Source organism: Diadema setosum, chromosome 8 (assembly GCF_964275005.1).
Source record: "Diadema setosum chromosome 8, eeDiaSeto1, whole genome shotgun sequence".
NCBI classification, from domain to species: Eukaryota; Metazoa; Echinodermata; class Echinoidea; order Diadematoida; family Diadematidae; genus Diadema; species Diadema setosum.
In genome coordinates this window covers 25,008,113-25,074,961 of record NC_092692.1, presented here as the reverse complement: position 1 = coordinate 25,074,961, position 66,849 = coordinate 25,008,113, and the positions used below count along the sequence as shown (strand labels likewise).

Genomic DNA, 66,849 nt, shown 5'->3' with positions numbered 1-66,849 from the left:
GTTTTTGATATACATGGATTATAGATTATTATCAGTAGGTTCATTACGTCACAAACTGTTCATTTAATCAGATATTTTTTTTCCTTTCTTTAGTACTAGAGTTATTGATAATTGGTAATCGTAACACATTACTGAACGGTAATAAACTAAGAAATAATTATACTTTATAACTGCATAAACTGTAAGGGGCCAGACTTGACTAGCATTCATGCTTTTTTTTTCTGGTTCCTGTTATCCTCGCTTTTTTATGTAACTGATACGACTATAAACATGTACAATGATTGTTATTGCAATGGATAATTCATTCATTCATTCATTCATTCATTCATTCATTCATTCATTTATTCACTTCATGGATATCACATGCTGAAAATTTAGATGAATCAATAACCTGAAAATACATATGAAGAGTTTGTTCGCAAAAACCGATAAGTCCATTTTTGAAGATTTTGAAGTACGGTCTCTTTCATAAAGTACAAAATAATACCTTTTAAATGATATATTGGTCACTACATATAAAGGTATTTTTTTGAAGTTATCATGGTCAAAAGAAGCAAAAATTTTCTTATTATTCTCTTTATTTTTCTTGACCTTTAATCGTAAATATCTCCATTTGGCAAAGATGGACTTATCGGTTTTTGCGAACAAACTCTTCATATATCACGGATTAATCCATTAATGAAACTTACATATTCTGTTGAGGAATCACTCTGTCCTTCAGAATTGCATAAGTTTACGTGATCAGAAGAATGCGCCCAACTTCATCATATTGTATCTTGCTTGAATACCTGAAAAGGAAAATCAAGTGTCATGAGTTCAAGACCACTTCTCATGCGTGTGTAATAATTTTGCAGAAGAGCTGACTTATGTAAATGTGACTACATAACTCTCTCCATGGCAGCTCAATGTATAGTTCAATTCTTATGCACTGCCTTGCTGCATACAGGGTGTACTTAAGTCCACCACTAACACTACCTGACTACAGAGAATTATCCTAGCATATCTAAGCGTGCAATGTTTGCTATTATAAGTTTAGTTAGTACACTGGTCTATCTATCCACAAGTTTATCAACAATTCATCAACGTCCGTTCCTTGCATTCGTTATCAATTTAATGACGTATGGCACGACGCGATGCATTATCCTTGGGAGTACGTGTGTGTGGGGGGTGTAAAGGTTATGTAAAGGATAGACTTCCTAGGAATATCCGACTCCACGTTTTCTTAACTATTTTGTTTTGTTGTTGATCGGTAAGTATAAAGAATTATTTGAAATTTGTGTTGACATATGTGTTCACTGTATTGTGAGTATAAATTATGCTTGTATAATTGTGTATGTAGTGAAAATTGTATCATTTATATGTGTTATGTTTACATGAATATTATGTATGCATGTATGTAGATATTCCTATGTGTACGCCCATATGCCAACAAAAAGAATTTCCTAAATGGACAATAAATGACTCTGAAATCTGAAATCGGAATGCCATGACGTCTTTAGCAAAACATTTTATCGTTAAAGCTGATCTAATTCCACAGAATAGTTACGAAACAAAACAAAATAAAACAGAAAACAGTACGCACCAAACTGGCCAATTTTAACAGAACTCTAAAATTATCGTCTTAATATTACTGCCTATAGGCCAACATTATAAGACATAGCTGTACAACCAAAAACATAACAGATACAAGAAATTTAATGAAGGGTAATATCGAGAGTAAGGCCTTGGTCGAGCACATTGTGGACATTTCAAATCATGCTTTACGATGATGTTTTAACTCACCTTTTTTCCACGAAGTAGGAATCTGCGGGGTCTTAAAGGAGACCTCCGGATGATTTTCAAATTTTTACATTTGAACATATGTAAATCAGTTATACTGGGTACAGGGTTTCAGGATTTATAATGATTGGGATGAAAAATAAGAATGTTTTCGAAGTTTATAACAAATTGCAATGAACAAGGATGATGACATGGCAGCCTCACCATAAGAATGCATGAGATGTGGCTCAAGGAAACAGCACAAAAGAAGAAGGCATGCATAGATTACACACAGGTGAGCTTGCAAGCATGCGGTATTGTAATGGATTGACACTGCTACATTTCTGAGATATGTGAGGCTCTATGTCATCATCTTTGTTCAGTGTTATTTGTTTAAGGTTTTTGAAAGTTCTGTTTCTCTGCTCAAGAACCACAATAAATTCTACAAATCTATACATGAAGCTGTTGATTTATGTACTACACGATGTGAAATTATGAAAATCGTCCGGATTTAAAGGGTGTGTACAGTTCTGGTCAAGGTGAGGATTTAGCTTTTAATATTTTGCGAGATATTCAGAAACCACTCTATGAGATGTCAAAGAGCATGCAGTTCTAAGGGGTATCAAAAGTTTATTCGATGAAAATCGGTTTTGAAATGGCTGAGATATCCAAAAACAAGATGAAACAAAGAGATCCTAATAAAGTTGTGGCATGTCGCCTTTTATTATTAGCACTTTTTTGGATATCTCAGCCATTTGAAAACCAATTTCCATCAAATAAACATTGAATCCTTCTTAAAATTACATGCTCTTTCACATTTCATAAGAGGCTTTTCATTATCTCACTTAGGAATGTTCAAAACATGAATCTTGACCTCAACCAGTACTGTACAGTCCCTTTAATATTATGAAGTGGACAAAATAATGTTGAAGTTAGAGTTGCAGTGAGCCGCTACGAAAAGCCTCAGAAGAGCTGATCTGCTGTGGAAATGGAATTTGCGCTACATGCTCAGCTCAAACACGCATGCACGCAGTGGCGTATCTAGGGGGGGGGGGGGGCAAGGGGGGCACGTGCCCCGGGCGCCACTCCTTGGGGGCGCAAAAAAACGAAAAAAAAACGAAGAAGAAGAAGAAAAAAACGAAAAAAAAAACGAAGAAGAAGAAAAAAAGAAAAGAAGAAAAAGAAGAAGAAGAAGAAGACGAAAAAAATCTCGCCCGGAAGGGGGAGGGAGAATGGTGGGGGGGGGGGGGGGCAGAAAACCAAATCAAACAAGATAAAAACAAAACATGATGATGACGCGGACAAAATGACATTGTTTATTGTGTTTACACAAAAATTTTATGTTCTGTGAGCTGAAATACAACAAATAAGAACAAAACGTGGTGATGACAAAATGGCAGTGTCTATTGTGTTCACACATGTCATTTTATATTTAGCAGGCAAAATGTTTCACGGAGCAGCGGCTGCAATTCCATTCGTTCTGAAGCGATCGCCGATTGGATCAAAAGAGGACGCCAACGGTTTCGAACATACGGGGAAGGGGGGCGCAAGAAAAAAATAAAAAAAGATAAGGAAAAAACGTAATGATGACGCAGAAATATACAAATTTCGGCTCACTCGCTCGTACTAATTTAGAGTATTTTTTCAAGTCCTCAGTTTGTTGGTATAAATCGTTATCTATAAGGCCGTCACTATATCTTGATTAGAATTGTAAGATTTAATAAGCAAAAAATGACAAGAGTTTCATGATTTGTAAGCTGAAATACAAAAATTTTCGGCTCGCTCGCTGCGCTCGCTCGCCAAAATTTGTATAAAAAAGAGAAGAAGATAAGAACAAAACGTGACGATGACGCGGACAAAATGATAATGTCTATTGTGTACACTCATGTCATTTTATATTTAGCAGGAAAAATGTTACACGGAGCAGCGACTGTAATTTCATTCGTTCTGAAGCGATCGCCGATTGGATCAAAAAAGGACGCCAACGGTTTCAAACATACGGGGAAGGGGGGCGCAAGAATAAAATCAAAAAAGATAAGAAAAAAACGTAATGATGACGCAGAAATATACAAATTTCGGCTCACTCGCTCGTACTAATTTAGAGTATTTTTTCAAGTCCTCAGTTTGTTGGTATAAATCGTTATCTATAAGGTCGTCACTATAATTGTGAGATTTAATAAGCAAAAAATGACAAGAATTCCATGTTTTGTAAGCTGAAATACAAAAATTTTCGGCTCGCTCGCTGCGCTCGCTCACCAAAATTTATATAAAAAAATATAAGAACAATACGTGATGATGACGAGGACATTTACAAATTTCAGCTCACTCGCGCGCACTAATTTAGAGTATTTTTTAAAGTCCTCAGTTTTTTTGGTATAAATCGATATCTATAAGGCTGTCACTATATCTTGATTAGAATGGTAAGATTTGGTAAGCAAAAAATGACAAGAATTCCATGCTTTGTAAGCTGAAATACAAAAATTTTCGGCTCGCTCGCTGCGCTCGCTCGCCAAAATCTATCAAAATTCATTACATTTAAATCACCCTCAAAAAGATCCCTTTTAAGTGCTTGAAAAAGCATCATGTGGACTTTGTTTAAAGTCCCTACCGGGATGGGGTTGGGGTTGAACACTTTTTCAGAATTAGGGGCGCAATTTTCGTGCTTGCCCCGGGCGCCGTTTTCCCTAGATACGCCACTGCATGCACGAGCAGTACAATAAGCCAGTAGGGAGTCAACTTAATGAGCACATAAGTTCGCACGACTCAACAATGCACTGAATTCATAAATCATGTTCAAGAAAAGAATGAACATGCCCACACTAGGTGACCAAACGACTGGGTCCGTGAATTGACAGTTGAGGAAACATCCATGTCATTATCTTGCATCGAATGTATTCTATGGATTAGGTGTTTTAAAAAAATATTTTCCACTTTTGATTCTGAATAATTCAGTAACTAGATATCAGATAACACTGTCATTGATATGAGTGTACAATTTTGTATAGTGTACAATTTTGCTGGAGGTGGTTTGAATATGAAAGCATGAATCAGTTTCATGATATCCATGATCAATTTCACAGTTAGGTTCCAGATTTTGCTCTATTTCTAACCCCCTGTACAAAACTTTCACTTTGCACAGGTGTCAAAGGGTGTGTGTATGGGAGTATATGGTTAACACCCTGAAAATGGTCCTGAAAAAATGGCCAGGGTTTGAATGCTTTATTATTTATTCATGAGAAATTCAACTATCACAGCTAGTCTTTATTCATTCTGAAATGTGGTTTTTTGCAAACACATGGAAACATGTGCTTACTTTTTTCATGTGCATGCATTTTACCCTAAGGCTTTACGGTGCCTGAATCCAGACTAGCAGTGCCCAGGGCAATCCGCATGAATTATTGATTAAGCATTCATGTGCCTGGGAGCGCGAGACTGACGCCTAGTCAACACATGGTTCAGGCATGTCCATTGTTCAGGGCCATTGTCAGCACACAACATTGGTTCCTGTGCAAAGTTCAGATTTTGTACAGAGGATTAAGATTTGAGCAAAATCTGAAACCTTACTTCAAAATCATTCTTAGATTTGATGAAACTGATTTATGCTTTCACACTCAAATTACCTCCAACAAAATTGTACACTATTCAGCTATTACTCATATCAATGACAGTTTTATCTGATGTATAGATTTTGAACTATTAATGATCAAAAGTGGGAATTTTTTAACACCTAGTACGATTGTAGAATGCAGCAACACAACGATCGATAAACAGTATTGGCTTCAGAGTCGATCATGACCCACGAATGTCTTCGTTTCAGACGAACAAAGGGTAAAATATTGCATCCATGCTAGAATGAACCTGAAGTATACCTTTACAAGAAATGAAGGTGCACCCTTATCCCCAAATCACGTTGTTTACACACTTCTTATACACTGAAGGTGTTGCTTTCGAGAAAGCGAGCCACAACCGACGAAAATCTGCGATATGTAGTTCAAAGTTTGTTTCTTCGCGTAATTAATGGAAGATATGTCTTTATGATGGTAATTACTTTTCGCTGTCCCTTCTTATTAAACATGAGCGGTACATAAAGGTACAGACACAGGGATGTGCGAATAAAAATTCCACAAATGCAGATGATCATTACTGGTTGAGCTGTCTCCATGGGTGTTGGGTAGGGGTGTTACTCACGTTGAGAGATAGTTTTAGTTATCTAGTTATGAATTTATTATTTTTCTCTCTATCTTTCGCTCTTTCTCTCTCTCTCTCTCTCTCTCGCAGTTCTGTTTTGTTATCTGTCGAAATATAATGAAGTTAAAATGAAATGTTGTAAGGGAATATAGTTTACATGGAAATTTCAAATTCTTACATTGTTCATTAACTATGCATTTTTACACGCAGTATAGGTTTTGATGTCGGTAGTCATTTTTTTTCTTAGTTTTTTATTTAGAAAATGACCTCTGATATCTGAATGGAATAAGAAAGATTGGTAGGTTCACATATCTCAAATTGACACTTACAAAGAAACAGTTGTTTTGTTTTTGTTTTTTATGTATGCCTGTATGAAATTTGTATTTTTTATATTGTAAACTGACTGTTTTGAGTGCACCAGGTGGGTTGGGGAGGATGGCCTGAGGGCCTAAGTCATTTAGTTGGCTCTTTCCAGACCCGGGCTACCCAACCTGGTGCCCCCTTACCACTCCAATGTACAATTTTCTGATTTCGAAAAATGTATTTGTGATTGAAAGCCGAATAAATAATAATAATAACGAGACATGAAAACTCGTCACATTGAGGACGAGTTAGGTGATACGCTTGTGGTCATCAGATGACAGTCATCTGTGATCGACAAAGAAAAGAATGTGATATAGGCACCTTGAAGTTATATTGAGCGTGCATGCGAAACCGTTTCGTAACCACTCGGCCACGGGTCATCCACGGAAATGGTAAGACAAAAAAAAAAAACAACAACAATGTATAGATATAACAGGGGGAAAGTCAATGCCCACTCAACTAACGTGGCCGTGTGAACATCTATTGCATTGCTAGAAGCGGCCTTGTAACGACTGAGGTCGCTATGCCATTTCTGGCAACTTGGGAAAAATACGTCCCGCAGACATAAAACCTATAATCGGCTGGTTTTGATACCTTGCCTTTAATCACAATTTTCAGTGTAATGACGTCATCAAATTACAAAACAATGACATGGTCTTGAAAGACAATTGTTCAAAGTACAACACCTCAGTCGTCGTCATTACATACTATGATCGGTTTGACAAAGTCAACCTGCAAAATTTGCTGCAGTCGAAGCAATGTGGTCTCCAACACACAAAAAAGAGGGATATGGCGTGTGCGTGTGTCTCTGTGTGTGTATAGGTGCGTTTATATACGAACGTGATTTCTACATGAACGAATATGTAATACAAAACTGAAGAAAAAAAACAGTAAAGTAGCTAAGTATTTTATTTCGTGATCTTGTGGGATTCGAACCCGCAACCTCACGTCTCTGAGACGTCGCCTTTAACCACTCGGCCACACGGTCGTCTCGACGGGAAAATATGGGGAACGTTATGGACTTGAAAGACATTTGTTCAATGTATAACACATTCATCGTACGTTGTCAGTTTGCTGTTGACATGACGATCTATCACACGAATATGAGGCAGGCACTAGTACCTGTATGAAATTATTATAGGCATGGTTATCAAATTGCCTTAAAATTTCCTTATAATTGCCTTATTTTTACACACAGTTATGCTATCCCTTTAAACTCGTCACAGTTTAATTAGAATCATTAACATCATACATTAGTACCATATTCAGTTCCATAGCTGATTACGTTTGCGAATCAATTAAGATTAATTGTCTAGAATGTGTCATATGGCCAACCTGTATACACACGTATATACACACACACAATGTTAAATGTATGTATCAAACATCTGTAACACAACTTTGAACTAACTGTAGGAATTATCGCTGCACTTATCATCCATACTTTTTATCACTATCTGAAACTCCACAAAAACCACTAATTGACAAATAATCATCAATACAGAAGACTAAATACCTTTTTTACAATGTATAGCTTGTTACATGTATAAATCAGCACAAAGTAACCACGACTACATTGTGTTACTAAATTGATATGAACAAATTTCATTTTGTTACAATATACTATATCAGTTTGAAAAGCCCAGCCTCCAAAACTATGATTTTGCAGCAATCGAAGTAATGCAGTCTCCAACGCAAAACAAAGGTATACTGTGTGAGTGTGTGCGTACAGGTGTGTTTACATGGAAACGTGATTTCTACATGGACGAAGGTGTAGTACTCCATTGAAGAAAAAAAAAAGTAAAAAAAAATATTATTTTCTTTCGTGCTCTTGTGAGGATCGAACCCGTACGTGTGCAACCTCACGTTTCTAAGACGACGCCTCTACCCACTCGGCCATACGTCTCGACGAGAAAATTAGAGGAACGTAAACTTATGTACGTTAAAGATGAATCAGGAATCGTTTGGTCCGCATTCCATTCTCATTTTCAGTTTTAAATTGCAAAATTGTCAACCTCATGAGGAGATTTCAAAGAATAAAATGCATGATTACTGCAGCTTATTGTCACAGCTACAACATACTAAAGTTTCAGAGGAAATGAAGCAAAATCAGCTGAGATAAAGGTGCTTAAACGTTGTCAAGTCAATGCATGGTTTCTAAAAAAATCACCTCCCATAGACATAACACGTAAACTTGTCCGATTTTGCGTCTTTACCTTTAAACACAATTTAAAGCATGATGACGTCATCAAATTTCAAAACTATGACATGGACATGAAAGGCAAATGTTCAAAGTACAACATATCTGAATTTGGGATAATATTGAGCTTAAACAAAAGAGATACGAGCAAATGAATGTCAGAAACAGTACCTTAAAAAAATTAATTCCACTTTTTTGATTTCAGATAATGATATGATGACGTCATAATGTATTCATGGAGATATTGATACTTGAAACGTTATTTCCAATTCATATGTTTTTGTAATATGCAATAAAAACATAGGGTAACCAGACGTTTTAAAGAGCTATGGCGAAATAAACAAAGACATGTTTTTCGTTATATTTGCACATAGACGCGCACACGAAATTTCAACTTTGACGCCAACGCATTCCTTTGTTATAGGTCAAAATTGATCGGAAATCAAGGGATATTGTTGCTTAATGTATCAGGAATCCAAATCTGTCAAAAAATGTGCATTTTGATTTTGCTTACGCGCACTACGCGCGAAAATGTGCGGACGGACGCGAACGCGCGAAACGCTTAAAATTGTCTGAAACTTCGAGATTTCCCATTGGTAAGTTGTTTTGAGCCTTTTAAAAGTTTGACGCGCGCGTACGCGCGCGTAATAATGTCCTAGGTAATTAGCATTAAAATGTAAGATAGAGCGTGACCTGAACTTAATGTCCACCGAAAATGATACAGAAATGACCTTTAGTTATGAAGTTATGATCGATCATGTAACATGGTCCGAAAATCACAAAATGGCGCCTAGATGACGTCATAGATATGTTACTGTCATGAAAACCTTATTGTGGCTAGATTTTGTCATGAGACATGTTCCCTGAAAATGTCATGTTATTTCGTAATGTCATTCTTGAGATATTGATGACACAAAATTGTCCAGAAAGAAAGAAGAACGAGATATGAAACTCGTCAGACTGACGAGTTAGGTGATACGCTTGGGGTTATCAGATGTTGGTCATCTGTGATCGACAAAGAAAAGAATGTGATATAGACACCTTGAAGTTATAATTGAGTTTGCATGCAAAACCGTTTCCCTAACCTCTCGGCCACGGGACATCCACGGAAATGGTAAGGCAAAAAAGAAATGTAAAGATATTACAGGGAGAAAAGTCAATGCCCACTCAACCAACGTGGCCGCGTGAACATGTATTGCATTGCTAGACGGAAATGCGGCCTTGTAACTACTGATGTCGCTATGCCATTTCTGGCAACTTGGGAAAAATACGTGCCGTAAACATAAAACCTATAATCGGCTGGTTTTGATACCTTGCCTTTAATCACAATTTTCAGTGTGATGACGTCATCAAAGTACAAAACAATGATGTGGTCTTGAAAGACAATTGTTCAAAGTACAACACCTTCGTCGTCGTCATTACATATTATGGTCAGTTTGACAAAGTCAGCCTGCAAAATTTTGCAGCAGTCGAAGCAATATGGTCTCCAACACAAAAAAGAGGGATATGGTGTGTGTGTGTGTCTGTGTGTGTGTATAGGTGCGTTTATATACGAATGTGATTTCTACATGGACGATATATGTAATACAAAATTGAAGAAAAAAAAAGTAAAATAGCTAAGTAATTTGTTTCGTGATCTTGTGGGGTTCGAACCCGCACGTGTGCAACCTCACGTCTCTGAGACGTCGCCTTTAACCACTCGGCCATACGTCTCGACGAGAAAAACAAGAGGAACGTAAACTTATGTATGTGAAAGATGAATCAGGAATCGTTTTGTCCACATTCCATTCTCATTTTCAGTTTTAAACTGCAAAATTGTCAAACTAATAAGGAGATTTCAAAGAATAACATGCATGATTACTGCAGCTTATTGTCTCAGTTACCACACACTTAAGTTACAGAGGAAATGGAGCAAAATCATCTGAGATAAAGGTGCTTAAACGTTGTCAAGTTAATGCACATAAAAAAAAAAAATCACCTCCCATAGAGATAACACGTAAACTTGTCTGATTTTGAGTCTTTACCTTGAATAACAATTTGAAGTATGATGGTAAGTCTTCTTGAACCAAGAGTGTGGAACGCAAGCTTCTACGTGAAAGATGAATCATGACGATCACCCGTGACCGACACATCTTCAAAGGGATCAGTTATTAGAAGTGGAAGCCCTCGTGCCAAGCATATTGTCTCAGCAATTCCAAAGCAATGATACCCTTACATTTATGCATACCATAATTTCCCTCTGAAATCAATGGTAGGTATATTCATGTAGAATTGCTTGCCTTGTCCATAAACTTTGCTTTACAAACTTTCAGTGAAACGTGTCATAACATAATTCTGTAACTCCATTAGCAGGGATTGACTTCATAAAGAAAGATATATCAAATTGAACGCTTAGCGCGTATAACTAAGGGGGATTTTAGCCTGATGCTCTGTTCTTCACTGCTCAGATACCAACAACACTCATTACCTACGGCTACGTATAGAGAAACAGCCATGACGAAAATAAGTTATTCCTTTTCTTTGGCAGATAGACACACAATCCCTTTAAACCACACTATAATTGACATGGAGGGACATGAAAAAGTTCATTACTACTACTGAACAGTGATGCCTTCTACTCATGTGGCACAAGATACCTCTATAGCAACATAAAACCTGTCTACAACTCCGTTATTGCGTCAAACAATAACATCCTGGAATTTCAAAGAGATGAGCGAGACGCCATACACCTGGCCTAGAGTTAATTCATTCAGTTGCCATTCCTGCTCCAGTTGAGTTATGCAAATTATTTTCCGACCTGTCTTGTGACAATATAACAGGAACAAACGTAGAGAAAAGGAAAGGGAAAAGGAAAGGTGGCAAGCGGGGCACTGTACCAAGGGCAATTTAAACAATACGTATGATAAATGAAGCAAATCCAACCTAGAGCCTCCGACAAAAAAAAAAGAGGAACTTGAGCGACTGTGTGTCGTGGGGTAGTATAATTGATAAGATAATACGATAAATGACATCGATCGGAATAAAGCTGAACTGCCAAAAGAAACACAAAGAAAGAGAGAGAAAAAAAATGATAGCGTCCTGCGGGTCTCGAACATCTCGTCCTAAGGTAGTGCATAATGACCATGCAGCGCGCTAAGTGACTATAAAGCCACACGGCTGTACCGAAGATTGGATGTGAAATTTATCTTTAATCTTTTTTTATTTATATATATATATATATATATATATATATATATATATTTATCTTAAATATTTATACCATATACAACATGAAAAAGTTCATTACTACTACTAAACAGTGATGCTTTCCATTCATGTGGCACAAGATACCTCTATAACAACATATAACCTGTCTACAACTTCGTTATTTGGTCAAACAATAACAACCTGGAATTTCAAAGAGATGAGCGAGACGCCATACACCTGGACTAGAGTTAATCAATTCAGCTCCCATTCCTGCAAGTTATTTAAACATACATGTTCCTACCTATCCTGTTACAGTATAACAATAACCAATGAAGAGAAAAGGAAAGAGCAAACGAAAGGTGGCAAACGGGACACTGTAACAAGGGGCAATTTACAACATTAAGTGTGACAAAATTAATGAAGCAAACCCAATCTCCAAACTCCAATACAAAACAAGGGAAATAGAGCAGACGTGTTCACGGGTTACGTACACTTGATAAAGTAATACGATAAATGACATCGGAGTAAAGCTGAACTGCCGAAAAAAAAAGAGAAAAAAAAGAAAGAACGGATAAAAGTCCTGCGGGAGTCGAACCTCTCGCCTTCCGGTATGGCGTTATGAACAACCAGCGCGCTAACCGATTATGCCACATGGCTGTCCTGAAGATCGAGTGCGAAACTTAAATCTAAATACTATCGTGACAGTGTTGACTTGTGATGGCGCTATTCAACTTCCCACAAGTGGCAGCGTGGATTCGATCAATATACAGTTGCAAAGAAAAATTGGGAATCGTTCCGTACAGATTGCATTCTCATTTTCAGTTTTAAATTGCAAAATTGTCAACCTGATGAGGAGATTTGAAAACATAAAATGCATGATTACTAAAGCTTGTTGTCTCAGCTACAACATATTTATGTTTCAGAGGAAATGGAGTAAAATCAGATGAGGTAAAGGTGCTTAAACGTTGTCAAGTCAATGCATGGTTTAAAAAAAAATCACCTCCCATAGACATAACACGTAAACTTGTCTGATTTTGAGTCTTTACCTTTAATCACAATTTCTAGTATGATGACGTCATCATATTTCAAAACCATCACATGGCCTTGAAAGGCAAATGTTCAAAGTGCAACATATCTGAATTTGGGGTAATATTGAGCTTAAACAACAGAGATACGAGCAAATGAATGTCAGAAACAGTACCTCAAAAAAATCAATTCCACTTTTTTGATTTAAAATGACGATATGATGACGTCATCGCGTATTCCTGGCAATACTGATACTTGGAATGTTACTTACAATTCATATACTTTTGTAATATGCAATAGAAATATAGGGTCAACGGACGATTTAAAGAGCTATGGCGAAATAAACAAAGACATGTTTTTTCACTATATTTGCAGAAAGACGCGCACGCGGAATTTCAACTTTGACGCCAGTGCATTCCTTTGTTATAGGTCGTAATCGATCGGAAATCAATGGATATTATTACTCAAAGTATCAGGAATCCAAATCAGTCAAAAAAATTGCATTTTCATGTTGCTTACGGGCTCTGCGCGCGAAATTGCGCGGACGGACGCGCACGCGAGAAAATGTTTGAAACGCTTAAAATTGTCTGAAACTTCGAGATTTCCCATTGGGAAGTCGTTTTGAGCCTTTTAAAATTTTGACGCGCGCTTACGCGCGCGTAATGATGACCTGTGTAACTAGCGTTAAAAAGTAAGATAAAGCGTGACCTGAACTTCATGTCCACCGAAAATGATACAGAAATGACATCTAGTTATGAAGTTATGATCGATCATGTGACAAGGTCCGAAAATCACAAAATGGCGCCTAGATGACGTCATAGATATGTAACTGTCATGAAAACCTTATTGTGGCTAGATTTTGTCATGAGACATGTTGACTGAAAATGTCATGTTATTTCGTAATGTCATTCTTGAGATATTGACGACACAAAATTGTCCAGAAAGAAAGAAGAATAAAAAAAAACGAGATATGAAACTCGTCACACTAAGGACGAGTTAGGTGATACGCTTGGGGTCATCAGATGTCGGTCATCCGTGATCGACAAAGAAAAGAATGTGATATAGGCACCTTGAAATTATTCAGCGTGCATGCAAATCCGTTTCTCTAACCACTCGGCCACGGGACATCCACGGAAATGGTTAGGCAAAAAAAAAAAAATGTATAGATATTACAGGGGGAAAAAGTCAATGCCCACTCAACAAACGGGGCCGCGTGAACATGTATTGCATTGCTAGACGGAAATGCGGCCTTGTAACGACTGATGTCGCTATGCCATTTCTGGCGACTTGGGAAAAATACGTGCCGTAGACATAAAACCTATAATCGGCTGGTTTTGATACCTTGCCTTTAATCACAATTTTCAGTGTGATGACGTCATCAAAGTACGAAACAATAAGCCAGTTCGGGGTTCCACTTTGAGCATGAGCAGAAAAAGGTCATCTGTACCAGCAGAGCATGGTGGTTTTTAAATTCACTGAGATAAGCATCTGTAATGTAATGATTATTCAACTGATCCCTATAAGTGGTGCTTGCCAGCACATCCACATGACAGCAAAAGCGGTGTCTGACAATATCAATAGAAAGAGATTGTTAATACATTCAATGCAAAATAATGAAATGGATGCTTTCCAAAATGTCAATGGAAGGATCATTCTGGTCACCTGGTCTATGCAAGTTCATCCTTTGTTTGAACATGACTGATGAATTCCATAAATTGTTACGTTGGGCAAGCTCATGCCTTCTGTCGCTTGAAACTAGTGGAGTGCCTAATCAACTGAGAAAGAAGAAAGGTCATTTGTACCCATGTGCCCATGAGCTAACCCCGAACTGGCTTATTGACATGGTCTTGAAAGACAATTTTTCAAAGTACAACACCTCCGTCGTCGTCATTACATACTATGATCGGTTTGACAAAGTCAGCCTGCAAAAGTTTGCAGCAGTCGAAGCAATGTGGTCTCCAACACAAAAAAGAGGGATATTGTGTGTGTGTGTGTGTGTGTGTGTGTGTGTGTGTATAGGTGCGTTTATATACGAACTTGACTTCTACATGGACGAATATGTAATACACCATTGAAGAAAAAAAAGTAAAATAGCAAAGTATTTTGTTTCGTGATCTTGTGGGGTTCGAACCCGCACGTATGCAACCTCACTTCTCTGAGACGTCGCCTTTAATCACTCGGCCATACGTCTCGACGAGAAAATATGACGAACGTAAACTTATGTGTGTGAAAGATGAATCAGGAATCGTTTCGTCCACATTCCATTCTCATTTTCAGTTTTAAACTGCAAAATTGTCAACCTGATGAGGAGATTTCAAAGAATAAAATGCATGATTACTGCAGCTTATTGTCTCAGCTACAACATACTTTAGTTTCAGAGGAAACGAAGCAAAATCAGCTGAGATAAAGGTGCTTAAACGTTGTCAAGTCAATGCATGGTTTAAAAGAAAAATCACCTCCCATAGACATAACACGTAAACTTGTCCGATTTTGCGTCTTTACCTCTAATCACAATTTTCAGTGTGATGACGTCATCAAAGTACAAAACAATGACATGGTCTTGAAAGACAATTGTTCAAAGTACAACACCTCCGTAGTCGTCATTACTTATACTATAATCGGTTTGATAAAGTCAGCCTGCAAAATTTTGCAGCAATCGAAGCAATGTGGTCTCCAACACAAGAAAGAGGGATATTGTGTGTGTGTGTGTATAGGTGCGTTTCTATACGAACGTGATTTCTACATGGACGAATATGTAATACACCACTGAAGAAAAAAAAAAGTAAAATGGCTAAGTATTTTGTTTCGTGATCTTGTGGGGTTCGAACCCGCATGTGTCATGGTATACCCTACTGTAAAGTCATGTAATGTCGTTGTGTTTCTACTGTCTTGTTCTCTCCTGTCTTTGTAAAAAAAAAAAAAAAAAAAAAGTTTCATGTATTCACAAGAATCCTTTTGAGTGGTTCACAATTTACAAGCATGCTTTTCAGTGAACCTCTCAGTTCTTTCTTTTTTTTATCCTCCAAACATAACTTTGTATTTTGCCGGTATGCATGTATAATTTCGTATTTGTTAACCATTATCTACTATGTAAAGTCGAATACATGCCTATGTTATATCTTCTGATACATTTCGTGTTATGTTTGACGAAAAAGAAAGAAGGAATGAAATAAATGAAATGAAAATGAAAATGAATGAATGAATGAATGTGTGCAACCTCACGTCTCTGAGACGTCGCCTTTAACCACTCGGCCATACGTCTCGACGAGAAAATATGAGGAACGTAAACTTATGTATGTGAAAGATGAATCAGGAATCGTTTCGTCCACCTTCCATTCTCATTTTCAGTTTTAAGCTGCAAAATTGTCAACCTGATGAGAAGATTTGAAAAAAAATGAAATGTATGATTACTGCAGCTTATTGTCTCAGCTACAACATACTTAAGTTTCAGAGGAAATGAAGCAAAATCAAGTGAGGTAAAAGTGCTTGAGCGTTATCGTCTATGCATGGTTAAAAAAAAAAAAATCTCCCCATAGACATAACACATAATCTTCGCTGATTTTGATATCTTGCCTTTAATCACAACTTCTAGTATGATGACGTCATCAAATTAGAAAACATCGACATGGACTTGATAGACAATTGTTCAAAGTATAACATATTCAACGTATGTCGTCAGTTTGGTATTGACTGGACGATCAAACACAGGAACATGAGGCAGCGATTAGTAATCTTCGCTGATTTTGATATCTTGCCTTTAATCACAACTTCTAGTATGATGACGTCATCAAATTAGAAAACATCGACATGAACTTGATAGACAATTGAAGGGGTCGATGCAATATAGTGCTAACCCACACAATGTTCATTTTGAGATAATCGCTGTTGAATGTTTGGAAAGTCCATACATTGTATATTGATAAAACATGAATGCATGCATTTTTTACCATCTTATTGGTTGAATTCAAATATGATATTTTCACGGAGGTTAGAGTGAAGGATAAGGATTATGAAAATGCTTAATCGTGTCATTAATTCCCAATCAATGACATCCCTACTATAGGCATATCATAATTTCTCATCTAAAATCAATGGTCTATAGGATTCATGCACCATTACTTGTATAGTGCATAAACTTTGCTTTTTAAGCTTTGAGTGAAACGTGTCATAGCATAATTCTGTAATTCCATCAGCAGTGATTGACATAATGAAGAAGAAATATATATCACATTGAACGCTTAGAACCTAACGGGGGGGGGGGTATTATAGCATGATACTCGGTTTTTTACTGCCCAGCTAGATGCCAACAACATCCATCACTCACGGCTACGCATAGAGAAACAGCCATGGCGAAAATAAAACTTTGCTTTCTCATAGGCACAATGACACAGAACCCCGTCAAACACACTTTTCTTGGCAGGGATGGACATGAAAAAGTTCATTACTAATACTAAACAGCGTATGCATTCCATTCATGTGGAGCTAGATACCTCTATAGCAACATAAAGCCTGTCTTCAACTCCGTTGATAGAACAATGACAACCTGAAATTTCAAAGAGATGAGCGAGACGCTATATACACCTGGCCTAGAGTTAATTTATTCAGTTCTCATTCCTACTTCAAGTTGGGTTATGTTATTGTAATCATTCCCATCTGCAGTATAACAAAACCAAAGTGAGGGAAAAGGGGAGAGAAAAACGAGAGGTGGCAAAAGGAAAACTGCATGCACAACTGCAATCCATAGCATTGCGTGTGACAAGTGAAACAAATGTTTTAGTTGTTATAGCAGTGTTTTATGAGCATAAACAGATAAATAAACAGACAATGTCAAATTTAAAAACCATCAATTTAATGTCAGAGAAGATGGTAAACAAGATGCATTGAAACCGTAACTAAATCGAACATATTCAGATATAACATTCTTGAATTAAAAACAAGATAAAGAAAAATAATGTCCACGTCAGGATTAAAAAAAAAAAAAAACGCCGCACGAACATGCATTATATTCTTGATGCAAAGTTCCAAGGATTGTCTCATTAATTTAAAAGCAATGATTCCCTTACCACCACCAGCACCACACCACAATGACGTCTCTAAAATCAATGGTAGCACATATCATTGTATCTTGCATTGAATTAGCTCCCTTTTCCTAAACTACCAGTGAAACGTGCCATATTATATGGTGTAATTCGATCAGTAGTGATTGACTTTAAAGAAGAAAGATAATGCAACAAATTAAATGCTTACCACATTGCTTATAGGGCTATTCCAGTTTGGTACTGATCTGTTCTATTCTCCCAGATGCCAACAACACATATCACCTATGGCTAAACTAGTGAAACAGCCATGACGAAAATAAACGACAGAGAACCCTGTCAAAATCACTACACTAATTGGAAAGGTATTGCCCGAAATTCCTCATATAATATGAAGCAATATCAAGTCACTTCCTTCCCTGCCTGTCTTTAACTCCGTTTTTGTCAAACAATAACAACCTGGAATTCTAAACAGATAAGCGAGACGCCATACACCTGGACTAGAGTTAATTAATTCAGTTCCCATTCCTGTTAGTTATGTAAACGTACACGTTCCTAAATATCCTGCTACAGTATAACAAGAACAAAATCTAAATGAAGAGAAAAGGAAAGAGAAAAAGAATGGTAGCAAGCGTGGCACTGTTTCAAGGGGCAATTTACAACATTACGCGTGACAAAATTAATGAAGCAAACCCAACCTCCAAACTCCAATACAAAACAAGGGAAATAGAGTAGCTGTGTTCATGACATCAGAGTGAAGCTGAACTGCTGAAAAAAAGAAAAGAAAAAAGAAATAAAAGGAAAAAGTCCTGCGGGACTCGATTAACTTCTCTCCTTCCGGTCGGGCATTATAAACACGCAGCGTGCTAAGCGATTCTGCCACACGGAAGATCCGAAGATCCTGTGCGAAACTTAAATCTATCTATGTATGCTATACACAACACAAATTTACATTGATATTCAGTTTTTTGGCGATATACGTCAAGTGACTGATAGCGCTGTTCAACTTCCCACGAGTGGCCGCGTGGATTCGATCAATATACAGTTACAAAGATAAATCGGGAATCGTTTCGACCAGATTCCATTCTCATTTTCAGTGATCGACAACGAAAATAATGTTAAGTAGCGACTTGAAGTATAATATAATATTGAGAAATATTCGTGAAGTCCAATTCTTTATGCAGTCCTACATAATTCAGATGAAATTGTTTCTGTCATGCAACCAATTGAAAATTTCGTGTGGTGTCGGCGTCTCCAAGTAAGTTGATTGGAAAGGATATGTGAATGAATATTTACCAATAGGTCTTTATATTGTAAAAAAAAAAATCAAACATGGCCATGCGGTCTTTTAAGAGCCATCTTCACTTTAACATTTGTAATTTCAAGTCCAAGTTGCCAGTCAAAGCAATGTGGTCTCCAACACAAAACAAAGGGATATTGTGTGTGTGTGTGTGTGTGTGTGTGTGTGTGTGTGTGTGTACGTTTACATGAAAACGTGATTTCTACATGGACGAAGGTGAATACTCCATAAAAGAAAAAAAGCAAAAGATGTAAGTATTTTGTTTCGTGTTCTTATGGGGTTCGAACCCGTACGTGTGCAACCTCACGTATCTTGTGACGTCGCCTTTATCCTCTCGGCTATACGTCTCGACGAGAAAACATGAGGAATGTAAACTTATGTATGTGAAAGATGAATCAGGAATCGTTTCGTCCACATTCCATTCGCATTTTCAGTTTTTAGCTGCAAAATTATCAACCTGATGAGGAGATTTGAAAAAATAAAATGCATGATTACTGCAGCTTATTGTCTGAGCTACCACATACTTAAGTTTCAGAGGAAATGGAGCAAAATCAGCTGAAATAAAGGTGGTGAAACGTTGTCAAGTCAATGCATGGTTTAAAAAAAAAATCACCTCCCTTAGACATAACACGTCAACTTGTCTGATTTTGAGTCTTTACCTTTAATCACAATTTGAAGTATGATGGTAAGTCTTCTCGAACTAAGAGTGTGGAACGGAAGCTTCTACGTGAAAGATGAATCATGACGATCACCCGTGACCGACACATCTTTAAAGGGATCAGTTATTAGAGGTGGAAGACCTCGTGCCAAGATATTGTTTCAGCAATTCCAAAGCAATGATACCCTTACATTTAGGTATACCATAATTTCCCTCTGAAATCATTGGTATTATTCATGTACAATTGCTTGCCTTGTCCATAAACTTTGCTTTATAAACTTTCAGTGAAAGGTGTTATAACATAATTCTGTAACGCCATTAGCAGTGATTGACTACATAAATAAAGATATATCAAATTGAACGCTTAGCGAGTATAAAAGGGGGATTTTAGCCTGATGTTGTGTTATTCACTGCTCAGATACCAACAACACTCATCACCTACGGTTACGTATAGAGAAATAGCCATGGCGAAAATAAGGTTTTCCTTTTCTTTGGCAGATAGACACACAACCCCTTTGAACACACTATAATTGACATGGAGGGACATGAAAAAGTTCATTACTACTACTAAACAGTGATGCCTTCTACTCATGTGGCACAAGATACCTCTATAGCAGCATAAAACCTGTCTACAATTCCGTTATTGGGTCAAACAATAGCAACCTGGAATTTCAAAGAGACGAGCGAGACGCCATACACCTGTCCTAGAGTTAATTTATTCAGTTGCCATTCCTGCTCCAGTTGAGTTATGTAAATTATTTTCCGACCTGTCTTGTGCAGTGTAACAGGAACAAACGTAGAGAAAAGGAAAGAGAAAACGAAAGGTGGCAAGCGGGGCACTGTATATCAAGGGCAATTTACAACATTACGTATGATAAATGAAGCAAATCCAACCTCCAGCCTCCGACAAAAAAAAAAAAAAAAGGGAACTTGAGTGACTGTGTGTCGTGGGGTAATGACATCGGAATGAGGCTGAACTGCCAAAAGAAAAACAAAGAAAGAGAGAGAGAGAAAAAAAATAATAGCGTCCTGCGGGTCCCGAACATCTCGTCCTAAGGTAGTGCATAATGACCATGCAGCGCGCTAAGCGACTATAAAGCCACACGGCTGTCCCGAAGATTGGATGTGAAATTCATATCTTTATATCATTTACAACATGAAAAAGTTCATTACTACTACTAAACAGTGATGCCTTCCATTCATGTGGCACAAGATACCTTTATAGCAACATAAAACCTGTCTACAACTCCGTTATTGGGTCAAACAATAACAACCTGGAATTTCAAAGAGATGAGCGAGACGCCATACACCTGGACTAGAGTTAATCAATTCAGCTCCCATTCCTGCCAGTTATCTAAACGTACATGTTCCTACCTATCCTGTTACAATATTACAAGAACCAATGAAGAGAAAAGGAAAGAGCAAACGAAAGGTGGCAAGCGGGACACTGTAACAAGGGGCAATTTACAACATTAAGTGTGACAAAATTAATGAAGCAAACCCAATCTCCAAACTCCAATACAAAACGAGGGAAATAGAGCAGCCGTGTTCACGGGTTACGTATACTTGGTAAAATAATACGATAAATGACATCGGAGTAAAGCTGAATTGCCGGAAAAAAAAAAAAAAAGAAAGAGAAAACTTCCGCGGGAGTCGAACTTCTCGCCTTCCGGTATGGCGTTATGAACACCCAGCGCGCTAAGCGATTACGCCATATGGCTGTCCTGGAGATTCTTTGCGAAACTTAAATGTATGATTATACTGTCGTGACAGTGCTGACTGAGATGGCGCTATTCAACTTCCCACAAGTGGCCGCGTGGATTCGACCAATATAGAGTTGCAAAGAACAATCGGGAATCATTCCGTACAGATTGCATTCTCATTTTCAGTTTTTAACTACAAAATTGTCGACCTGATGAGGAGATTTGAAAATATAAAATGCATGATGACTGCAGCTTATTGTCTCAGCTACAACATATTTATGTTTCAGAGGAAATGGAGCAAAATCAGATGAGGTAAAGGTGCTTAAACGTTGTCAAGTCAATGCATGGTTTGAAAAAAAATCACCTCCCATAGACATAACACGTAAACTTGTCTGATTTTGAGTCTTTACCTTTAATCACAATTTCTAGTATGATGACGTCATCATATATCAAAACCATCACATGGACTTGAGAGGCAAATGTTCAAAGTACAACATATCTGAATTTGGGATAATATTGAGCTTAAACAACAGAGATACGAGCAAATGAATGTCAGAAACAGTACCTCAAAAAAATCAATTCCACTTTTTTTATATAAAATGACGATTTGATGACGTCATCGCGTTTCTTTGGCAATATTGATACTTGGAATGTTATTTACAATTCATATGCTTTTGTAATATGCAATAGAAATATAGGGTCAACGGACGATTTAAAGAGCTATGACGAAATAAACAAAGACATGTTTTTTCACTATATTTGCAGAAAGACGCGCGTGCGGAATTTCAACTTTGACGCCTGTGCATTCCTTTGTTATGGGTCGAAATCGATCGAAAATCAATGGATACTGTTACTCAAAGTATCAGGAATCCAAATCAGTCAAAAAAATTGCATTTCCATGTTTCTTAAGCGCTCTGCGCGCGAAATTGCGCGGACGGACGCGCACGCGAGAAAATGTTTGAAACGCTTATAATTGTCTGAAACTTCGAGATTTCCCATTGGGAAGTCGTTTTGAGCCTTTTAAAATTTTGACGCGCGCTTACGCGCGCCTAATGATGACCTGGGTAACTAGCGTTAGAAAGTAAGATAGAGCGTGACCTGAACTTTATGTCCAGCGAAAATGATACAGAAATGACATCTAGTTATGAAGTTATGATTGATCATGTGACAAGGTCCGAAAATCACAAAATGGCGCCTAGATGACGTCATAGATATGTTACTGTCATGAAAACCTTATTGTGGCTAGATATTGTTATGAGACATGTTGACTGAAAATGTCATGTCATTCCGTGATGTCATTGTTGAGATATTGACGACACAAAATGTGGCAGAAAGAAAGAAGAATAAAAAAAAAGAGAAATTTTGACAATTACAATAGGTGATACGCTGATAGCGTATCACCTAATAAAGAGAGATTTTGACAATCACAATAGGTGATACGCTGATAGCGTATCACCTAATAAAAAGAAATAAAGAGAGATTTTGACAATCACAATAGGTGATACGCTGATAGCGTATCACCTAATAAAAATGCACATGTGGAATTCTTTTGTACCTCAAAAGAAAACTGACAGCTGTTTGAATGTTTACAGCCAGTTGGAACTCCATTTTTGAAACCTCCTTGCTTATCCCGATCGCATAGTTTACACAGTTATCCCAGGGAGGTGGAAGAAACAACCACCTCCCTGGTTATCCCGAGCTTATCTCCCTCATTGCACCCTTTTTGCACTGTGTGTGTGTATGTGTGTGTGTGTGTGTGTGTGTGTGTGCAAGTGTTGTCGTCACCAGAAAGAAATTGCAGCGTATAGCGTGTCTCTCGCCTCACAGAGCATTTAGGCGTAGGAGATTTTTGTTCGAATCTTGTAAATGCTACAATATTGCACCATAATATAGCCTAAAATGTACCTTACAAGAGACCAAACAAAAAAAAAAAAAGGGGGGGGGGGGGGAATCAACCCTTGAAAAATAAATCGTGTAGTTTGCACCCATAAATATCCGCGATTTTGCTCTCTAATTGATTTTATTCTATCATTTCATGTATTTTTACTTAATAAAACATGCATACATAAAATGTAACGATGGTATGACAAGTATAATATGACAATCTGACAAACAAACAAACAAAGCAAACAAACAACCAAAGATATCAAGAGAAGAGGTGAGAGAGAAGGCAATGGGCCTTATTTAAAACTAATCCCGGAAAAGTAAATACATCGTAAATACAGAGAAAAACGTTGGCACACACACACACACACATACACACACATGCATACACAGACAAAAACATACACCAGCACATTAACAATACATAAGATGCCATTTTCACTGACATACCCTATCTTGCTAGTCTCTTATAAATTCGTAAAATGATATTGGTAACTTTCAGAATACCTTTCCAGTAAGATACGCTTGAAAGCTTTCTTAAAACTTTGTATACCGTTTATTTACATTTCACATCAGAGTGGATGGAATTCCATATTTGAGGGCCCTGAAGAAATGTTGACTTTTTTTTTTTTTTTTTTTTTTTTTTTGCTGTCCCGAGATCAAGTCGCAACGAAAATCTTTAGCGTGTAGTAGGGTTTGACTCGATCATCGCATAGTAAGCATGCAGGAAATGCTGTGACATATTCCATTTTGATTGGTCAACACCAGACGAGCAGTCAGGTATTCTTCGTTAGCTTGTTCGCAGACCCTTTCATCAAGGACTCAACTTGATTTGAAAATGCTCCGATGAATGATTATTAAATCATGGGAGAACATCAAGTTTTATAATGTCTTAAAAAAAAACATGTACATAGTAGCACCACGACGGTATGCAATATTGTATTCAAGTGTCGATCAACACCATATAGGTCTTTCTTTGAGACTAGTTATGGGCACAATATTGCACCTTAGCAAGAATGAACCACAAACAGGAAGATATGTCTTTGTTATGGTAATCACGTTTCGACATCCCAACCAATAAGAGACAGGTTAGGTGAATGTTAAAGACACGGGTATACTCGAATAGAAATTGTGAAAAAAAAATGAAATAAAACGAATATTATTCGAATAGGCATGCCTGGGCAGTAATCTGATATATCTATTGATAAAGAATTCTATTTGAAGATTCATATCAGTTTGATTCGTCAGAATCATGAGGAAAAGTGAAAAAAAAAAAATTAAACCGGCTACCCAGGGTGCAGTTTAAACACTTACACATGAAACAGCTCTGATTTACACTTTTGCACAATAACATTTCTGTTCAGAATTGATTTTTGCTTTATATGTTTTATCTTAAAGTAGGATTTAATTTCATTTAATAGATAAACAAGCAACATATAGCCAAAATCATGTTAACGTTCAAAATGAATCTTCAGATTGCTTAGGCTGCGTTTATCAACTTTCCCCTGTTTAAACGGCTTTCGATAGCCCTTTCGAAAGCCCTTTCCATAGCCCTTTCGAGAGCCCTTTCCAAAGCCCTGACTGCCTGTACTATTAATGTGCCGCTTGTTTTCTAAGAAGGGACGGCGAAAAGCAATTACCATCATAAAGACATATCTTCCTTTGAGAGTGACGAGTCATGATGCAATGTCACATGAATCAATTGTCTTCCTATCTGTGAGGCAGCTCCAGTTTAGCACATACTTCAAATATTTCTGAGTGGCGGCATGAGACTTTGGCTGCGTTTATCAACTTTCCCCTGTTTAAACGGCTTTCGATAGCCCTTTCCAAAGCCCTTTAGAAACGGCTTTCAAAATAGTTGCTTTTATCAACTCTCTTCGCGAACACGATTTTTTAACTGGCCTGTCACTGCACAGCTGCATTGCGCCATTCGACCCGAGAATGGAGAGTTGATAAACGCACCCTTTTGTAACGGCTTTCCTAAAGGGCTTTCAAAACAGCTTTGCGTTTATCAACTCGTAAAAATTCCTTGAAAGCTGTTTGGATAACCTGTTTCTGCCGAGAAAAGGAGTTGATAAACGCACCCTATGAGAGACGGCGGCATCGAATCCCGATTAGCGAAGGCACAAATGCACCTGTGGAACTGTTTTGTACAGCTGCCAGTAGAAAATTGGCGACTATTTGAATAATTACAGCCAGTTGGAACTTCATCTGTTAAACCTCCTAGGTTATGCGTACAATGTGATTGGTCAATACCAGACAAGCAATCAGGTATTCTACGTTAGTTTTTTCGTAGACCCCTTTCATCATGGACTCAACTTAATTTGAAAAAAAAAAAATACTTTCGATGAATGATTATAGAATATGAAAGAAAATTAAGTTTCCTGTATCCAAAAAATATATATATTTTCATAATACCAGCACAAGGATATGTAATATTGCATCTTAGTGTCGAGCAACACCATAGGAGGTCTTTGTTTGAGACTAGTTTGGGCGCAATATTGCACCGTCAATGACTATGGCAAGATCGAACCCCAAATGAACCTTATAAGAAGCAAAGTTCCACCATTTTCGCAAATCGTGTAGTTTGCATCCATTTCCGCGACTTCGAACCCTTCTAGCTCCCTTATTGAACCTTTTTTTCTTAGTGTGTAGGGTATTATTCACCATTGCATTGTTCAAAATAATATGAGAATAATACCCTGTATTCTTGAATAACAAACGATTTTTTAAAGGATCTGTTGCTTATAAATGAAATAAAATGTATCCATCGCAATTGAATGGTTGTAGAGTTTTAAAGAAGGAGTGCAGTTGCTTACTAACAGGCTACATTTGTTTGTTTTTAGAGTGTGTAAAATTGTCCTGTGAAAATTGGTACAGGTGTGGACGAGGATCTGCGTGATTGCGTAGACCGACTGATATCTGTTTTCATGAAAGTATGAAAACAGTAAAATTTTGTGTTTTTTTTTTTTCGTCTTACAGTCGGATTAAAACAAAAAGTTGCATAATTTATATTTCTATCTATTGGATCCATATATCGCAACAAATTAGCACGACGTTACCATCTTTTAAAATCCTTCAGACTTACATATTGGTCGCACTCGTCAGGATAGGCCAGCGAAGAAAAAACAGACAAATGGTGAACAAGGAGGTCCTTTCTCGACTGCTCTGTTGTGAAATTCCACGTAAAACAATGGCACATTTCTTGATGTTTCTATATATGCCACAGATCCTGCAGTTATGCTAGAAGAAAAAAAAAAAACAACAGCTACACAAATAAAGAAAATCAACATAATTTTGAACATAAAGTTGCAAATACGAAACACATGTTGTGTTCAACATCCTGTATAGAGGATTTAGACTTTGGGAAAACACGTATTGTACTCAGTAATGTTTCTCTCGACGCCTTTTGTAGCTGCTTACACCATTTAAATTATGTCGTATAGTTTAGTACAATGACGGATTTCGGAAAACACTATCAAAAGAAAATCGATCCGTCAGTTGCATCGGCCTGCTTTCGCTGGATAAGTCTGATGATCGTCAAGCGGAAACATAATGTTGATGTTTCCGGATTCTTTTCATAGCAGTACGCAAATATTTGAACCGAAATTGTCATTTTTTTTTTCAAGTCTTCAAAAGGAAGTTGCAGGATTGAAATGCTCATATCAATTGGTCAACACATTTTTTTTTTTGAATTGTAGTTTCCATACAGCATGAAGGATGAGAACCAAATGCTCATAATCAATACAAGCTATTTGCGTCACAAGTTTTCATTTCGTTCCTAAATTCGTGTATTATCAAGCCTAATTGCCCCTCGCTATCGCGCGTAGTGTGCCGATCGAACACCTCATGGATAAGAGTGTTTTTGTCAAGCCCAATATTTGAGTTCAATGTTTTCACCTTTTTAATAATAATAATAATAATAATAATAGATATTTATAGAGCGCCTTTTCCACTGGATGCAAAGCGCTAATTAAGTAAGTAATTACACTTGAAAACATATCAATCCTATTCATGATTTTCTTCCGTCGAGATGTTTTCATTGCAACTGATAGACAAATTGGAGTCGTAGGTTCGAATCCTGCTCGAGTATGTACGCCCATGATTTTTATCATGGCTACTACTAAAACACTGATCAATTCAGTGCTTATTTACGTCGATGTAGGGCAATTTGTCAATCAGTTGCAATGAAAACATCTCGACGGAAGAAAATCATGAATTTGAATAACAAAGCAGTACCCGCTGCATGCTATAAGGATTAGAACCGACACTTGCTTTCGGGCGAAAGCTCGGTGGTCTAGTGGAGATGACGCCTGTCCGGTGATCAGGAGGTTGTAGGTTCGAATCCTGCTCGAGTATGTACGCCCATGATTTTTTATCATGGCTAATACTAAAACACTGATCAATTCAGTGCTTATTTACGTCGATGTAGGGCAATTTGTCAATCAGTTGCAATGAAAACATCTCGACGGAAGAAAATCATGAATTTGAATAACAAAGCAGTACCCGCTGCATGCTATAAGGATTAGAACCGACACTTGCTTTCGGGCGAAAGCTCGGTGGTCTAGTGGAGATGACGCCTGTCCGGTGATCAGGAGGTCGTAGGTTCGAATCCTGCTCGAGTATGTACGCCCATGATTTTTTATCATGGCTAATACTAAAACACTGATCAATTCAGTGCTTATTTACGTCGATGTAGGGCAATTTGTCAATCAGTTGCAATGAAAATATCTCGACGGAAGAAAATCATGAATTTGAATAACAAAGCAGCACCCGCTGCATGCTATAAGGATTAGAACCGACACTTGCTTTCGGGCGAAAGCTCGGTGGTCTAGTGGAGATGACGCCTGTCCGGTGATCAGGAGGTCGTAGGTTCGAATCCTGCTCGAGTATGTACGCCCATGATTTTTTATCATGGCTACTACTAAAACACTGATCAACTCAGTGCTTATTTACGTCGATGTAGGGCAATTTGCCAATCAGTTGCAATGAAAACATCTCGACGGAAGAAAATCATGAATTTGAATAACAAAGCAGTACCCGCTGCATGCTATAAGGATTAGAACCGACACTTGCTTTCGGGCGAAAGCTCGGTGGTCTAGTGGAGATGACGCCTGTCCGGTGATCAGGAGGTCGTAGGTTCGAATCCTGCTCGAGTATGTACGCCCATGATTTTTTATCATGGCTACTACTAAAACACTGATCAATTCAGTGCTTATTTACGTCGATGTATATAGGGCAATTTGTCAATCAGTTGCAATATCAATCCTAGTGCTGTATTCAAATACTGCTATACTGTACCTACTATTATACCTATAGACAGACTTTATGCCTTCATCAGTCCCGGACCAAGAATAAAAGTTGCGTAATTTCTATGTTTCAAACATTTTTTACACTTTATAAACAATAATCATGCAATGGAAATGATGCATGAATTCTCAAACCTACAATTGTACTACACATAAACGTTTGCTGAATTTTCACTTCCCTCATCAAACTTTATTGTGACGTAATGATTGCAATGTTAACGTTTATGGAGAAAGACTTTTCGTAGTTAAATTATTGGAAAAAATAAACGTATTTTGACATTTTTGTGCACAAACAAAGGAAAGGACATTTAGCTTGATGACAGCGCACACGTTGGCCAGAGCATATCTTTTGCAACCAAAACTGATAACCCCTGAGTTTGAGAACATGTGTATTCTACTGATTTCTTCTGGTTTGGTCATCTGATTTCATTCAGATTATCAAAGTCGGCTCGAGCATGATGGGTATGATTACACTTTAATTAAGTTGATATAACATGAAAGTAATATTTTGGCATGATTACCTCCGATTTGTTTTAACATCTGATGATTCGTCATCTGTCAGGACTACCTCTTGCTTTAGTACGCTTGATATTTGTAATCAGAATCAAATCAAATTAAATCGTACAAGTTTCCTTAGACACATTTACCTGTGATGACAAACTTACTATTCAAAGTACTGGTGCACCAACAGGAGTCTAGAAGACATCCCTAAAAAAGATAAAATGAAAAAAGTGAAGACGCTCAGAACCGTCAGACCCTTATGTCGATTTCAAAAATGTTCTTACGCAGAACTCCAACCAAAAACCTATAAATATGACCTAAAACAAAAGGAGGGCGACTTGTAAAGGATGTGCCAAGTTTTCAGTGCTGCACAATCCATCAATATTCTGTAATATTTAACCTTATCAAACAGTCACTCGGGTAGGCATATAAAGATGGAACATCAAGGTTTACAGGATATCATTGATCTGCTGATCATACACAGCTGCTATTCACAGACACTGACGTAGCACTCATGCAGTTCACATATCCATGCACCTCAGACGTAGCATCATGTATATTGTTATTGTTGCCATGCACAATGCTGGGTACACAAAGCTGCATTTTAAGCTCTATTGTTACAAATGTCTTACAAAATGCTTGATATCTTTAGCAATCGCTGGAGAGGTCAGTGGGTTATAGCTCAACGAGCAGACAAGTATCCACATTGTGCTGTATACATGGTAAGTGTGTGTTTGTGGGTGTATCTGTGTGTGTGTGTGTGTCAGTGTGTGTTTTGTCTGTGTGTGTAAATGTAGAAAGAATAATAACATGATTGTTTGCGTTGAAAGCCCTGATCATTAAACTTCTTCAAGTCTCATTACTAGTACTCTCTGATTGGTCGATTGCTCATCACTTTATCAACATTCTTTCAAAAGTCGGAAAGATACGTGGCTTCGCCTCTAAGACCCAATTTACAGTGCGGGGCTCGGCTGCGGCCGAGCCCGCCTTCATTTCAGTGTACACGCGCAAAAGGCCAAATGCGGGGCCAAAATTGGCCGCGCATTTGGCCTCGCTCTGGAGGGGGTCTCGGCCGCGGCCGAGCCGCGGCCGAGTCCGGCCTTTTCTCAGTGTAAACGCAAACTGGGCCAAATGCGCGGCCAATTTTAGTCTGGCTTCCAAACCCTCTGCCCGTACTATTTCGCTATTCAGGATATTAACACCCTCAACGTCGAAAACTAGTATAGTTTAAGGTGGTTTTGTCCTGCAAAGGATTTTTTCCTTCGGCAAAGGCCTTTGCCCGAACGGCGACTTCGTCGCCACGGAATCCAGTTGGCAAAGGGTCTGAAAACCAGACTATACGAGCCCGAGCCCGGCAGTGTAAACGAACAAAATTGCGGGGCTCGGCCCCGCAATTGAGGCTGGGCTCGGCCGCGGCTCGGCCCAGCCCCACACTGTAAACGGGGTCTAAGACTCCGTTTACAGTCCGAGCCTAGCCTCAATAACCCCGTTTACAGTGCGGGGCTGGGACGAGCCGCGGCCGAGCCCAGCCTCAATTGCGGGGCCGAGCCCCGCAAGTTTGTCCGTTTACACTGCCGGGCTCGGGCTCGTATAGTCTGGTTTTCAGACCCTTTGCCAACTGGATTCGTGGCGACGAAGTCGCCGTACGGGCAAAGGCCTTTGCCGAAGGAAAATTCCTTTGCAGGACAAAACCACTTTAAACTACACTAGTTTTCGACGTTGAGGGGGTTAATATCCTGAATAGCGAAATAGTACGGCAGAGGGTCTGGAAGCCAGACTAAAATTGGCCGCGCATTTGGACCAGTTTGCGTTTGCACTGAGAAAAGGCCGGGCTCGGCCACGGCTCGGCCGCGGCCGAGACCATCTCCAGAGCGTGGCCAAATGCGCGGCCAATTTTGGCCCCGCATTTGGCCTTTTGCGCGTTTACACTGAAATGGAGGCGGGCTCGGCCGCGGCCGAGCCGCGGCCGAGCCTCGCACTGTAAACGGGGTGTAAGGTTTCGGCCGGTTCCAAAGTCACTATCGGGTGGATAATTCTTGCCAACGTATACCATTGTACACTGTTGCTGTTGAGTATGGAAAATTTGTGGAGTAGTTTTGGCTGCTATTCTCTGAAGCCATCCCCTTTTTGTAACATAACTCCCATCACAGAATCGAGGATGCAGCAAATTGCGGTGAATGATAACTAATCGCTTCGGGACACGACGACTTCACCTCACTGGTATTAGAATTAATATGCTTGCCAACGTATACCATTGTACGCTGTTGCTGTTGAGTATGCAAAATTTGTGGAGTAGTTTTGGCTATTATGTTCTGAAGCCATCCCTTTTTTGTAACATAACTCCCATCACAGAATCGAGGATGCAGCAAATTGTGGTGAATGATAACTAATCGCTTCCGAACACGACGAGTTCACCTCACTGGTATTAAACCTATTCGTCTTAATAAGTTACATGGAAAGTTACTGTCATTGACTTTTAGAGACAAGTTGGCTTATTATGTTCGGGAATCGGGTGGACCATACGCAGGGATGTCTTTGACGTCAGAAGCTGGTGTTTAAAACAAGAAGTGTGTGTATGTGGTCTTCACTCGTGCAGTGGAAAGATTCCGCACTCGGTGAAAGCACCTCCCTGGTGAAAGGTGAGGCGCTCTCCCGAGGCGTACACCGGTTGCGAAATCTTTATATGCGTTGTACCATGGACCTACAACAACATTTGTTGTAGGTCCATGGTTGTGCGGAGACAAACCAAGAAGGAACCATTTCGCATGAGTAAAGATCATTGACGATTCCTTTTTTATTCTTCTCCTTGACGTTCCACTGATAATGCTATCTCTGCAGAAGGCATCAGTGCGACACACACGGTTTACGAACAGAATCACATACATGTATACAACAGCGTGTGCACGCTCGTACATACACTGTGCATATAGTCAAGGCGCTAATTCCTTTAAGGGGCTTAATTAGACAAGAACTTTATAGGAAATAATATATAAATTTACTGTTTTCCATCATTTAATGTTATTTTGATTAATTTCTGACATAAATCATGCAATAAAGTTGTCTCTGCTTTGAATATAAGAATCTTTATTCTTACCAAATTTGAGCACTGGAAAAAGTTCGATGCGGTTACGAAAAGTGCCAAATCTGTGACGTCAACACGTGTGTATGCCACCCAGTGGGATTTACGTATCTATAGGCAAACTGTGTGCACTTTTCAGGAAATTGATGTGTAATTTTTTGTCAATCTAGAATAAATCGTCCGCCAAAACTATATACTCACGGCGTGAAATAATTATTGCTTGTTTGTTTGTGTTCATTGGAATTATATTTTACACCCATAAATTTACGGAAAAACAAATTTTTTAAAGTACAAAACCTATCGTCAGCTCAAGATTCACGATTGCCGTGATCAGCTGTTCCTTCGTGCAGCCAAAATTTGCTGTTACTATTGACAAAACAATCGATCATTGTTGGGGAATTGCGTATAGCTGAGGTAATCTTACATACTCATGAAGGAATCGGATGATAACTAAGTCAAAGAGCTGTAATTGATTGGAAATTTTTACACCCATAAATTTACGGAAATACGACGTTTGAAAAGCACAAGACCATAATCAGCTCAAGATTCGCGATTGCCGTGATCAGGTGTACGCACAACAGTACCAGCAGAATCGGCAGTGAAGAGGTATTCCTTGATGCCGTGATTTCAGCTTGATTCTTCTTCGAAATGGCATGATGAAAGTTTGTTAGATAAATGTGACCTTCTTTTTCTCTTGTGTGTTGGTTTAAATTCTAATTTCTACCTCAACTTGCTAAAAAAAAAAAAAACCAGTCTAACAAAGCGGGAAACTGCAACATTTCCGTGCTGAGCAGCAGTCACGATACACGTGTTGCATGCAAGCATGCACCGCTGCTGCAGCGATCCCCATAGTATAACACGTAGGTTGCTTGTAAACAAAGGGGTCCTCGGCGCAGTTGACCAATCGTGAACACGTATTTCGATCACGTGTCTTGGTAAGCAACAAGGCTGGGAGACAATTTGCATAAACTTACGCATGTTTCAGACGAATTTATGAATGAAAGTGAGTAGCATGACATCATGCCATGACCATATTTGGAATAAGCAGAGGTAGAGCTTTCTGTAGGTACCAAATGTGTCAGGGTTCAAGGCAGAATATAAGACATGATCGCCAAAAGAACAGTCATTTTCGCTGTAAGCGAAGGCGATTTGGTCTTTAGACGTAAGATTTTGGCCAACATTTGAGATTGACATCCCACTTTTCTCTTCAAAATTCCACATTTTGTAGGTTGTATTTCGAAATGTTGTTGATATCAATCAGAAACTTAAAAATTTCCCCTACAACGCGATACCAAAATGTCAATTTGGTCCCTGAGGTAGGTTATTTTTTTTTTACCTTTTTCGGGATGTAGCGCGAAATCACATTTACCGAGAAGTTTCGGGTTTTGCCAGAGCAAATCAGCTCATACACATTAGGTGACGTCGCTCAAATCCGATGTTCCTTGTAGCGAACGGAGCTACATAGTCATGGAAATTGGGTGTTTTTCAATCTCAAAAACAGTTTGGGGGTAAAGTAACATCGTCTAAAAGATATCCAGTTTTGTTAACTAGCTTCTTAGCTTTCCGTAGATATCAAACTTGTCATATTTCTAGATTCTCTATAAATTTCTGCTTTAAGGAGTTCGTTCAACCCACCCCGCAGAAAAGCTTTGACCAGACAGGGTGGCAGATGGGACCTCCATGAACATCCCCAGGTAGTATGTGATTCCAAATTGTGGTACATGTATCAGTAAAATTCTACAGGCCACTTTTTATCATTATTTTGTTAGAACAAACGTTTAGAACAAACGTAAACAAGTCTGCGCACGTCAAGACTACTACACGCACCACTAGCACTGCTACTGGCTCCAGTGCCAGTGGTGCGTGTAGTAGTCTTAATGCTCGCAGACTTTCTCTTCCACAAACAAGGGTTTTTGCCTGCAAACTAACTTTTCACGCCAAGCTGGGGTCAGTGTAGTGTAGTTTCTAGCCGTTTCTATTTCGTCTTTATTTCTCCGAGTTGCAGCAAGCCGAGTGAGAGCGCATACCCAGTGATTGCGACGCTCGAACTGATTGGATAATACTGGTTGCCATGGCAACAGGAGAATTTTTTTTACGACAAAAAAATTATTGCATCTATAAGATTAAAAAAAAAAATATCAAAGATTGCAGCAGTAGGAGGCATTTTGGGGGTTACCAATCACCTGTAGGCATCCGGTTACAATGGTAACCATGCACAATATTATACCTTACAATATATCCCATTGTATTGCTGACATCTCTAGCAACAAATATAGTTTTATGGAGTTTTGATGAATTCTTCATGAAATAAATGCAAAAACTGTGATAATTTGTCATTTTCAGTGCCCCATTAGCGACAAATGTCACCGACCCTAGTCTAATTTCTAGCCGTTTTTAATTCGTCTTTATTTCTCCGAGTTGCAGCTTGTGTATTGTGCAGAATCCCGCTGTATTGCGCAAAGCCGAGTGAGGGCGCATACCCAGTGATTTCGACAAAAAAAAAAAAACACACACACACACAAAAAAAACAAACAAGAGACCCGCGGGTCTAGCGCTCACCTGAGTATCGCAAGTTCACCGTTCACGCAGTCACTAATCTGAATTATTCACAGCTCTACTAAAATTTGACCAGGCATTCTCAAGTAGAAGATGAAAATGTACAATAAGGGCCCAAATTTTTTAAGATTCCTTAATTTGGGGGAATTGGGGCCCCCTGGGGCCCTCTGGGTGGGGCATGGTGCCCATTTTGATAAATTGAGATCCTGACCCCCTAGGGATGCTACCTGCCAAGTTTGACGAAAATCCTTCTTGAGGTTTTCAGGAAGAAGATGAAAATGTACAATTCAGGCCCCCATTTGGACCTTCCCAACCCCCCCCCCCCCCCCTGCCCCCAAGAGGGGTACCCCTGGATCTGCTATGAACAAACTTGAAACTACAGTCATTAATGTACTCACTCATAGTATTATCTTAGCTCTATAACTTCTGATTCTAGAGAAGATTTTTAAAGATTCCTTCATTTGGGGGGCCCCTGGGTGGGGCATGGTGCCCATTTTAACAAATTGAGTTCCTAACCCCCTATGGATGCTACCTGCCAAGTTTGATGAAAATCGGTCCTGGGGTTTTCAAGAAGAAGATGAAAATGTAAAAAGTTTACGCACGACGCACGACGCACGACGCACGACGGACGACGCACGACGGACGACGCACGACGCACGACGCACGACGGACAAAGGGCGATCGCAATAGCTCACTTGAGCCTTACACTTGGCTCAGGTGAGCTAAAAACGGTTCGGGCGTCGCAATCACTGGGTATGCGCTCTCACTCGGCTTGCTGCAACTCGGAGAAAAGACGGCTAGAAACTACACTACACCGACCCCAGCTTGGCATGAAAAATTAGTTTGCAGGCAAAAACCCTTGTTTGTCGAAGAAAAAGTCTACTTGCGCTAAGACTACTACACGCACCACTGGCACTGGCGCCTGTAGCATGCGGTGCTAGTGGTGCGTGTAGTAGTCTTAGCGCTCGCAGACTTTTTTTTCAAACAATAAGGTCTTGTCGCAACTAAAAACTTTATTGATACCACAATTTCTAACCACATACTACCTAGGGGTGTTCCAGAGGGTCCAACCGACCACCCCCATGCAGTCAAACCTTTTCTGCGGGGTGGGTTGAACGAAGTCATTTTTTTCTGCGTCCCTGCGCCTTGACTAATACACGTCTCCGTAAATGACCCCTTGATCTGACCCAGACTGTGTTTGTTTTGCCCATACGAAGACGAATTCGATCAAAGAGTGCACATACCATGCATACAGTCCCGATCGCTTACAGCGCCGTGGCGGACAACCCCATTCCTAGGAAAATCGACGGATGAAGCTTGACAAGATGGGTATTCTTGACTTCATTCGTGGAGCGCTGTCGATGAGCACAGTATACCTGCTTCTTGGAATGACCGTGCTTTTCTTGGTGTAAGTAAAGTGCAGCGTCCAATGAATTCTTCAATACTATAGGGACTTCACTCTGTAAATTCTTCACCAACAACATTGTTTATCTATAATAGTTTGATAGGATAATGTATTTCGTGAGTATAAACACTAGGACAACTCTGGAAGTACGGCAGCCGTGAGCAATATATTGTAACTTCCATGTCTAAAACGAAGTTTCGCATGGTGAAGCAAATACGATACACCAGGCCATACAGAACTAGTATAGGGACAGTCTTTGTATAATTAGGTGATCCGAGTATCCTCTCGGATCACCTTCTGTATCTGTACTGATTCTTTATTCTTCTTTCTTTGTTTCTTTCTTTATTTCTCCTCAAAAGTTGTGCAGAGGTTAGCTCAGAAAGTGCATTGCCTCTCAATGTCAAACTTATACCATATATGTGTCATGTCGCAAAGACGACAGCGCAAGTAAAATCATAGTGATCAGTCGACCGTGACGTCACTATGACGTCATTATATGAAAACACATTTTCATGCATATCTCATTAATGGAATGGAATATTTCAATGAAATTTACGTCACATATATTTCAAGTCGAGCGGATTCTACTCATATTCTCAAAATTCATTTTTATTTCAAAACGCGCGCGTACGCGCGCATTGAAAAATTTGTATGCTCCAATCGAGCTCAAATTTTTTTTGCACACGTTTCAGACCATTTGGAGCATTTTTTGAAAAATTGAAAAAATCGGACGGACGCGTACGCGCGCGCACATATTCGCACTCACAGCTCAAATGAAATAGAAATTTTCCATTTTTTCACACGGATCGGATGTCCGAAATGTCAAGGATTATTTCTACCAAGTTTCAAGTCGATCCGACTCAATATGACGTCATACGGGCCCGTCAAATTCAAAATTCCGCGCGTGCGTCAATGGGGATACACAGTGCAACTATGCCAAAAAAACCGCCAATTTTAAATCCGATTTTACTCGTAAGGATGGACGGTGACCCCCCATTTTCTTGACACATTCTGAAAGATGATGAGTTGTACATGTCATTTCATGGGTTGGCTATGCTGACAAAATGATTAAAAGATATCGAATTTCTTAATAAAATAAAAAAAGTAAATTTTCAAAATGACGTCATCAAATTTCAAGTGTACTCGAGCGTATCTCACTTATCCTTTGCCAATTTTCACCCAAATTTCAATATGTTGTAGCTTATGAAATGCTCTTTCATAAATGAAATTACACAATTTTGATTACATGACGACATCACCTCGAAAAAATGGATTGAATGTAACCTTGTCAAATTTGACCAGTTTACGTGTAATCTCTATGGGAGTGCAATTTTTATGTAAATGAAAATTGACATGACTATCTTTATCAAGCACTAGCTCACTTATGCTTAGGTGAATTTCTCCCAGATTTTAATATGTTGTAGCTGAGACATAGGGCTATCGTAAGTGTGCCCTTCGTTTTTTCATACGGAGTCGGCATCACGTCCAAAAACTTGGTTGAAATTGAAGCTTATCTGCGATGTATTGAAATATTTCTTTCTTTCTGCTACTTTCTTTGCAATAACTCAAGAAAAACATACCCTATCACCACCATATTTTGCACATGTTTAGTTCATGTCACGTACATTATTTCATAAAATAACAACTACTTGATCAGACGCCATCTTGGGTATGTAAATTAGGGTCAAAGGTCATAGATGTTTCATCCTGTATCTTGGTGAATAAATATCCTATCTTCCCCATATTTTGCACACGTAAAGACCATGTTACATGGATCATTTCATAAAATAACCACTCTTTGCTCAGATGCCATCCTGTCTGTGCAAAGTGGGGTCAAAGGTCATATGTACTTCTTTTTCTGTCTTCGCTATGACGTATTATCTCTATGGAAGGGAATTTTTTAGATGTGAAAATTGACATGACTCTCTTTATCGAGCACTATCTTACTTATGCTTTGGTGAATTTCTCTCAGATTTTAATATGTTGTAGCTGAGACTTTGCACTATCAGGACTCGAATCATTGATAAAAAAAATCGGATCACCTTAATTTGTCAGTGATGACAAATTACAATCTCTAGTTGTATTTTATATCAGAATATCCCTATCTTATGGCGACTTTTTGAGGTGCCACACATTGTAACCAACTTATAAAATGTTATTGAACAGATGTTGACGCTTTTCAAATGCTTATATTATTGTTCCAAGTGGAAAAAAAAAAGTCTTAATACGTCATGCACTGCTACTGTATGTGATTGACAATGGTTTTTGCGCACATTCCTTCTTGATTCAACTCGATTGGTGGGGAATTATCAATTTCCAAAATTGCCAAAATTTCCAAAAAGGATTTGCTAAAAACGACAATGCTAACAACACCAACAATGCGATGTCCAAGCTAATGATTGTCCGGTTGGTGTGCCCCCCCCCCCCCCTCACGGCCATGAAATCCTGGATCCGCCACTGGATGGGTTCCAAAAAGATCTGAACTGGCAGTGACTGTGTATGCGCAAATACAAGTAGTTAGAATAATTTGTCAGCAGGATTCCTTTGATATATTCATTGTGTTGCTGAATATACACGTATCATAAGATACGAATTAGGGAAAGATAAGCATTACTTGGAAAGTCAAATGCAAGTAGATGGTACAAATTTATTATGTTACTTTAAAAGAAATTATCCCCGAACGTTATGCCTGCACGGAGTTCACGCCTAATGAGGATTGTGACATAATATTATAGGCCCTATAATTTTTGGTAATTAGTGGAAGTTATAAGTTATCTTGCTCGAACATAAGAAGGTACTGTAATATCACTTTGGCATGGCCATTCAAATTGGAATTATCCAAATAGGTATACGTTACTTGTCAAATGAAAAAGGAAATGGACATTCGAAGTGTTACGCAATAGTCTCCATTATAATATTTACTTTGTTTTTTAAATGTATTGACGTAACATTTAATGATGTTTTAAGATACTTTCAACTTTAGTTTGTAAGTTTGTATTGCAGTTCTTTTAAGGACACACTGTGGATTGTATTCAAGAAGCCGTCCACACTCTCTCCCTTGTTTTTTGCTCGTTGCTTGCATTGGCACATTATCGTCTAGTCTCACGTCAAGCAAAGATGATCATGTTTGAGGTCTCAGACATGTATATAGTGATAGTGTCCGAATAATAATACGTGTTAAACAAATATTAAACAAAACAAGTGAGTGTGTATCTCACAACAACTTTTTTTTCCATTTTTTTTTTTTGGTTGGTTTGTGTATGTGTGAATCAGATTTCTTTCTGAAAGATGAGGTGGTTCATATAACTTAATGTCTTATGGGAAATTTGTGGCGTGGAATTACACGGCAGGGAAGTGATGTAATTGCTGCCCCTTTATGTATTTGTTTTGAGTGTTTTCGTTATAATTGCTATCTCTTTCCTTTCAACCCCTTTTGTTGTACCCAAGTATGATTGGCTTAATTTGATACATGAAAATAAGTGACTGAACAACAAAATAGTCCTGCAGTTTACGCACAACGATAACCTTTTGAATGTTTTTAAGGTTCACATACTCTAATGAAACAAATCTAAGGAAAACAAAGTGAGCAAAAAGGAAGATGTCAAATGACTTAGATAAGGGGACGTATGTTTCTTTTCGCGAAGGTGGCTATAGTCATTTAATGGGGGCCAACATGTTTTCACTGTTCTGTGTTGATGCAACTGTAGTTGCAATATAAAATCAAAGGTCCTATGTAATGTAACACAAGTCATGTTGACATGTCTACGTTTATAATGCCCTGATCATCAAATTTGAGAAATTGAATAATGTTTTCGTATTGCAGATGTGATTAATCAAAGCATATAATCTTAACCTAAATCCGTTGAGGACGATCTGGTTTTGCTATAACATGCATTTCCAATAGCTGTGCTACACTATCCTGGTATGGACAAAAAACTTTAATTGAATTATTGTGAGTGTGTTTGTGTGCGGATCTAAGTAATCTCAAGAAAACAAAACATGTACTGAAAAATATTATGAACATAATAATATGACAAATTTGGTCAATTAAGTGGTGATCAGGGTATCATAAATGAATATTAGCTACCAAACATTTGCATTGTACAGGTCCTTTAAGATTTCTTGTCAGTTTAAACAATTCAGTCTGTTTTCCATGCACAGCTACGACCTTTGGACACACACGTACTTCTGGCGGATGGGAATCCCTGGTCCTCGCCCATTTCCGGTGATTGGAAACTTGGCGGACTACAACGTAAGTGCATGCAATACAGCAACTCGATAAAAATAATCCGAATTTTTCTCAACTAAAAAATAAAAAGATATCTGATAGTAGGAGCTCCAAACAAGGTCAAGCAATCGAACAGATCATTAAAAATAGACGTTAAGGAAGCATCTTCATGTAGCGTAATGTATTTCTCAATCTTTCATGCTGTAGATCAGTTGATAATCTGTAAAGCGCATTGAGATACTTAACAAGTGTGATGCTCTATATATAAACCAGCTATAATAATGATAATAAAAATAATAATAATTCGCCTGAACATAATGTAAAGATTAGCAAATGATATTCCGTGCTACGGCTGTGTGAATAAATGTGCTTTCTTCAAGAGTAACTGTATTTTTTTTTTTGAAGTTTCCATAAATCCGAAATCTCTTGAATCAACATTATAATGATCAATTGTATATACAGTATGATTCCGATCAACGACCTCCTCATCGTCGGACAGGCGTCTTATCCACGCCACGAGAAGTCCGTTAATTTGAATAGATACGCAGTATGTACCTGCTGCATGCTTTGAGGATTAGAACCAACACTGACTGTCGGGCTGGAAGCTCGGTGGTGTATACAGAGAGCCTTTTACTTTATAACATCTTATTTCATTGTTGGGACTACGAGTCTGATAAGTCACACATTCCCCACTCGTGGTAGTAGTCGTCTGACGAGTCAGACCGCCTCGATCTTTCTAATCAGCCCCTTGCCGTGTCATTGTCGTCTGCTTGCTCAGATCGCCTCAATGAACATTTGGATCAAAGTTCTCATTGTCGTATTCAGACCAGCTCAGCTTCTCGCGTTGCTACGTGTGATCAGTCACCATGCATATGCGGACAGGCTGGAGAGATTTGTCTATGGAAGTTCCCTAGAGATCAGTGATTTATGCCTGATCGGGGCGATCAGGGTCGATCTACGTCATGATCGGCATTGGTCTGGCTTCCTACGCGATTATTTTTGACATGTCACTGATCTCTATGGAACTTCCATAGAGATCAGTGGGCCAAAATAAGGTTTGTCGGGCTTGATCGAGTTGAAATGATCGGCAGTGGGAACCAGTCTACGGATTGGTGTGGTGTGGATATGGATATTGTTTGTATACTTTCATGCCCTGCTACCCAAATGAATGAACACGCACACCTCACCAGCTTAAACCCCAACACGTATCAATGTGTAAAATATTAGCTCTTAGTCAGACTGAGCATATATACGATTAACTACAATCCTTGTAAGAGGCATCGTAATTAATATTTCACAAATGGAAAATACTTACATTTCATGTGATATCTGTTGAATATAAATCAATAACTTGATAAGTAATCATCGGAGGAGGGCATATCTGGAGGCAAGGTCTTTTTTTTTTCCCTTATCACTTACGGAGGTTCAGGTCTGAATAAAGAAAAACAGTCAGCTTCACATCTCTTTGTTACCCTTGCCTCGATCCCTGACCCTCATTTCTCTCTCTCCTCCTTCACTATTCAAACAAGGGTTCTCTTCGGTCAATGCTTGTTCACATATCAATCTTTTGAAGACTGAATAACTGCCTTGCACTGTAGCTGTTGTAAGTAGAAGTCGATCATGTTCATTCAGCCAGTGAGTTATGACTAGCCTTTTGTATGTCCTTCTCCTGTCATATCGAAAAGGAAAAAGCAAATAGCAGAGAACAATGATTCCCCAACCGCAGAAAGAGACCTTGTGATTTCACGTTCCTCCGTGCCTATCATAATTATACTGTGTGATTTGGGTCGAGCGATCTATCGATATTCTGCTGGTGTGGGAGTGATCCCCTGCGATCCGCGGAAAAGTCGCGCTGTGGCCAACTTACTACAATGTAATTGATGACCGCAAGGGTGGTGTTGCAAGCGGTCGCCGCGTTCATGTTCAAAACTTTGTCGACCTCAAAGCTTCGTTTGGGGACACTAGCAAGAAGAATCTAGTAGTGAGCACGGCGTACGCCAAGATAGGCCTCAATCGCATGTGAGACTGGATTGCATACAGATGTGTCTGTTGGTGTGTCTGTTGGACTATACTGGAAAAAACTGTCACGATTAGCAAAAGTTTGGTTAAGGGCTCGAAAATTATGAACAGGGAATGTTAATGTTTAAAAGAAGAATTTATTGGTAATACCACACTAATGTACCAGTTGCAAGGGAACGCATAGGATTGATGGAAGACACACATTGCCCAGTGGAATCGGTGCGTGTAAGTGCGTAGTCTGTTTGGTGATACGCTGCCTAACCTTATCCAGGAGTTCCTGGAAGATATTCAGACAAACCTTTTAGAATGCTATAAAACCAGGGACATCTTCCTCGGCAAACTCCTGCATGAGGTTCCTGTAATATCCGAAGAGCTCTCACAAAACGGGCCATAGACGTACCCAGTGTCTCATCTGCCTCGTCGTTGCCTCCTTCTTTTCCCTCCTCCTCCTCAATCACCTGAGGAGGATCCAGGCTGAAGCTGTAGGAGCAAGGTTGCTTACGGGTACTTTACCCATTCTTTACAAAGAGACAGAATGCAGAAAACCTCCCCTTCCTGTATGAAATACCCGGTATTGAATCACTATAAAATTTCTTTAGAACCAACATAAATTATTGACTCACATGACATTGCATGAACATTCCAAAACATGCGCAAAAACATTCAAAATAAACTTTAAAATAATTAAACTTCTGGTACATAAATCCGGACAAACTTATCCTTGTCAACCAAATAATATTAAGTTGATTGGTAAATGTTTATCCATAAAGATTCTTATGTTTTCACTACACAAGTTTGAAAATAATTATAATTAATCATATCCTCGCAAGGTTTCGTGTGTGAGATTTACAAGAAAGAAGTTGTTCTTGCCTCTTATATTGACGAAGAATATTATGTTCTACTATCTTTGTGTGAAAACCAGGGGAAATGTTGTGAAGTGGTGAAACTGGCCCATCTTTTATGCATTTGCTCGGGAGTGATCTCTTAAAGTCGCTAGATCATGTGAAACTTCCAAATCACATAGCTCTATATTTTACGTCTGCTCTCGTTCTGTTGTTGTGAACGTTTTTAATTCACTATTTCCCGCTCATTAATTATATGGAATGGTATATTGGTGTACACCATCATCACTACTTTTCTTTTCTTTAATTTCGGGCGTTTTTGCGCACTTAGTCCAAGTAATTTTGATTCAACATACATACTACCAATTTATTACTGTCAGAAGCAAACGTGAAGTGGAAAGAATGTAGATTGTAACACAGTGGTGCTGCCAGTAGCAAAAAGGAACACTGTACTTACTATACCGTGTACCGCGGCCTTCTACTCCTTTCTCCATCAATTACGTCAAAATCTGTAAAAAAAAAATAGCAAATTACACTCACAAAGTGAACATAAAGTGATAAATGGAAAGTACTCGGTATCTAAATAATATGATCATGTCTGAACACTGCATTGTGCTTTAGCAGAATAGGTTTGTATACTTAGTACGTATTATACTTCGAGAATATTGCATTTTATGTAACTTGTTGTTGATTATTCATTATCTATTATGTATGTGTCAATGTCTTATTATTTAACTACTACTATTGTCATAATTATCACGATTACTATTACTCTCACTTTTACCATCAATTTTGTTATTATTATCATTAGAATAATTATTAGTATTTCATATTACTATCGTCATGGTAATCAGTATTAGATTACTATTGCTGTAGATATGTCCATCGATATTTTGACATAAATCATTTAATCATTTTATCAGTTTGCTCTCTTTTCTCTATCTCTCTTGCTTTCTCTCTCTCTCTCTCTCTCTCTCGCTCTCCTTCTTTTTGTGTGAAATCGCCTTTGTCGTTCATAAAAGTGAAGATGCATGCGCGTTATGTTTAGTCAGACGCATACACTTATCCACCTCTTATACATATTCAATCCTTTCCCCAGGATATACCAGGAGCGTTGGAGCGGTATAGCAAGGAGTACGGGCCTGTGGTCGGGTTCTACTTCTGGAGGGACCCCATCCTCGTCATCAACGACCTCGATATTCTTCGCAAATTATTAATTAAAGACTTCGGGAAGTTTACAAATAGAAGGGTAAAATCAGTTAAACAAATTGATATAATCCCTATTCAATGCGCATTATCACGGTTTTTGTATAAACTTTGTAAAGCAGTGATGAAAGTCAGATATCCTTCAGTTTTAACTAGTATGGTCAAAAATCTGGTTGTTGTTGTTATTATTATTGTTACGGTTTTATAATGACTCCAACCTGCAGGAAATAATTCTAAATCAATAATGCTAACAATGTTTGTTTCCATAGAAGTTACCACTTTCATCAGGCGTCATGGATCACATGTTGTTTAATCTACATGGCGCGCAATGGAAAAGGGTTCGTGAAATTCTCACACCGACATTTACTGGGAGGAAATTGAAGATCGTGAGTATCCAATGCATTTTGCTATTGTCAGTATAAACTTCCGAAATGTGTCCCATTTGATTTGAGCATCTATAGAAACACACCAGTATAGGTGCAGTGTCAGGAAGAGCAGGAAAATGCTTCATGTGGAATTCTCATCACATATACATATACGAAAAATCAAGCTTTCTATTGTAGTAAGGCAAAATGCCAAGTTAGTTGTAGGCTTCCCTGCTGTTTCGAACACCTAGGGACAATTTGGTTGAAGCCTCAATATAGATAAAATTTCCCTCAGTACTTATTCTTCTTAAAGGGAACACAAACCCAAAGAGCAATGTGGATTGAGTGAAAGCAGCAACATTAGTAGAACACGTCATTTTTTTAATGCAAATTACAAATTTCATCAACTTGATACTGACATATGTTAAGGGTAGCAATTATTCCTTCTACTTCTATGAAAGCGGTTAGTCAAGTGCCCTTTCATAATTCTAGAAAAGTGAATTTTCGTTGAATTTCCTCCATATTTTCTTTGTATTGTTGTCCTCTCATACGTCATAACCTCTAGTAGTCTTCTCATCCAGCGGTTCCAACACCAAAATTTAAAAAAAAATTTTTAAAAATTTCTTCAAACTTTCACTGATGTGTTCTACTGATACTGCTGCTTTCACTCAATCCATATTGCTCTTTGGGTTTGCCTTCCCTTTAAGGAGGGCTTAAACTGCTGCTGCTCAGAAGTGGTCAAACGGTTAAGCACGTTTGAATAGTGAGAAACAAAACGAAATCTGAGGCACTAGAAAGTCGGAAAATTTGGTAACAACACAGTTGTTTTACCACTTCATCAAATGTTGCGAATATATACCGATGACATTGCACAAAGAGGAAGAACACTTTAGTGCCCTAAGTTATAACATTTTGGACATTTGTTAGAAGGGTCTTGTGATGAAAGACAAAGTTTTATTTTTTTTTAATCTCCTGCCGATTACACAAACGAACGTTGTATAGTCCAAAAGCCTCCAAACAGAAATAAGAATGCTAATTCGTCTATCACATTTTGTTTGAAATCTCATCACATTCCGTAGATGTCAGATGCCCTGAACGACTGCGCAGATGTAATGGTTGACAGTCTTCGCGATGTATGCAAAAGAGACGGGATTATCCAGTGTAAGGAGTAAGTACCTTTTCCACCCTGCTATTGCCATATCAAATGAAAAGTTTATTTGATAATTTTGTCGTGTCGCTGACGGACTGTCGAAGACCCCTCTCTATCAGTTATGATATAAAATGCCACCAACTGTCCATTTCTCTGTCTCAGAAACACTCGAACTTCATTTTAGAGATCAGTGCATTTAACCACGTGGCCTTGTCTTTTCACCACCGATGTGTTCTCACATTAAATTTTCCAAACTTGGAGAAATGAAGGTTGGAGAATGCTTTGTGGTGTCAAAGATAAGCTACAGAAAGTATCTATTAATTATTGAAGTACTTAAGAGGAAAACATGTCACGTGATGCGTGTGGTACATGACCAGATTGTAACCTAAAGGGCAGGCGATAAAAGCATGAAAATCAAGTGTTATTAGTTTTCATGGTAAAGGTAGGCCTATTATAGGTGATAACTTTAAGTGAGAAATTAAAAAAAAAATAGAAAAATAAACACATTCCAACAAACAAAATGTATATGTCTCATTAATGTTAACGTTAAGTAGTGATGTCAGTTATCTAAATAGATGCTGATTTGAACTGCGATGGGTGAAACTTGTGTCTGAATAGATCCACTTTAGCCAAGATACTGTTCTATTTCTTTCTTCTTCTTTTTTTTTTTTTTTTTGCTGTATCGTACACCTCCCTCGTCATACAAATTCTAAATCATCGAATATAATCGTCTTGTCTTTGTTGAAATATTTCCCTTGTAGAAGTATACTATTCTATTTTATGAAATGTCATAATTTTTTACTCCACTTTTTTTTTTATTTAAAAACAATGTTCCATAAAACTAGACGACATCCGTGTGAGATTGAAATACACATACCACCCCCCCCCCCCATGAACTTTCATTCTCCACCTTTCCAGAGAGCATACACGAATTTTTTGACAATCATTCTCTAGAGGTGATAGTTTTATAATGCAGGCGTCACACTTTCCCGAAGTTGAGAAAAGATGGAAACCAGATAAAGGAAATGGTGTTTGGTGATGAGACGATCTGGGGACGGGAGACAGCAGCATTGCTTCTTTGGGTGCACCTCATAGCGCACGAAGAGTAACATTATGCAGGCCCAGCACCTCCTCTTACAAGTGAAATAATTCTGTCGTGTTTCTTTTTAGTCATTTCTTGCTATTTGTCCCATTTACATGTTGCTACATCAATTTCGTCGATAGACCTCCTATACAATCGGCTGTGTTTTAAATTTGACCCTCAACTAAGGTCCCATAGCCATTTTGTGTTAATTTCGAGACCGTACTTGTGACGCCTAGGGCGCGCTATTTGCCCAATAATTCCGATAAACTCAGTTTATCGCCGAAAAACTTAGTTTATCAGTCGATAAACAAAGTTTTTCGAGAGAAACTCTGTTTATCGAGCGATAAACTAAGTTTTTCGATAAACTCTGTTTATCAAGCGAAAAACTCAGTTTATCGGCTGATAACGAAGCGAAAAACTAAGTTTATCGTGATAAACTTAGTTTTTCGCTCGATAAACAGAGTTTCTCTCGAAAAAGTTTTTCGGCGGTAAACTCAGTTTATCGCGAGAAACTTTGTTTTTCAGTCGATAAACTTAGTTTATCGACCGATAAACATAGTTTTTCGGCGATAAACTCAGTTTACCGCGATAAACTAAGTTCATCGCCAAAAAAACTAACTTTATCGATAATCAGAGTTATTCAAGCTTTGTCAGTAGAGGGCGCTTTGAGCTTTGAATAGTGTTGCCAGAGTAGAAGCGTACGGCTTTGAGCGTTGCCACTGCTCATGGTCGTGTATAGGACCTGGGGCCTGTTTCACAAAGGTCGCACTTAGTAAGTCAGACTCAGCGCCAGTCAATCTTAGTCTAAGTACGACTTGACAGACAAAGTGCACTTTGTGTTGGTTTGCGTTAACGTTTCACGTGGAATGCCGTCGTGACTACTGGGTACTGTAGTCGCAAGTCTGCGGCTAGTCTGTGGCACTGCGTGCCAAACTCCACGTCCCAATCCTGCGGCTAATTTAGACCGTACTAGCGCCCCCTTTCGCCAAAGCTGAAATAACCATGTTTATCGATAAACTTAGTTTTTCGCTTGATAAACAGAGTTTATCGTTAGACTTAGTTTTTCGGTAAACTTAGTTTATCGAAAAACTCAGTAAACTTAGTTTATCGAAAAACTCAGTTTATCTATAAACTCTGTTTATCGAGTGAAAAACTAGGTTTATCGCGATAAATTTAGTTTTTCAGTCGATAAGCAGAGTTTCTCTCGAAAAACTGAGTTTATCGACTGATAAACTAAGTTTATCGGTTGAAAAACTAAGTTTATCGGCGATAAACTGAGTTTATCGGAATCATTGGGCAAATAGCGCGCCATAGACGCCACCATTTCATATTCTTATACTCCTTCAAATTTGCCTTTAGATATTGTCCGCCCATCAGACTGAGATTGAGGGGATGTGTTTCGAGTGTAGTATGTGAACGAAAAAGTCAATGATGGTGTGTTATGAAATGCGTTATATTTCCGTATATCGCATGCAGTCTCTATGGCGGTTTCGTAATGGACTCAGTAGCGAGGTGTGCATTCGGACTGGACGTCAACTCACAGAAGGACCCAACACATCCCTTTGTGACCAACGCCAGGCGCATTTTTGACCCATCCTCTTCAACGCCATATTTTTTGGCTGTCTGTACGTTCGTAAATCGCGCTTCCGTTACTTTTAAGATAAGATGCGTGAACAATTTACAAGTATATGTTATGTGTAATATCCGTCATCAATTGTATACATAATATATATATATATATATATATATATATATATATATATATATGTGTGTGTGTGTGTGTGTGTGTGTACGTATGTGTGTGTGTGTGAGTATGTCATTTTGTGTAGTTTAATCCACAGTCCTATTGTGAATTTTTCCTTTGAATTTCACCATTGTAGCTGTGAAGGTTGTATTTGAAAGAAGATTTTGATTAGAACTCACACGTCTTTCGGTTGATTTCTTACAGTTGATTAGTTTCGATGTTTTTAATTTGATTTGCTTATTCATTTCTCTTCAATATCTTTTTTTAATTCAAAAGCATTGATACCAAGCCTGAAGCCTTTCTTCAAGCTGATTGGTATCACGTTTATGCCTAAGGATGTGATACAGTTTTTTACCGCTGTCGTCAAGGAAGCGATTGCACTGAGAAAGCGCCCTGGTGCAAAACAGGTAAAACTTTGAGTGAAAAGAAAGAATGTTACTAGCAGTTAACAATTCATGTCACAGCACAAAGGGCACTGCATTCTATTGCCAAGGTTCACACGATGTACCTCTCTTCCTTGTCCCTTCCCTCTTACTGTCTTGACCGGTTTGACCTGTTGTCTTAGGCATGAAAGAGGGTGTGTGACCACCAGGATAAAGGTGTGTTGGTATCGTTACTTCACTGTGTACTCTGTCTGTGAAGGTGCAAAACGCACACCGGTATATGTCAAAATATGATAGAGCTGTGACAGCTGTCACGAAAACGACATGTGTCACCATGCGAGAAATGTAATTAAAACACAACAAATAAACGGGCAAATAAATCATTTCATTGTTTTGTAATTTTGGTCAATACTGATCGAATCATTTGAAGATCTTATTTAAGAGTCCAACGTGGGTGGCATGAAAATTTCTCTATCCCCCACCCCCTTATCCAGCAAACAATTGGCCCTTTATAATCTTTAATAAAAAGGGGAACGAGGATAATTCAGGTGTGATTAAAATGTGCAAAGACAGAATACTTAAACACATTTCGATGAGAAGTACTTTCTTAGACAGAGAAGTATACTGCTTTACTTTGTTAAAGTTATCACAGGCGTCGGGTTCGTACTGTAATTCCATAATTGATTTCTGAGCTAAGAATGTTTTAGGATTTACGAGGTAATAATCTCTTTTATTATTAACTATATTAGATTTTTATTTTGTTTTTAATTTGACATTTATTAGTCTGCAGATTTCCTCCAACTTCTAATTGAAGCCGAGGATGGTACGGGTGAACTCGCGAATGAAAATGACGACGATGACATGCACAACATGCACATGAATAGCTCAATGGAGAGACCATCCAGAGCCAAGGGTGTTTCCAAGAAGAATCTCTCGGAGGAAGAGATAATAGCTCAGGTAGAAAGAAACGTCATTATGTCGCAACATCTCATATACTCCTTTACTAGATTACTTAACTCAATAGTAATTGTACTAATAGAGATAACTTTAAACAAATCCCCATGTGTTAATTACCAGTGCTCTGATACACCCCCTCCTGATCTCTCTGAGTCTAGTTTTATCTTAGATCGCAGGGAATCACTAAACACATCGTGACTCAAAGAACCATTGTAGAGCCCCGTCACAGAGGCACTCTTGGATAGCTCGTTAGCACGATCACGATCATTAATGTCCATTTATTACTACTCCTAACTTCGGTTTTCATTTGCCGTTAAAAACGTTTACAGAGTTTCATTATGCTGGTAACACGATGATAAGCAAAGAAATCTTCCAAAAATACCCCTGGATAATAATAATAATGATAATAATAATAATACTAATACTACTACTACTATTGATAATAATGATAATAAAGATAATAATAACAATAACAATAATAAGGTCCTATTTATCAAGGGTACCCTCTTCAGTGTTACCACTGCTCTACCAGAGGGCCCTGCCATTATGATTACCCTAGCGTTGCCAGGTACCCATTTATACATCTGGGTCAAGAGGGACATGATGGGTAAAAGCATCTTGTCCAAGGACGTCAGCACTGGGTGGGATTCGAACTCGGGTCCTCCGATCGGGAGTCGGGAGTCTTATCCACTATGCCACTAAGAAGTGATCTGGGTAGGTTGGTTGGCAAACTCTACAATGCGCGATGCTTTTTATTGACTCATCCCGGTCACAGATACGAACACTGTTCGCATTTCCAACTTTGCTAACAAGCCATTCCACCATGCATCAAAACAGGGCTGGCCTTGAGGCATTTGAGTTTTAGCGCTAACCCGGACTAAACGGACGTCCTTGGCATTCAAAGAATAATGTTGACTAGACATCGATTTTGTCTTCTTCCCACCTACTGCAGTAAAATTCAACTTTTAGTGTGACACATTTTGCTTTCATTTCTTAGATTCCAGAGTACTAGAATTATAGTGGTTAGATTAAATTAAATTCAAATTTTATTTCATTTTCTTCGACAAGAACATAATCACTTTTTTTGCAACAGAAAATAAGGTTTCATAAGCAAAACAATGTAAAATGAAAAGATTATACAATGATTGTGGAACCTTATAGTAATAATACATTGTCATGAAAACAGAAGTGATGGAAATGAAATAAACAGTAGTGTTGGGAGAGCTGTCAACCTTGTCGATGTTGAATAGAATTTGCATAGAATTTAGGTATATCAATTAAACCGTCTCCTGAAACATGGGTGACAAAAATGTGACGAATATCTCCTCCAATGCCGAAACGGAGATGAGACAACGCGTATCAAGCAGGGTCAATGACGATCTTCGTCTTTGAGAATAATGGAGTCAGTCATGAATGCGATGGACAGTCATGAATACTTCATAGTCTAGACATGAATAGTTGGTGTTTGACTAAGTCCCTCGGATAGGACTTAAGGTCTGATATGTGTGAGTGTCACAATCCTCGCTAGTAGAAAAAGACCCTGTTTGATTCATTCATCGCAAAAATAGGGTGTATAAAGTAGTGAAGTGGTCCGTCCCAAATACAGATTAATCTTGACCCCATGATAGACCAGCCAGTACAGCGTATGGGCTATCTAGCCTCCCTGTACAGATGGAAAATGAAGACAAACAAAAGACTGCAGAAGATCAATAAAATATCTCTTATCAATCAGTCCACTGAGTACTCCGATGACATAGAAGAGGGTGTATCTTGTGATCAATTTCAGTAGCTCTAAGTGGTGTATTTTTTCTTAAATTTCTCCAAGGCAAGAGATAATAATAAAAAAATGAAAGAAGACATAATTTCTCATCGTAGAGAATACTAGTATGCATGTCAAAGTAAATACAAAAAAAAAAATGGAAATAGAGAAACTGAGAATTGACTATTACATGAATATCTTACCCAGCGACGAAGACGAGCATAAACGAACTTTCTCTCTTTCTATAGACTACTTTCTACAAAAAAACAAAACAAAACAATACTTTGGCTAAAAACGTAACGTGTGTTGCCTCTCAAATGTGAAGAGTGGGACATTTGAATATCACGTCTATTCTGCGGGAGGTGCGCGTATTATAGAAGTAAAATCTAACAGACAGTTGTGTCATCTTGCAAACAGGCCATGAATTTTCTGACAGCTGGCTACGAGACCACTGCCACGTCTCTTACCCTGGGCTCCTACCTCCTCGCTACCTATCCGGATGTACAAGAGAAGCTCGTTGCCGAGATCGAAGAAATGGCGCCGGAACGCGATGATGTGAACTACTCAACGATTTCCAAGATGCCTTACCTGGATCAAGTGGTGTGCGAGATTCTGCGCTACTATCCACCTTTATCCTTGTAAGTTGTTGGGTCCACTAGCTGATATTTTAGTTTTGATTTCAACGTCTTTCCTGCTAGGGATGTGTGTATTATGCTTTGTAGAGGGAAATATCTTTGCCGAGTGATAAACAGCAGGAAAGACCTCCAACCCGTCTTCCATTTCCACCTTTTGATTTTTCTTCTTTTCATTTTTTATAGGGGGGGGGGGGGGTTCTCCTTTTATGTCTTTCTTTTGCCGAAATGGATTTGTCATAATGACCTTCGTCAGAGAACTGCATTATCCCCAAGATTGCTATAACGAAGTCATTTGATGGGAATGGCCATGCCATAATGCCACATTTTTTTTTTTTCATCTTACAGGAATCATAATTATCTGGCAATGGATTTATCTCGTTATCATTACAATGAACTCGTTTGATGGATTATTCAAATTGCATTATTGAGATGTATTCCATTAACCAAATCGGGATATATTTCTTGCTGATGAAATTCTTTTAAAAAATAATTTCAGTTCAATTCAATGTCAATTTTCAATTTCAATTTATTTTCATATTTCTCGATGAAAAATTACATCAAATATAACAAAATTAAATGAAATACATGACATACATAGAACATTGCAAATATATAAAACATAATAGTGGTCGATCTGTTAAGTTTGGAATCTGTGAATGAATGCTAAAGAAATATGAAGGAACCTACTTAAAAGCGAGCTTGTTGAGCGCAGGTCCCAGTTAAAAACGAGTTTAAGATTGAGAAGGGGAGCACGGGTACAACAATGATCGGAACATAAGAGAAAAACAAAATAAAAAAGTACAATTATACAGTTATACAGCAAATTCTTCTCTAGTGCAGGTTAGGGGTCAGAAAAGCCACATGCTGTAAGCGGATGAACCATTGTCGTTCTGGCAATACAATATGACTTAATATACAATAACAATGATACGGTTTAGACTTATTTTAAAAAATAAGGACTATTGTCGAAAATTGCTTTTCCATTTCCCTTGAAGGTAATGTTAAAAACCTGAGAAGGGTCTAGTGATGATGATTTTAGGATGTGCATTGCATATCACTTAACTGGCACCCTCTTTATTCTCGTCCCTAGCAACGATCGTGAATGTGCTGACGTATTTACACACGGATCATACATTATCGAACCAGGTGTACAAGTGTGGATCCCTATCTATAACATTCATCACAACCCGACTCACTGGCCGGAGCCACACAAGTTTGACCCAGAGAGGCAAGTCGAACCTTTCATTTCATGTATGGAAGATCATCTATAGTTCCCTGATACCACAGGAAAATTTGTTTCCGTAGTTTGTAATCATTTGACAGGGGCGGTGATTTGGCTCGATTTGTATCGAGTCTGCTTCCAGATCCACAGGACCTTGATTCGATTCCCAGAGCAATATTTCGTGTAATCATTCCGTTCCCTCTATAGTAAAGAGGCAAAACACGCTGTCCCTCGGATAGGACATAAAATGGAGATCCCGTGTGTGAGAGAGTCACAACTCGGGCACGTAAGATATCCAGCGTCGTTCATTCATCGCAAACAAGCAAATAAACAAACAGAATGGAATTGGTTATAATAGTCTTACATTTATCTTTCTTGTCTGTCACTTGACTTCACTAGCACTAGTATGCCCGAAAGAGAATAGCTGTTCTGACCATTATTTCCTTATTGTGTGAAAATAAACGTGAGATTTTGCCAACATAACGCCAAATGAGAATAGATCAATCTTTTAAAAAAACAAAAATTCTCATCTATTGCGTTTTGCATAATTAAAAAAAAATGCGATTTCTGGCGACAGCTATCTCTGAAATTTTGTTGTTGAAAAAGGAAACCCAGTAATGACAATGGTGATATCTGTGGGTATACTTTTTCTTTACTTGATCATTAATCATTGCTGCGCACGACATAGTACAGCGATACTAACAGATGCAGTACACGTAGCACCAAAGTTTAACATTTTAGGCGGTCTGGATTCTTTACTCCACGATTTAAGTATCATAGTGCTGAGTTAGGACCATAGAGCCTGTAGACAGAATGATTACAGCTTTATGATTCTGCTTTTCTTGTTAAAATACTTATTATTCTTGATTATAAAGGTTCAGCAAAGAGAACCGTGAGACTCGTCATCCCCTTGCATGGATGCCGTTTGGAGCCGGGCCTCGTATGTGCATAGGGACGAGGTTGGGACTAGCGGAGGTCAAGTTAGCTTTGGTCCGCGCCCTGCAGGAAGTGCGCTTCGAGCTTTCTCCACAGACCCAGGTAGGCCTATGTGGTGATGTGGGGAGTTGATGAGACAGTAATGCTGATATTATATAGGGAGCTTTAGGGAAGCTCCCTCGTATTATATGGTGTCATTTTGTGGTTTTAGTTTTCTTTTCTTTTTTGTCAAATTGAGTGCTAGGACGCCTTAGTTTTGCGTTTTGTGGTTGTCGTTTATTGTAAAAGAACGTTGTTGGGAATTCCTAGTCAGAAAAGTTATGCAAATACTTCATTTACTTTCGCAACAGTTAGAATTATGAATATATACGAATGATACATGTAATTGAGTTAGCTGATAAGGTCATCACCTTACAATTTTCCATTACCATAGATCGTGAAAAAAAGAAGGCCCACACAAATGAATTGTCGGAGTCTATTTTTTTTTCTACAGTAGAAATGTGAACACAATAACATTTTTCGCTGAATAGCTTCAAAATCATGATCAATCAGACAATATCAGGATCTGAAAGTGGGATATGATTGCATTCAGTAAACAAAACAAAAAACCTTGAAATTTCAAGATTTTTAGCACAAACTGTATGGCAATTTGTGCGGCAGAGACAACATCAACATACTCATTTCATTTTCAAGAACTATTTTGTAACTTTGCTAAATTTTTATCTCATTGTGATACAATTTTCAGACTTAATTCTAACTGGTCCGTTTTTCATAGGTATTTTTTTTGTGTGTGTGTGTGTAAGTCGTTATTGGCATAGGTGTTACAAAAGAGGTTAAGCCTATCCCCAACTATTCATTAATACTTCAAAGACCATTTCCCAGTTGACCCCGAAACTTAGTTTCTTGATGCTTTCGTTAATTTTCTACATGGTTTGAGGTGAACGTATATCTGCTTGCTTTTATCACTGGTGAAGGTTCCACCCGAGCTTGGCAAAGTCGGGTTCCTCACACCGCCGAATGGCGTATTGCTGAAGGTCGTCTCCCGCTGCGAATAGGCCATATCTCCTCTCTCCAATGGGTATACTATAGCGCCACTGATGTCACTCCGAGCTACCCGGGATTTCGTTCTAACCTATAACGATTCGTAGACTATATGTTTTTTTTTTTCAACACCTGTGTTATATAACACGTATAAAGCTATGATTGATGCTAGTGAGAAGTAAGTTTGTTTCCTTTGCTTGATCTCAATAGTTCGAATATAAAGCTTCTATCCGCTTTATTTGCATCGTGAAATTTATTTAGTATTAATAAAATACAGAAATATTTCTACTTTTGTTGATGTAGACATACTTATGTATTATCACGGCGAAAAAGAAGTAATAGATTTATATCTATCAAGAAGTCGTACCTATAATTCATGCAATTGGGACTGATATGTCAAATCTGCAAACACAAGTTATGTTAAGTTCAGAAGATAACATATAGATACATACCAGCATACTGTACATTGCAAAGTAACATAAAAAAAATACAGTGAATGTTGATAATGCCACAGCAAGAGTTCACCAGAATGCTGAATAACAATTAAAACGCTATTATACAGGAATGATTAGCTACCCGAAATAAATTTGGTGTGTTACTTACAAATAACAAATTTGCTTAAACAATCTCTTAAATGAATATATGGAAGAAGCTGATCTAACTGAATAATACAGCCTGTTCCATTCAAGTAGAGAAGATTCGATTGGGCTGCACTCGTGACAATCAGAGCGAAATCTTGGCACACGTAGACTTCCACTGTCTATCAGCCTTGTGTGATGTTTATATACATCACTAGGCTTAACTAAGTGCACCTGAAGGTATGAAGGTGCTAAGTTATGGACGCATTTGTATATCATCATAACGCGACTGAACTCAAAACGTTTGTCTATAGTGTCATCCATTTAACACTTTTGAATAAATCAGCCGATGGTGTATCATACATATGTCATATGTTTTGTCCAATATTATTCGTGCTGCCCTCTTTTGTATTTTTTTTTTTTTTGTAGCTTAGTTGTATGGGATTGAAATGTGTTTGACCAAACAACAGAATAGTAATCAAATTGTGGTAACACTAGACTGTTATAAAGTAATTTTAAGGATTGTTGGGGGAAAAGGCCTTCGCTCTCTTAATCATGCAGACACTCTTCTGGGTACGTTTACCTACATTTTCGATTTGTTTAGACCATTTCAGTTCTTCATCTATTAAAACACTTAAACATTTTGGTGAACTGAACTCTTTTAATCAGTCTACCATTTAATAAAATACTGAAATTTTCAATTTTCCCGAGATTAGCACGGGAACCGATAATCACGACAGAAGTTTTGTCAGTGTTAGGAACGAGACGATTTTCCTTAATCCACCCCATTACTTTATTTAGTGCAACAGTTATCTTTTCTTCTAAAACTGCTGCGTCATTAGCACTGACAGTGAGGGTCGTATCGTCAGCGTACATATCTGTAACACCTTCTGAAGTATACGCGGATAGACTGTTGACATAAATTGAAAATAAAAGGGGACCAAGAATTGACCCTTGAGGTAAACCTAATTTAATTGTTAAAGGGTTCGGACTTTGCTCCTTTGAATTGCGTCACTCGCTGTCTATCACTTAAATTGGATTTGAACCAATCTACAGTCGTCTTGCTACACCCTATCTAATTTATGTAAGAGTACTAGGTCATGATCTACAGTGTCAAATGCCTTCCGAAGATCTATGAAGGCAACTCCAGAAATTTGATAATTATCTATATTCAATGACCACTGATTTACAAGTTTTGCAAGAGCAGTTGATGTGGAATGAAATGGTCTAAAACCAGATTGATTAGGGTGTAGTAAATCATTCGCATTCATGAATTCGCTCACTTGTTGATGTACGGCCCTTTCGATAATTTTACTCACGGTTGGTAAGATTTGAGATGGGGCGGTAGTTATTCAACGAAGAAATATCTCCTGCTTTAAATATTGGTACTACTCGAGCCTTTTTCCATACATTCACGTGGAACAACTCCCGTAGACAGGGATTTGTTAATAATATCGCAAAGAGATTCTGCAATAACATTCTTTGTCATCTTTAAAAGTTTGCAGCTGATGTGATCTTCTCCGGTTGCTTTATCTATGCCAAGAAGTTCGATCTGTCTCAATACAAAATCTCTCGTTATCATACTTAATGAGATGGAACAAAACCTTTGTCCTCATTTGATATCATTTGAGAAGTATTCCTCTGCAGATCTTTTGTAATTTTAGTAGCATTAGATAATTATGAAAAAAAAAATGTTGAATGCTTCAGCAATATTTGCATTGTCCGATACGTCTCCATCATCAACCTTTATGGTATTGGGAGAAATGGGTGATGATTTAGGCGTAAGTTCTCTCATGCTCTTTCACATTTTCTTGTATACTGTTGCACAATTTTGTTAAATTTGGTCAGTGTTATACTGGTTTTTTTCTTATTCTCATGAGATGAGTAACTTTATTCTTTAGATATTTATAGGTACCGTATTCCAAAGATCATCACTATTGTAAGCTTTAGCAGCTGTGAGAACTTTATCAAAGAACATGGCCCTATATAAAATTACAACGTGCATGAGCTGTCATTGAGGAGTAGGCCTACTTAGTGCTGTGATATTGCTCTAAAAAATACGTATGAATTATAATATTATGTATATTCACATATGTGTATAGATTATATACATATATATATCTTGATAGTGCGATGATGCTGATACTCGTACCGTTCGCCTCTGTCATCTGAGGAAGAATAGTTGAGACGATGACAAAAGATGTTGCAGGAAGCCGGCTGGTGGGAAGCTTTCTACCTTCGGTCTTCTTCGGCGGGGTGCAGAGCAGGAGTGTATATCTGTACCCGGGTTCCATGCCTGCTATTGTGATTGTTTGTAAACCAGCTGTAAGAGTTTAAGAGAATGCTCTTTGTATCGCATTTTTAAACAATCCTCCACTGACGCACTTGTATGAACACCAATTCTTCAAACCATCGGACCCTACCCTACGTCTGCCTGATATGCACCACCGCACACACACCTTCCCTCCCAATATATCACATGATCACTCTCATCCTACCACAAGACAGCCACAAGACAACCCAACACTGCCCAAGAAACACACACACGTCTGCTTAGCAGGTAACTACATTACTAAGTTTAGTTATGATATGTGTTTATTTATTTAATTGTATGATACGTCTGTATGTTACATATACCCATCTACTTACAGTAACAATACATTGTTGAATGTCTTGCAATTGCCAAATATGTTGCCAAGTATGCTATGAAGCTATTAACTCATGCTGAAATTGTATTCAATGTATTATGTTCATTACTCTATAATATGATCTGTCATGCTCAAAACATCTATTTCATTTCATAAACAGACAATAAAGCTGAAGAAGACCGAAGGTCGAAAGCTTCCCACCAGCCGGCTTCCTGCAACATCTTTTGTCATCGTCTCAACTATATATATATATATATATATATATATATATATATATATATATATATATAGATATATATATATATAATATTATATCATAGCAGTACAATAGCCGTATACTCACTATTTGGAGATGCTGGGAACCTATGGCATAGATATCGTTTTGTGTCTATTTACGTAGAGGAAGGAATATTGAGATATAAGAATTATATTTCTAAGTTCTCTTAAATAAAATCCTTCTCAATAATAATGGTCTTTTGAGTTTTTTAGGTATAATTTCACAAATTTTGCAAATTATTTTAGCGAATCCATCAATTGTCGCAGATACAGAGCTTTCTCTTACAGAGCTTTCTATTGCAACAGTTTAATTTCATTTTGAATTGTGTCAGGGGAAAAAGGTTGAATTCAATCATTTATTTGTTTTAATTGTCACATTCAATTTATACTGTGCTCAATTTGATTGTTCAATTGACTCTGTACTTTATTTATGTATGAAAAAGAAATTCAGAAATAAAATCAGAATCAGAATCAGATTAATCTATTTTCAGAATCTGAACGTATTCTGCTTCAGCATGAACATCGTGTCTTTCTCCTGATGAATATAAGTCAATACTCTTTACCCAACGCGTGTACATTGAATTAGTCTCGGGCGAGCTCTTTGGTTGTCAGTAACAACCTTTATGTAGAAAGTTAGTAGCCAGTATGCGTGTTTTTTGGTAAGCTAGTCTATTGTGCGTTGTGCATCACAACCATTTTTCTTTTCTAGTTTTGATAATGTAATGTTTTAATTTCCATATAGTTTATTTCTCATTGGCGTACACACAATTTATATACATGCACTGTATGTGATATTGTTATGTTTTAGTTGTACATTACTTTGTTTACCGTTTTGTTTGTTTACTTTTTATATATTTGTTTTGCTTTTGCTTTGTTTTGTTTGGTTAGCTCACCCGAGCCAAAGGCTGAGTAATGAGTTTTTGCGATCATTCATCTCCCGACCAGTGTCTTGGGTCGAGTGTAAACTTTTCACATATCAACTTCTTTTTGAAAATCCCATTAAGGATTTTCACGAAACTTTGTAGGAAACATCCCTTGTGTGACAGGATTTAAAGTTGTTCGAACGAGCCCCGCCCCCTCCCCCAACAGTAGTCTTTGGTATATTTGCATGTATAACAATGCTAGTACATGGCATACTGAAATAGAGATACTAGTCCCCTGGTTGTAGAATTTGATTTCCACAAATAAACCATTATCATTTGTATTATTGCTGAAGGTTTTTCGCATTGTATACAAATTATATCTGCGTGTGTACGCATGAGCAAACGTATTAGTGTGCACTTGTGTTCTTGCTGAATGTGTTCACTTGCATACTATGTTGTGTTGTCGCAAAAAAAAAGCAGCATGACATTCTATCACATCATAATGAAAAACGCATTTCAAAGGATAATTTCGGATGATTTTCAGACTTTCACACTTTGAACAAATTGGTTATAGTGGGTACTGAGCTCCACAATTCGTAGCGATTGGGCCACAATGACCACAATAAATTAAACAAATCTATATAGGAACTGTCGATTAATTTGCTGCATGATGTGAAATTATGAAAATCGTCTATAGCTGGACTCCCCCTTTAGGTGGATTACTCGTCCTCTTTTATTTTCCCAATGTGTGTGTGTGTGTGTGCGTGCGTGCGTGTGTGTGTGTGTGTGTGTGTATGTGTGTGTGTGTGCGTGTGTGTGTGTGTGTGTGTAACTGAAATAGCTACATTTACATATGGTGGAATCTTGTAGTGTCGGGGTGACTACTAGCTTAGGACTCTGTGGGGGCCAAATCGGGGCCTAAATTTTACACTCTCATCTTCTGTGGCATGGTAGCATTTGTCAAACTTGGCAGTGGTGGAGCCAAATTGGGGTTCAAATTTTTCACCCTTATTACTACAAGTAGCTGTTCATGGGCCAGGCCAGATATTGGTACCACCTGAGGTGGCAAAACCTTTTTGGTGTCATCTTGTTTGTCGGGCATAGATATGCTTATCAAGCTATGATAGCATTTCCAAATGAGTAGCTTAGTCATAATAAATGAAGTTTTAACCAATTTGGCCCTGTTGTTATATCCCTATACTTCTGAATCGAGACTAATCGCTAAACAAAGAAGAGCACTGTCTTTTGTATGACCACAGGTATTCTGCTGTTGTTGTTTTTGTTGTTTTTATATTTGAGGCGCGTCATTCAGATATGAATATTTATGCCTTTATCTTTATGATATCATTATTTTACATATGATTAATTTCTCACAAAGAATACACTTTTTACAATTATTCTTATGCGCGCTATATGTCTGCTGTTATACGGTTGGGGCAAATACGTTCTGGTGCATGCTGATGGCAAACTCTGATCAGCCCGGCTCCTTACATTGAGCAGGCTTCTCGGTCGCGCACACAGACCTAGATCCCTCATTTGCCGCACTCAGGACCCTCTGCCACACTCCCGAATGCGATATATGAGCATCAAAAATAATTATTCCATATGTACTTTCCTATAAATAAACATAAATTACAATCAATTCAAGATTTTACATTTCGTAATAAGCAAACATCCGGTTGTGCAGTTTGACGTGTTTCATATTTTTCTGAATACTCTTCTCTATTTCCAGACTCTTCTGTATTTCCGGGTTCTGTATTTTTGGCGAGCTGTATTCGTGATAGACTATAATTCAGTCGTTTCGTTTAATTTTGTGGTTGTCTATATTTCTGAAGTTGTCTTTATTTCTGAAGTGGTCTATATATTTCCAACACTTTCTGTATTATTCTGAGTGAACCTATATTCCTACGATTGTCTTTATTTTGGGGTATGTCCTTACTACAGCTAGATATAATTTAGTCGTTTCGTTCAATTTTGTGGTTGTCTTTATTTCTGTGGTGGTCTATATATTTACAACACTTTCTATATAATTCTGGGTGAACATTTATTTCTTCAATTGTCTTTATTTTTGGTTTGTCCTTATTTCTACAGCTACATCTGTGTCTGAAATGTTCTTTCTTTGTGTGTTTCTTATTTTTGCAGTTCAATGATTCTGAGATTTTCTATATTTTTGTGTTATCTTTATTTCTGAGTTTTTTTTTAATTTTTGTAATAACATTCGTTTTTGATAATGTATAGTTACTTATTTCTGATTCTTTGTTTATTGCTATCATTGTTTGTTTATATTTCTATTATTAATATTGGCCCTTTTGGCGGCCCATAGAGGACAATTATCCCCCCCCCCCCCCCCCCCGGCTAAATACTGGTTGGTACTGATATTCTGATGGAGTGTTGTGTATCATGGTCAAAATTGATATAATGTTATTAAACAAATTAAAAAATAATCAGTTTTAATTGATTTACCAAAAATGACCCCCGGTGCAGTTGGGTCAGTTTTTTTATTTGTATACTCAATTTATAGCTTTCTTGTAACAAAAATGGTTCGTTCCAATGTAATCTCAATTTAGAAACCGTTAATATAAACATTGCTGGGATGGTTGTGTAGGAGGAAGAAATCCTCCCTACATGGGATAGGGAGGTGATGGTGCGGGTGATGGTGTATTGGGTCAACTTGACGGAGCCAAAAGAACATTAAAGTAGGACACGCGTGCTACCTTATGTGACCCTCCATGCCCGAATAGCGTATAGCGAATAGCGAATAATGAATAGCGAATACCGTATACCGTATACTGTATACTTCTTTGTGAACCCAGCCTAAGAAACAGCTGATTTTGTTCGTAGCACCAATGAAGACACGGTATTTTGTCAATAGGGCAGTCAGTGGACATTTTTCCCCTTTTGTATTGTTCCTAGTATAGTTTGCCCCACATGACATCAGTTGGCGGGAATTCGCATGCATTTGAATAAAATTAGACTTATGACTGGAATCCCTTGAATAGGAATGTTAACCGCACCCACTTTGGGTCGCGTGACAGGATATATTGAGAAACTGCTAATTTTGTGAGAACCAATGAAAACGAGGGATTTTCCCATATGGGCGTTGAAGAGAGTTTTTACTCCTGTCATTGGCTAGGGGGCAGATTCAGTGAAAACAGGGAGGTGGGACCACCACCCTGATGAAAAGTATTAAAGGGGACAGCGTGGATAAAGACCAGTCTGTATCACCATTGGAGGAGAGCGTCTTTGCTTCACGGAGGAGTAGTGCATGCTGAGGAACGAGTCATTTTTCCCTGCAGCAAGGCATCCGACATCATGTCGGTGAGGAGCGAGGAGGACCATACATGGCCGTTTCATGGACATCATCTCTCCCAGGAATCGGGCAGCTGTCTACTTTGGCTCCTTTGTGCCGGCATTCAAAGCAAATGTAAATAAAACACATTTAGCCCTCTATTTATTCATCTATCTATCTACTTATGTGCTTCCCGAAATATGTGTAGACTATATAGATCTATGGTCTTAGTGAGGAAAAAACTACACACAATGTGTGCATCCAATGCTTTTTTTATGTTTACAAGTTGTTATGTTATGTAATATTGTTTGTGTGGAAACTGTATTAACTGGTTATTTTTATTTTTATGTATGTCGTATCAAAGGTGAATGCTAGTCGACAACCACACCATGCCGAGTGTCCCAACAGCCTTTATGGGGGACGTGCAGCCAGTGAGACCAATCTAAGCTCGAACACCTGCTGGACCGACCATGGAGCCATCCCCGGCAGCAGACACCAGTCCACCTGTACCCGCCACGAATGGACCATTAGTAGTTTGGTCTGTCTTTTAAATCTATGCTTGCAATATGATATTGTGTCACTTGTGTTACGGTATAGGGCGTGTCCAATATGCCACTTTATCTCTTTTATCTCTTGTACAGGTTCCGTAACCATTTATAGAATCTAGCAGTTAGCTCAAGTGGACAGCAGAATACGGTTTTAAGCGGTGATAATGTATTGGCTGTAAGCTCTCATTGCCTTTGGTTTTTTAATTCCATATTTGGGACAGAAATTAAAGACATTTGCTATGCTATTACATGCCATGTGTCACCATATTATATCCTCGACTTCCGTTTGGTTTTCTTTTTATTTGAAAAAGTAAAACAAAAAAAAAGGTGAAAAGTAATCCGATTCTGATCAGTGTAGTGAGATGTAGATTGCGGAAAGGTTTATGAGCGATATCATGTTTTTATGTCTCTTAGTTAAGACTTCTACAGGTTACTTGTCCAGTTTACGACCCAGAATGCCGAGCATCCCATTGCCTTAGTGGGGCATACAACCAACGAGACTAATCCACGCTCAAACAACCCATTACTAGAGCTGACCATAGAGCCATCTTCGACGGCCGGGGCCTCCCCTCCTGTACTTCACACATTGGTCAGCACGGTGGGGACGACTTCTACGATCCCGGGTAATGCATCTAAAGTCTTTATTAAGTGACTTGGCTGTCTTTCGGGGGACTGGCTGCTTCTTTGCTTCATCCCAGATAACTTTATTCCTTTATGATAAAATCTGAATGAGCTTTGAAGCCAAATGACTGCGAACAAGTTTCGCTTTTAATATTTCATTATACTGTCGGGTGGAACTGCTGTAAAACCATTTGTACATCAAGTAAGGTTAGATAATATTTAGGTAGATCAGATCCACAATCCATTTTGGTATTTCCTGACATACAATATAAATCGAATAATATCTAAACCATAAGAGTGAATGGAGGCTATCCAATAAATGAATTTAGACTCTTCTTTTCGTGTCAATTCTCTTCCCAAGAAACCAGCAAAATAGCTGGCGACGTGCTTTGTGATGCATGTCGTACATACAGCAGTATTTCCCGTTGCCTCGAGACATTTAGCTGAATAACATGACTTACCCTCTAATAACGGCAGCTTCATCTTGAGACTTAAAAATCGCTGAAAGACCTGGTCGAGCATCAAATCTTTAGTATAAATACAGATTGATGGACTTCTTGTAGATATCTTGTAAAGTTGATTGCAATAAAGAAGAAATGTTACGAAATTAGAATAAAAGTTTATTTTCAGAGTGCCCAGATTGAAATGTGACACCTATCTCATTTTGTATGCAGAGTATATAAGATCCCCCTTATGTCAAAAAAAGTGCAGAATGTAAAGACACCAGGGGGTGTGCTGTCACGGTGCCCACTCAGTCAGCACTGTGACAGCATACCCCCTGGGGTCTGTACACTCTGCACTTTTGACATATTTATCTTATATACTCTAGCATACAAAATGAAATGGAAAATAACATTCATTTATTCAGCCTTGTAATTTCGGGTGTGTTGTGAAAAGTGCAAAGTGTGAAATGTGACATCCACTTCACTTTATATACATCACAGTATACAAAATGATTTCAAAATGAATTTGTGATGGAGTGACGGCGTGGCGTGTCCCATATCACGTAGTAAACCGAGAATACAAAACGATTAAGAAAAATATTGATTTCTTAAAAGACACAAACGCTCGACCGGACAAGCCCCAGTATCATGTGCCACACCCACGGGGTGGAGTTTAAACAAAAGTACACTATTGTTTACAACACTTCCACTGGCTGTGGCACATTCTTTGATACTTTGTCTTGTCTGGTCGAGTGTTTGTGTCTTTTAAGAAATTAATAGGGGGTGGGGTTCGGAGCAAGAGTCGGCACACCCCGGGGGTGGGGTTCGGAGCAAGAGTCGGCACACCCCGGGGGTGACAGTTATTTTGGCGGTCATCTTGGACATCTCAAAACCCTTAAAAAAGAATACGAAAGTTGCATCAAGTAGGTTCGGATTCAGCACCCTCGAAATAGAGTAAAACCGCCAAATGTTTTCTCTTTTACACCATTTAGAAGGTCATTTAGAGGCCGTTCTGGCGGCCATCTTTATTATCTCAAAACCCTCAAGGAAGCAAGAGCTGTATCCTGTAGCTTCAAATTCAGCAAAATCAAACTAGTGTAAAACCACCAACTGTTTTATATTTTACACCATTTGGAAGGTCCAAGATATAAGCATAAATAGATTTTATGACGGCCATTTTGAATTTATGCAAATTAGGCATTGATCCACCACTCGAATTTTAGGGAAGCTATGGGTGAGACCTTCCTGCTTGGAGTTTGCGTTGAGTTTGCATTTTTTAGTAGTTCGGCCATCAATGATCGATCATTACAGTCCGTATTTCTGCGCTTCATTCTGTTCTACATTTTCTAAATTTTGAAAGCAAACTAAAATCTAAACGACATCTGTGTGGTCAAAAGATATGAATTTGATGATTTTTCAATAAAATGTGTTTTTTTTTTCTTCAAGTTATAGTCCAGGCTAGGCTCCATAGAAAGTGCACCTAACCTTGTTTTTTGATATATACAATGTTTTTTGATGTGTTCTTATCAATTCGAAGGTGCTGATTCCAAATCCGATTGATGCCACTCGCGTAACCTTGAGCATTTTCGGCAAAATGCAAAAATCCAAAATGGCCGCCAAATATGCTAATTTGGGCGTGATAATCACAATCATGTGCATTCTGTGACCAATTATTCCTCCAAACTTTGTACATTTCTGTTCTGAGAGCTACTTTAAGTGCATTTACAAGAGAATTTTCATTTCATATAGTTTCATTTGGCATTTAAAGCTCATTTCCCATTCAAAATGGCCGCCATTCCTATGCTCATGTACAATATGAATGGCAAAAAGTATGCATGGAAATATATACCAAATTAACTG

General features: G+C 38.3%; 1 protein-coding gene across 1 annotated transcript; it reads left to right on the top strand.

Moving 5' to 3' along the window:
• Positions 1-36,030: 36,030 nt before the first annotated feature.
• On the top strand, positions 36,031-55,891 carry LOC140231873 (cytochrome P450 3A6-like). Its single transcript, XM_072312023.1, has 12 exons — positions 36,031-36,155; positions 40,314-40,404; positions 44,341-44,490; positions 44,717-44,833; positions 45,892-45,980; positions 48,523-48,671; positions 49,067-49,197; positions 49,957-50,130; positions 52,307-52,527; positions 53,615-53,752; positions 54,622-54,784; positions 55,657-55,891. Exons 1-12 carry the CDS (start codon positions 36,058-36,060, stop codon positions 55,735-55,737), a joined length of 1,602 nt encoding a protein of 533 aa, XP_072168124.1. The 5' UTR covers positions 36,031-36,057; the 3' UTR covers positions 55,738-55,891.
• The last annotated feature ends 10,958 nt before the right edge of the window (positions 55,892-66,849 follow it).

Excerpts from the sequence above, each read along its gene's own strand:
- LOC140231873 (XM_072312023.1), top strand. The coding sequence starts at position 36,058 with ATGAAGCTTGACAAGATGGGTATTCTTGACTTCATTCGTGGAGCGCTG. Across the intron at positions 45,981-48,522 it reads GGGATTATCCAGTGTAAGGA|TCTCTATGGCGGTTTCGTAA; the intron begins GTAAGTACCTTT and ends TATCGCATGCAG. Across the intron at positions 53,753-54,621 it reads CACAAGTTTGACCCAGAGAG|GTTCAGCAAAGAGAACCGTG; the intron begins GCAAGTCGAACC and ends TTGATTATAAAG.